The sequence below is a fragment of the Epargyreus clarus genome, unplaced genomic scaffold (genome assembly GCF_041222505.1).
Source record: "Epargyreus clarus isolate Ecla_fem2 unplaced genomic scaffold, WU_Ecla_fem_2.2 ptg000013l, whole genome shotgun sequence".
Lineage (NCBI taxonomy): Eukaryota > Metazoa > Arthropoda > Insecta > Lepidoptera > Hesperiidae > Epargyreus > Epargyreus clarus.
The window spans coordinates 1,822,151-1,894,239 of record NW_027332221.1 but is presented as its reverse complement, the minus strand read 5'-3'; the positions used below and the strand labels follow the sequence as shown (position 1 = coordinate 1,894,239).

At 43.2% G+C, this 72,089-nt stretch overlaps 5 protein-coding genes across 5 annotated transcripts; 3 read left to right on the top strand and 2 right to left on the bottom strand.

The window, feature by feature from the left end:
* Positions 1-5,885: 5,885 nt before the first annotated feature.
* LOC140746610 (uncharacterized) lies at positions 5,886-6,991 on the top strand. The gene is made up of 2 exons (XM_073078734.1): positions 5,886-6,326; positions 6,401-6,991. Exons 1-2 carry the CDS (start codon positions 5,886-5,888, stop codon positions 6,989-6,991), a joined length of 1,032 nt encoding a protein of 343 aa, XP_072934835.1.
* Positions 6,992-11,068: 4,077 nt separating this feature from the next.
* LOC140746609 (uncharacterized) lies at positions 11,069-11,434 on the top strand. Its single transcript, XM_073078732.1, has one exon. The coding sequence runs from the start codon at positions 11,069-11,071 to the stop codon at positions 11,432-11,434; it is 366 nt and encodes a 121-aa protein (XP_072934833.1).
* Positions 11,435-21,077: 9,643 nt separating this feature from the next.
* Positions 21,078-27,183, bottom strand: LOC140746608 (uncharacterized). Its single transcript, XM_073078731.1, has 6 exons — positions 26,896-27,183; positions 25,158-26,852; positions 24,723-24,958; positions 24,267-24,507; positions 21,488-22,674; positions 21,078-21,156 (listed from the first exon to the last, which is right to left on the bottom strand). The coding sequence occupies exons 1-6, from the start codon at positions 27,181-27,183 to the stop codon at positions 21,078-21,080; spliced, it is 3,726 nt and encodes a 1,241-aa protein (XP_072934832.1).
* Positions 27,184-32,765: 5,582 nt separating this feature from the next.
* Positions 32,766-34,802, top strand: LOC140746818 (uncharacterized). Its single transcript, XM_073078914.1, has one exon. It carries the CDS (start codon positions 32,937-32,939, stop codon positions 34,800-34,802), a length of 1,866 nt encoding a protein of 621 aa, XP_072935015.1. The 5' UTR covers positions 32,766-32,936.
* A 30,207-nt stretch (positions 34,803-65,009) lies between these two features.
* Positions 65,010-66,775, bottom strand: LOC140746606 (uncharacterized). Its single transcript, XM_073078730.1, has 2 exons — positions 66,757-66,775; positions 65,010-66,283 (listed from the first exon to the last, which is right to left on the bottom strand). The coding sequence occupies exons 1-2, from the start codon at positions 66,773-66,775 to the stop codon at positions 65,142-65,144; spliced, it is 1,161 nt and encodes a 386-aa protein (XP_072934831.1). The 3' UTR covers positions 65,010-65,141.
* Positions 66,776-72,089: the final 5,314 nt, after the last annotated feature.

Sequence of the window (72,089 nt, the reverse complement as noted above, 5' to 3'; positions counted from 1 at the left end):
GAATAAGATTGACGAGCTAGAATCATACTTGTCGGACACAAATATATCTATTATATGTTTAACTGAAACCTGGCTTAAACCTGAACAAAGCGCTAGCGTTTTCAGGCTCAAGGACTACCAAGTAGCATCAGAATACAGTAGAAACACATATTTACACGGAGGAGTATGTATACTAGCTAAAAATGATATAAATTACAAAATAAGATTTGACATTATAGAATTGATATATGAATATGTAATAGAATTATGTGCGATAGAATTATTAGATTATAATTGTGTAGTTGTATGTCTATATCATTCAAATCGCGAACAAAAAGTTTTCTTTCATCAATTACATCTATTAATGGACAAACTTAGTAAAGCACATAAAAAAGAAATATATATAATGGGTGATTTTAATATTGATTATATGGCAACAGATGCATTAGCTAGAAATTTTAAACATATATTACTATCGTATAATTTTAAACAACTTGTAAATAAACCTACGAGATGCGACAAAATAACGGGAAGAAAAAGCTGTTTGGATCTAATATTAACAAATACAGATACAACAACCCCTACAGTGGAGGATATAGGCCTTTCTGACCACCACGCTGTTTTCTTAACCTTAAACATTCTCTGTAATAAACATAATCAAACTAATATAAATGACATTTGGCGTAAAAGTATAAGAATAATTGACGAAAATAAAATAAAAATATTTGTAAGATTAATAAAACATACAAATTGGAACGGCTTATTAATAAACGAATTTGATATAAACAAAAACTATACAATATTTGATGACCACATACAACATATTTTTGAGAATACATTTACACAAAAAATAAAGAAAATAAATAATAATGTAAAAACAACATGGCTGACTAAATCAATAAAAATGTCGTGTATAAATAAAAGGTTGCTATATTTATTAAATAAAAACACAAAAAATATTATATTAGACCAGTACTATAAGATATATTGCAAAACACTAAAAAGAGTAATAAAAACGGCTAAAAGGTACCACAATATAAAACAAATGAATAACTCCAAAAACAAAACTCGCACTATGTGGCGTTTAATACAGGAAAAGTCAGGCAAACAGAAAAAGAGAGAAATAAGTAATATTGAAATAAATATGAATAATAAATTTATTAAAAATCCACAAGACGTTGCAGAAAAATTAAATGATTATTTTATAAATGTTGGAAACTCATCTTTGATAAATAACATGAAACAACAACAACAGCAATCTACACTTCTATCCGAAAACCGACACAAAACATTACATACTATATACATTAGCCCAGTGACAGAACAAGAAATACTAAAAATAATTAAATCTTTAAAAAATACATACAGTGTAGGGCATGATAATATATCAGTACGTTTAATAAAAGCAGCATGCGAATACCTAGCAAAACCCCTAACTTATCTAATAAACCAGTCTTTTAATGAAGGGATTTTTCCTGACCTGTTAAAAATAACAATAATCAAACCTATATTTAAAAAAGGGGATAAAAATGATTCTGCAAACTACAGACCAATTGCCTTATTACCAATAATCTCCAAAATATTTGAAAAAGCTATGTGTAATAGATTATATTCATTTTTGGAAAAATTCAAACTCTTAAGTCCAAATCAACATGCTTTTCAAAAGAATAAATCGACATCTTTGGCGGTTTTTGAATACACGAATAAGATACTAGAATTTTTAAATGACAAACATTATGCAGTAGGAATACTACTTGATATGACAAAAGCATATGACAAAGTAAATCACAAAATCTTATTAGAGAAATTGTGGAATATAGGGATAAGAGGGCTAGCGCATAAATGGTTTAAATCATATTTAACAAATCGGAAACAATACGTTAATATAGAATATAAAAATAAAGAAACTAAAACTATTGAAACATTTAAATCTTCAGAAAAAATATCTTGTAATTCTATTCCGCAAGGTAGTGTTCTAGGATGTGTTCTTTTCTTGATTTACCTTAACGATTTACCTACACAATTAAATTATAATACCATTTTGTTTGCTGATGACATTTCAATAATCTTTAAAACAAAGGACGAATCAAAACTTATGGAACAACTAAATCACATATTTAGTAACATATCAGGTTGGTTGGAAAATCATAAGTTAATAATTAATTTTAATAAAACAAAAATAATGCAATTCTATCCCATTCAAAAAAGAGCTATGACTTTTAAATATAACTATAATAATAATGACATTGAAATAGTTGACAAATTTAAATTATTAGGTATAACTTTGGACACTAACATGACATGGAATTCACATATTGAAAATATTAAGAATAAATTGAATAAATTTGTGTACGGGTTACGAGAAATAAAAAAATGCACTAATACAGGTGTTGCGTTATCAGCTTATTATGCGTACGCCTACGCGTGGCTAAAATATGGAGTAGTTATCTGGGGGAATGCTACAAATGCAAACGATTTACTAATTTGCCAAAAAAAATGTGTACGTGCGATAGCCAGCATTAATTTGACAAATAGTTGCCGTCCGATGTTTAAAAAATTAAAAATACTTACCTTTCCGTGCATATACATTCTAGAAATGGTCATGTTTGTACGAAAACAACGCCACTTATTTGAATCCAATGATTATATGGACAATACACGCCGCAAACATAAGTTAGCCTACCCACCAAACAAAAAACTAGGCATTTTCGCTAAAGGCGCATATTGCATGGCCATAAAACTTTATAATAAAATACCCCACCAAATAAAAGAAATAAATAAAGATCATCAGTATTATAAAGAAATAAAAAACATGTTAATTGAAAAATGCTATTACGATTATAACGAATTCCTACATGAATGAAAATATAGACATACAAATATACCTACCTAGCTCCTATATTAAAATTAAAATTGAAAAAAAATATATATATACTTTGTAAGACTCATGTGAGATACATATGTGTGCCATACATTTAGAACGCCTTAATCGGCATATTAAATTTTTGGTGCTTTTTTGACTATGTAACCAATTGTAACCATATTGTAACCCAAAAATTTATACTAAATAAAGATTATGAATTATGAATTATGAATTATCCGAATAAATGTTTCTTTCTTTCTTTCTTTCTTTAAAATTGTTTCGTAAACCACAATGGCAAAAATTGCACGTCTGACAAAAGATGCCGTGTATGTAACTTAGGCCATAATACGTTGTTACATGACTCATTTTCTAATATTAAAAGGTTTGAACAAAAACACCAAAACCATCAAGTTCCAGTGAAAATGATAATAACGTTCCGTCTAGTTCTAATAATATTCACGTGTCAAAAACCGATCTTTCAGAAATTCTTCTGGCTACTGCTCTTGTTAAGATACGAGCCGCAGATGGCTCCTTTACCCCTCCGAAGGGCTGCCACCTTGTCGTGGTGGAGGGGCTTGCGTGACCCTATGATCCCCAAGGCTATACCGGCAGGAATACCCATACCGGGCAGGCTTGGTGGGAAGGGTCCAGACTAAGAGCGGCTCACAACGTCGGGACTCTTTGTAGGTCTGTCAGGCGGGGGAGGTGCACGGGAGTACCCTGCACTGGGCGTTTCTCCCACAGTGGAGGAACCGGGACGGGCTCGGCGTGCACTAACCCTGCCGCCGGGCGGGCTAGGTACTGTTTGTGCCTAGTCACCGTCGTATATCGTAATCCCATCCAGGAGAGGTGTCGTGGTCATGTCTCGCGGCCTTGGGTGGGACCGAGGGTCTTGCCTTAATTGGCCGGACCGTGAGGAAGAAAACCTCTATAAAAAATTACCCCAATCCCAAGCGGCAGCGCACCGCGAGGGGATGCATGGCTGGCGGGTGGCCAGTCATTAGTGCGACTCGCGTCACGGTACCGGCCGACACTGTGGTGGGTTACACCTAGGCTTACCCGGGTACAGGGGGCACTGCCCGGGCGGACCTTTGTTTCCCCCATACTCGTGGGATCAGCTATGGATTCTTTTACTTATTTGAACAAAAAAGAGGAGGAGGAAATAACACCGGCATCACGCACCACATCGCCGGTAGTAAGGACAACCAGATTGTCACAACGTCAATCTGAGAGGTGCACATCAGGGGCGGAAGAATTTTCGGACTGCTCAGTAATGTCCGCTAAATCTGGGCAGTCCACGGCCACGCTGGCTTCGCGAAAGCGATTGCCGTCCGGAAGCGGTAGCAGCGAGGGAGATAAGCCGAAGAGGAAGTCCGCAAAGCTTCCGGCTCAGAAGTCAGCAGACGGCTGCTTCGTGGACCCAGCTATGCCTGCGGCACGGACGAGGTCCAATATGGCCCTGCCAAGTGCGGAGGAGTTAGGCCGCGAGATGGCGGCTCAGCCAACGCCAGATCTAGGTTCTCGCATAGTTGAGAACCTAGAAATCATAGAGAAGGCGACCGAAAAGTCCCGTAATCTTAAGGGCAGTCTGGGTCATGCGATGAGGCTGGCCGTCCGCCATATACAAGCGGCTACAGCGGAAGTAATCCAGCGGACTCCCTCGATCTCTCTGGAGCAGGAAAACGAGAAGCTGCGAACCCAACTCAACGAACTGAGCCGGAAGGTGGAAGTTCTGACAGCCGAGTTGACCGAGCTTCGCCGGAGTAGTAGTCACAATCGGCCAACGGAGAGTCAACCTGCTCCGGTACAGGATTGCTCTGAGGTTCTCTTAATGGAGAAAATTGGGAACCTCATTGAAGGCAAGTTGGCCGCCTTCAAGGACCAATTGTTCCCGGACAAGCCAGTCAGGCCCCCTCTTCGCCAAAATGCCGTTCCAGCCACGCCTTCGCAACCATCCGCGAGGAAGATGAAGGGAAAGAAGACGGTTTCTTCGACGCTGGCAGAGCCGTCGGAGGTTCCCTGGAGCGTAGTGATAGGCCGAAAGGCCAGGGCTAAAGCTCGGACTACCGCTCGTCCCAACGTGGAACGACGGCAAGTGACGGCAAGCAGGGAACCGCAGGGAAAACCCACGGGCACGCCTGAAAGCCAAGCCACACGGCCGGCGCCTAAGATGCCAGCTGCTGCTAAGGCGGGGAAAAGGAAGCCCAAAACCGGCAGGATACCGAGGGTGCCGAAGACCGCAGCGGTGACTATCACCATGCCGCCGGAGAGTACAGTGACCTATGCTCAGGCAATGACGATTGCTAAAGAGCGCGTCATATTGTCTGACATAGGCATTGCCGGTGTCCGTCAGAGAAGGGCTCTCAACGGCGGTCTCTTGTTGGAGATATCCGGGAAGGAGTGCTCCGAAAAGGCCAACACCCTCGCGGGCAAGCTCCAGGAAGCCATCTCGGACATGGGCGTTCGGGTGGGGCGACCGGTAAAGTTGGGCGAGGCAAGGGTCATGGATTTAGACGACTCGGTCACCCAGGAGGATGTAGCCAATGCCATCGCCAGTGCTGGGGGATGCAGTGCTTCCGATGTAAAGGTCGGAGTAATAAGAAAGGGGCGCTCATCTTTGGGGTCAGTTTGGTTACGCTGCCCACTCGTCACCATTAGGAGGCTGTCTACAGAAAGGCGGGTCCGTGTCGGCTGGGTGTCGGCACGTGTGGAAGTATTGAGTGCCAGGCCACTGCAGTGCTTCCGGTGCCTCGAAATCGGTCATGCGAGGCATCAATGCACTAGCCCAGTCGATCGGAGTGCCCTATGCTATGCTTGCGGCGAAGCTGGCCAGCCAATGCGTGGCACGGGCACCCAAATGCGTAGTGTGCGCGGAGTTCGGCCGCAAAGCTGACCACCGATTAGGTGGGAAGCATTGCCGACCCCCAAGAAGGAAAGGGGGTAAGGGGACGGGTGCCAGTTCCGTACGGGCAGATGAGCTTGCGCAGGCGAAAGCCAGTGCATCGGCCCATCGCCCGTCTGAGGAAATGATGGAGCAAGCATAATGAACGCTGCTCCATCATTCAAGCTGCTACAGGGGAACCTGAACCACTGCAGTCGAGCCCAGGATTTGCTCCTGCAGTGCCTTACGGAGTGTTCGGTCTCCTTGGCAGTGGTGGCAGAACCATATCGCGTCCCGGACCACCCGCGCTGGTTCGGAGATAACGCCCATTTGGTTGCCGTATATTGGGCTGGCGGCGAAACCGACCCTCCGTGCTCGAGGCGGCATACGGGGCAGGGTATAGTTGCTGTGGACTGGGGTCCCCTGGCGGTGATAGGGTGCTACATCTCCCCCAACTGCAGTCTGGTGGCGTACGAGGCGTTTCTGGGTCGGGTGGGAGACTGCATTCGCGGTTGTCTGCCCCGCCCAGTGCTCGTCTTAGGAGACTTCAACGCCCATTCCAGAACGTGGGGGAGCAAGAGCGACAACGCCAGGGGTAACGCGGTACTCGAGTGGGCCACGGAACTGGACCTACGCCTATTGAACCGGGCTCGGTTAGCACGTGCGTGCGCTGGCAGGGGGAGTCGATCGTGGACCTCTCATGGACGACTGCCTCTGCCGAGCGCTTAGTGACGGGCTGGCGGGTAGCGGAGGAAATTGTCACGCTATCCGACCACCGTCACATAACGCTGGACGTGACCTTACAGCTCCCGGTTCGTAACGGCCGACAGGGAGAAAGTCCCGCGCGACGTTGGGCTCTGAAGCGACTTGATCGAGACATGCTCGTCGCTGCAGCCCACGTCGTGGACTGGTCCGGTGCCGCCGCTGAGGGCGCGACCCCAGATCTCGAGCAAAGGGCTGCCCGGCTCCGAGCAGATATGGCCGCTATCTGCGACGCCGCCATGCCACGAGTCAGATCCGGCAGAAGGGGACCGGCATACTGGTGGTCCGATCACATTGCACAGTTGCGCGCTGCTTGCTTGCGGTTCCGTCGCAAATTCACGCGCGCCCGTAGACGTCGGACTGCCAGTGCCGTAGAAACGGAGGAAAGGTACAGGGAGTACCGGAACGCGACCGTGGCCCTTCAGCTTGCTATCGCGGAAGGCAAGTCTCGAAGCTGGTCGGGGCTCCTGGACGGGCTGGATAGGGACCCATGGGGGCGCCCCTAGAGAATGGTGCTTGGAAAGCTGCGCCCATGGGTTCCACCGTTAACGGAGACCCTGGATCCCGACTTTGTCACGGTCATTATGGGAAACCTGTTTCCTTTCACTCCGGATAGCCCTGATGTCGCGATGGGACCGTTGGTGCTGCCCGAGTGGACGGAGGAGTTGGCAGTCAGTGAAATAGAATTAGAGTGGGCCGTGAAACGGTTGGCAGCGCGAAACACCGCACCAGGCCCTGATGGGATCCCGGGTCGGGCCTGGGTGTTAGCGCTGACTGTCCTCGGGGAGAGATTGCGGTCTCTGTTCACTGACTGTCTACGTGCTGGTCGCTTCCCAGCGGAATGGAGGCAGGGGAAGTTGGTGCTCCTCCACAAACCGGGCAGACCCTCAGACTCATCCTCGGCTTACAGGCCGATACAGCGGACATTTGGCGTGCAGCGGTCCGGATCTATCCGACAGTCAGTACGGCTTCCGAAAGGAACGCTCGACTATCGATGCTATACTCCGTGTTCGCGCAGTCACAGAGCAGGCCGTATCCAGTGGCAGAGTGGTTCTGGGTATAAGCCTAGATATTGTGAACGCTTTCAACACTCTGCCCTGGAAAGCGATAAGGGAGGCCCTCGTATACCATCAGGTGCCTCCCTATTTGCGGGAAGTGTTGACGGCCTATCTGTCGAACCGGAGTATCAGCTATCTGGGCCGTTACGGGAGTGTCGGGGAGAGGCGTGTCGTGTGCGGGGTTCCACAGGGGTCGGTCTTGGGGCCACTCCTGTGGAATCTCGCATACGATGTCGTACTGCGGACGGAGCTCCCTAAAGGTGTGAGCGTTATCTGCTTCGCCGACGACACTCTCGTACTGGCCGAGGGTGAGTCTTTTGAGAGGACGGCGAGGCTGGCCGAATTAGGGGTGGCACGCGTTGTCGCGAAAATACGAGGAATAGGCCTTAGCGTTGCAGATAATAAGACCGAGGCGCTATGGTTCCACGGCCTGCGGCAGGGCGTGGAACCACCCTGCATGTCAGTGCGGGTGGGTGACGCGGTTATCGAAGTGGGCAGGTGCATGAGGTACTTGGGGCTCGTGTTGGACAGCCGCTGGCGGTTCGACGACATGCACAGGTGGACATGCACAGGATTCTGCGCAGCACACTCTCGAGGAGTGCCCAGCGTGGCAGATCGAGCGGCAGATCCTGTTGCAGCACATAGGGCCGGACCTTTCCTTGGAGACTGTGGTTGCAGCGATGGTCCGTTCAGGCGAAGCGTGGGATAGCGTGGTCGCGTTCTGCGACCGCGTTATGCTCGCAAAAGAGAACGCCGAACGGGCCAGGGAGCGCGCCGATCCCGCGCGGAGAAGGAGGCGCCGAAGGCGCAGATAGCGCCCCTCGGCGCGGTGTCCCTGTAGTCTCGGGACTAGAATAGGGCTCCGGTATCCCCTGCCTGTCGTAAGAGGCGACTAAAAGGGGGCTTCTGGGATTGCGGGCGGCAAGGGTGGGAGCTCGAACCGTCCAGCAAGTAACCCCGGGAAGGACGACGGTGTGTGTGGCCGCATACTGTTGTAAACACTAGGTGTGTGGGAGGAGCGTAAACTGCTCCCGCAGGGAAGAGCCCGATTGGGGCATCGCGCTCGGAGGACTCCGGTTGTGTTCCATCGGAGATCCCGGAGTTCTTCACCAAGCGCCGAGGACGGCCACCGGGGGGGTTTTAGTGCGGTAAAAATCCCACATAACCCGGCGTCGCTCCCACGTCGTCGGGTACCTTTTGAAAAAAAGATGGCTCCTTTAAGACCATGAGGGCCCTCATTGACCAGGGTTCGAAAACCTCACTTATTTCTGAAAGAGCCGCGCAACAGTTAGGTCATCCGAGAAGGCATTGTAATGGTGTCGTATTCGGAGTAGGATCGTCGCAAAACAGCTGTAGGGGTTTAATTACAATCAACTGCACTTCCATTCATAGCGATTACGATTTATTAGTCGAAGCTTATATTATGCGTAACTTAATTAATAATTTACCAAATAAAACATTCGAAAAACCTTCATGGCCTCATTTAAATAGCATACAACTTGCAGACCCCGACTTTAATTTGAGTCGTTCGGTTGATCTTTTATTAGGAGCCGATGTTTATTCGAAAATTATTTTAAATGGCATTATTCGAAAGTAATACACCTGTAGCACAGCAAACACAACTAGGTTGGATTTTGTGTGGCAATGTCACAACTCTCCAATGTAATGTGGTTATTAATAACATTGTGGAGTTGAAAAGGTTTTGGTCAACCGAGGATATTTCTGACAACAATGACATGTCCTCTGAAGACCTAGAATGCATGCAATATTATCAGTCAACAACAACCCGTCAAAATAATGGTAGATATGTAGTTCGCATTCCATTTAAATCGGATTTTCAATCAAACCTAGGGAACTCTAAATCAACACCCATTGCACAATTCAAGCAATTAGAACGTAAATTTGATAGGAAACGAAACATAGCAGAAAAATATAAATTATTTATTAATGAATATCACGATTTAGGGCATATGCAAAAATGTGAATACAATTCGGTACACGGTTGCTATTTACCACACCACTGTGTGTTGAGGGATGATTCAAAGACCACAGCTTTAAGAGTAATTTTCAATGCTTCATCAAAAACATCCACAGGGCTCAGCCTTAATGACGTCATGAAAAGAGGTCCCAATTTAGCCAAAAAACTACAAGAAGATCTCATCAAAATTTTGAAATTAGGTGGCTTCAACTTACGTAAATGGACTTCTAACAAATCAGAACTGCTTCAGGGTGTCAACGAGTCTCAGGATCACACATTTGACATCAGGCACACAGAATCAAGCAAAACTCTAGGACTTCGTTGGGATCCTGTAAACGATGAATTCAAGTTCCAATTTAACATCAATACATCATCTACGTTAACAAAACGGACTCAGCTTTCAGTTCAATAATACATCCATTATTCTCGTTGCCGCTAAATCAAGAATAGTCCCTCAGAACAAAAATATATCCTGACCACGCCTGGAGTTATGTGGAGCCCATCTTCTTTCAAAATTAATGATAAAAGTTCAGAACAGCCTTAAAGGACACAACATTATTACTTATGGATGGGTGGATTCTACAGCAGTTCTAGGATGGATTTAAGGTGAGCCAAGTCGGTGGAAGCTTTTCGTGTCCAATCGGGTCCGCCAGATTACAGATGTGATGAAGCCAGGATGCTGGAGGTATGTAAAATCATCTGACAATCCAGCAGACTGTGCCAGTCGAGGAATTTTAACATCACAGTTACAAGATCACTCGTTATGGTGGAATGGCCCAGATTGGTTGCGTAATTACGACCATACAAAAGTAAAACAAATTCCGATTTATTCAACCGACCATGAATTAAAGTCCAACAAAAATGTAAACGCTATTACCTATGACATAAAAGACAATTTCATTGAAAACTTCATAAATAAACATAGCTCTTTTATGCGTTTAGTAAGAATCATTGCATGGGTTCGGCGTTTTGTGTCACGTTGCCATACCTTACTACAGATGAATTAAAAGGCGCTAAACTGAAACTTATCATTCATTTGCAAAAGATGTATATCGGAGGAAATACTTCAGTTACAGAAAAATGAAAAGGTACATTCAAAGAGCACTCTCATATGCCTTAATCCATTTTTAAACAAAAATGGAGTTATGAGAGTTGAAGATCGTCTGAGGAATGCTTACATCAGTGAAGACATGAAAAATCCACAAATTATTCCAGCCAATACCCACCTTACAGATATTATAATTGATCACTCACACAAATCAACATTTCACGGTGGGTCACGGTTGACTTTATCACACATCAGAAAAACCTATTGGATACTGGGAGGTATCCGTGCCGTAAAAAAGAGATTACGCACGTGTACGATATGCAGACGTCATAGTCCATCAAAGCATGATCAACTTATGGGAGATTTGCCATTCGCAAGGTGCAATCCCTCACGACCCTTTTATCACACCGGTGTAGATTTTACCGGTTTTGTTGATGTTAAGAGCAACAAGGGTAGAGGGGTGACAACATCCAAAGGATACATAGCCGTATTCGTATGCATGGCTACCAAAGCAGTACATCTGGAGCTGGTGTCGGACTTGAGTTCCTCCGCATTTTTGGCCGCGTTGCGAAGGATGGCATCGAGACGCGGGGCACCACGTCACATTTACTACGATAATGGAACCAACTTCGTCGGAGCCTCAAGAACACTACAGAAGAGCTTCATCGACCAACAGCAGCTTCTGGACCCGGCGTTACTCCAAGAACTAAGTGACATGAATGTTGAATGGCATATTAACGCACCATCATGGCCCAGTGCAGGAGGGCTGTGGGAGGCAGCGGTCAAGAGTTTAAAATATCATTTACGTCGAGTTATTGGAGAGCAAAAACTTACATACGAAGAATTCTCAACCTTACTCGCCTAGCTTGTGGGTTGCCTCAATTCAAGACCGCTGTGCTCCCTAACCGAGAATCCAGAAGATCTGTCAATTCTTACCCCATCGCACTTTCTCTCCAGTGGACCTACACTACCCATCATAGAAACTGAGAACGACGAAAAGAAAAGATGGCAGCTAACACAAAAAATATTTACAGATGTATGGAAAAGGTGGAAAATGGAATATCTCACTCAATTGAACTCTAGAAGTAAGTGGCAGAACAAAAGAGAGAATTTGCAAATTGACGACATTGTGGTCATACATGATGCAAATCTACCCGTGGGAAAGTGGGCTCTCGGCAGAGTGATCGAGCTGCACCCAGGAAAGGATGGTTACGATGGTTACTATACAAAGCAGAAAGAGACACGTTCAAGGAGACGTCGCAAACCGTCAAATATATTTCATACATTCATATCTACATTATTATTTTTCGGTTTGGTTGCATCAGGACAATGTACCAATCAATTAAACAACACTCAATTTAATAATAACCAGGCTCTGTATTTTGAGAAAATATCAAACATGCAAATCATAAGAGACGACTGGAAACTGGTAGCTTATTACAACACTCGACCTTATTGGCAAGGCATAAAAGTGTTTAATAAATATGTCGATTATTTAGAAAAGAGTTGCAACAATACTGTAACAGACACTTAGTCTTTTCTATTTTATCTCTATTTTTTGTATGGTTGTCTTATATTTTAAAGTGTTTTATTATTAAGAATCTATTGGAAATTATATTAGTTATAAGGTAGCATATATGTTTGTTTTATATTGTAAGATTGTTAATGTGTATTTTAAAAGTAATAAAGAATGCTATTTCGAATTAAGTATAAAAGAGATAGAAATAAGTAAGAGCGAGAGGGCTATTGTTGTCTCCGTCCGATAGATAGTGCTTGTTCGGTGCATCGCACCTACAATGCGAAATCAGCAAAACGTTGTCACGCGGCGGCGCGCCGCGCGGTTCAGTTCGCATCGTTCGCCCTTACCGTACATACCCCAATAATTATAATATTGTAATTTGTAACTATTTTCACGTCATTAAATATATTTTAGCATCTCAAATTTAGCTTCTTTTATTTGTGCTATCTACGGACTGCACATTTTGGTCCTTCGAGCTACTTGATCTAGCGCGCGGTGGAGATCAAAAAAGCGGGGCCTCGCGTTTAGTTACATGCCGCAATACCACGTGGCAGTAACCTCGTGTCCATCGAAAACGTGGTTAACCTAGGTGACCCGTTAAGCAAGTGAACTTCAGTGAGCGTGTTGGAATATCGGTTTACGATTGGGGAAGCAGCCAGCAGCCAGGAGCAGCATCAGGTAGCAAGCAGGAGCGTCGTGCGAACTCACTTATAAGCCACGTGTCCAAGTAAGAGCTTTCCATTTATCTAACTTACTGCATCTATAACTAAAACATGGAACCTATTTATGAGAATCAAAACGTGATAAACGAAGCTATTGCAAAATTTATTTCTAACCTAAAGAAAACAGCGGGAGAGAGAAGAACAAGTGACTACTTTAGGAGACGCTTGGAGTTATTACAAAACTATTGGGCAGATTACGAGGAGAACCATAAAAACCTGTGTAAGTTTGGTGTCAAAGATCATCCTTATTTTATTCAATCGGATTATGAGAGTACGAGAGAACTATATCAAACAGCTAGAGATATAATCGACCAACAGCAGCAGGAGGTAGGATTAGGTCGACCAGCAGCAGCAGCAGCAGCAGCAGCAGTAGCAGCAGAGCAGCCAGAGAAGACGTTTCAGCCTGAGATGTCGGCATCGAGAGAGCAACCAGTGGAAGCGAAGGCCGGGTCATCACGAGTCTTCGTTGCTACAGGTACAACAAGCAAATTAGATGATCTATTACGTAAGCAGACGGTCAACTTCACAGCATTTATGAGAACGGTCAGGAACATTCGCTTGGAAAGCATTAGTGAAAAGTGGGAGTTTGAAGACGTATTGAAAGAGCTACAATCACGTTGGTCAGCTATTGATTCCCTTCATTGGGTGATTTATATGGAGTTGAACGGAGAGGAGGAGGAATATGAGAAGGAGTTTACTAAGCATGAAAATACCTTTATTAATTTAAAGAAAGCCATTAACCAGAAAATGTGGTCTGTATCGCATAGGGAGAAATCAGTTCCTCAAATGGACATTCCGGTATTTTCTGGTACGTATCAGCAGTGGACGTCGTTTAAGGATTTATTTAACGAGGCCATTCATAGCAATCCCTCGTTATCGCCAGCTCAAAAAATGCAGTTTCTCAAAGGCAAGTTACGCGGAGAAGCAGAGAGACTCATTCAACACCTGCAGATAAGTTCATCAAATTACGATGTTTGTTGGGAAATTCTTAACAATAGATATAATAATAAAAAGTTGATTTTTACGTCCCATTTAAATACCTTATTGAATATACCTAACATGTCTTATCAATCAGCAATGCCTATAAAAAGAATGCATGACGTAATTTTAGAAAGCCTTCATGCCATTACGAATTTAGGAGTGGATGTAACAAGCTGGGACCCCATCTTAATACATATTTTGTCTCAGAAGCTGGATAGCGACACATTTAATGACTACATAGACTCTTTGAATAACTCGCGGGAGCTACCAATTTTAAAGGATTTTTTGTCATATTTGGAAAATAAATTTACGAGTCTTGAATCCTCGCGCAGGAAGCAAGAGCACGTACCGAAACCAACTCAACATAATAATCCGAAATTTTCTAATAACGGAAGAAAGTCAGGGGCTAATGCATATAGTAGTAATAACTATCCAAAGTCGTATCACGTAGGCACTAATAAGTGTGCTTTGTGCAAAGGAGACCATGGTGTACCCAATTGTACAAAATTCACAAGTATGCCTAATGAAATAAAGTTGCAAACGGCAAACAAATTAAATTTATGTATAAACTGCTTATTTCGACATAATAGCAAACAATGCATTTCTACGAAACGATGTCACCGTTGCCGCGGAAAGCATAATACTTTACTTCACGATTGTTTTACAAAAACTAATCCGTCAGCAAATAGTTCGTTGCCAATTGCCAAAGCTAATGACCCGATATCAAATAATTTACACGTGTCTCAAAATGGATCGTCTGAAGTTTTACTAGCCACGGCCTTGCTCAAGGTTAAAGCTGTGGATGGTACCTATATACTTTTAAGAGCGTTAATAGATCAGGGATCGCAGATATCGCTCATATCTGAACATTCAGCCCAGCGCTTAGGAGTAAAAAGATCGTTTTGCCGTGGAGTGGTCTATGGTCTAGGGGAAAAGGAAAATAATTGTAAAGGCATGATAAGCATAACTTGTAATTCAATTTATAATGACTTCACGTTTAGTACAGATGCACTAATAATGAGTAACTTAATAAAAAATTTGCCAACAACAAGCTTTACAAAACCGTCGTGGTCGTTTATTCAAAATATAAACTTAGCGGACAAGGAATTTTGGTTAAGTCGTCCAGTTGACTTACTTCTGGGGTCTGATATATATGCTTTGATCAAAATGGGAGGCATTTGTAGGGGAGATGAGCCTAGTCAGCCATTAGCAGAACAGACTCAGCTTGGATGGATCTTGTTTGGGAAGATGCAGTCATTCCAATGTAATATTGTTATGACAAATGTTGATAGCATTCAGAAGTTTTGGGAAGTAGAAGATTTAGAAGAAGATCCTAAGTTATCATCTGATGATAAAGCATGTATGGAATTTTACTCGGCGACCACGCAGCGCGACGTAAATGGAAGGTATGTCGTTAGATTGCCTATGAAACCGGACACCCATGAAAAAATCGGAAAATCAAAAAACATGGCAAAGGCACAATTCATAAATTTGGAGAAAAAATTCCATAAGCAGAAGGAATTCTCAAAGGCATATAAAGGATTTATTAGCGAATATATAGCATTACAACATATGGTTCCAGCTAAAAACAACAGCACAAGTCCAGCATGTTTTTTACCACATCATGGGGTACAACGAGTGGACTCCCTTAGCACAAAGCTTCGAGTGGTATTCAATGCATCAGCGAAGACGTCGAGTGGATACAGCTTAAACGACATGATGCTTAAAGGGCCAAATTTGCAAAAAGATTTACAATGTCACAAAAACATTACACTCTTTCAATAATCTTGTGAAATCGCATTACTTGCAGCTTTAACCTTGTCTTCATCCCTATCCTATTCTTTCACGCCATCTCTAATCTTTCCTTTTTCCTAAAACTGTTATTACTTCTTTTTTCACTTTTACCTTCCTTCTCCTTTTATTATATGTTCTATGCTATCATCAATTTACTCCTTAACTACACTACTTTACTGTTGTTTGCACCCTACCTATTTTTACTCATCCTTACTTTTACTCCTCACCTTAAGGTTGCCTGGAAGAGATCGCTGATTAGCGATAAGGCCGCCTATTGTATTGTTTAATATTTGTATGTTTTCTTTATTATCTCATATTATGGGTACAATAAAGTATATATTATTATTATTATTATTATTAATGTTTAATAGTAAAATGGCGGATCTATCCATATGCATTTATTTCGGACATTGAAAAAATGTACCGCCAGATCTTGGTCCACGAGGAAGATCAGCCCTACCAGCAAATAGTATGGAGAGAGTTACCAGAACAGCCCATTCAAGAATATCAGCTGACTACAGTAACTTACGGTACGACAGCAGCGCCTTTTCTGGCCATGATGACCTTGCAGCAACTAGCAGCTGATGAAAGCAGCAAGTATCCAGAAGCAGCACGCATCGTGAAGGAGGCCTTCTATATGGACGACCTATTGCACGGCTCGTTTGATGTCGAGAGTGGACAGAAGGTAATAAAAGATATGAACAATTTGTTAAAATCTGGGGGGTTTCAATTAAGAAAATGGAGATCAAACGAGCCGGGATTACTAGAAGGTATAGAAGATAATAATGAAGCAAATCAATTATCATTTAATTTTAAATCGAATGCCGCTACAAAAACGTTAGGATTACGTTGGAACCCAAAAAGTGATAAGTTTACTTTCGAATATTCGATTGATACAAAAGCACCCACTAAAAGAGTCGTATTAGGTGAAATTTCCAAGCTTTTTGATCCACTTGGATGGATAGCACCCTTAACTACAAAATTAAAACTGATTTTTCAAAGAGTATGGTTAGCAAACTAACAGTGGGATGATGAAATTCCTGAAGAGATTAATAAAGAGTGGGTGAAGATAAAATCGGATATTATTCATTTAAGCAACTGTGAAATTCCAAGATGGATAGGATGTATGCAGAATGACGTCATAGAATTACATGGTTTTTGTGACGCGTCCCTAAAAGCCTATGCATGCGTTATATATGCACGAGTAGTAAAGAAAGATGAAGGGAAGGTGACTTTAGTAGCATCGAAAACCAGATTAGTTCCTTGTAACAAATCAATCTCCTTGCCAAGATTAGAAATATGTGGAGCGCATTTGTTATCAAAATTAATGAAAAAGATTTTGGAATGTTTAAAAAGTCGAGGTGTAGAATTATATTGTTGGACAGACTCTATGGTGGTCTTAGGTTGGTTGCAAGGCGACCCAGGTCGTTGGAAGACCTTTGTTGCTAACCGAGTCAGAAGCATAATAGAGATAATACAAGGCGATAAATGGCGTTACGTAAAGTCAAGCGATAACCCTGCCGATGCTGCCAGCAGGGGACTTTTAGCTTCTCAATTGGTAAACAACACTTTGTGGTGGCGAGGACCTGAGTGGTTGAAGGAATTTGAAGATAAAAATGAGAGCACTAGCTATTCTACAGAAGAGGAACTTAAGAAGAATCGGGTAAACGTAGTACAGAGAAGTGAAGATAGCATAATAAACTCTTTGTTAAACTCAAAAAGTTCATTAACAAAAATTACAAGAATTGTAGCATGGATATTACGCGCTATAAATACCCTAGGATTCAGTAGTACAAATAAACAAACAGCAAGTAAAAAGATGCCGCCATATATCACATTACAAGAATTAAAGCGGGCGAAATCACTTATCATAAAATATGTACAAAGGACAGAATATAGCGAAGACTTTGAATGTTTATTAAAGCATAATAAATTGCATAATAAAAGCAAACTATTAAAGTTGGGAGTATTTCTAGATAGCAATAAGGTATTACGTGTGGGAGGGCGATTGAACAACGCTCGTATCTGTACAGAGATGAAACACCCCATTGTAGTACCTTACAGCAGCAATTTTACAAATCTGTTAATACAGCAAGTTCATCAGCTTACTTACCATGGTGGCCCACGTTTGACTCAAGCAAATTTAAGACAGAGATATTGGATAGTATCGGGTAATAGATTAGTAAAGAAGGTGCTTAAAAATTGCGTAAAATGTAGAAAGCACGATCCAATAAAGCAAAGTCAATTAATGGGTAACTTACCAGATGAAAGAATTAACCCGTCCCTACCATTCTCTCATACCGGGGTTGATTACACTGGGTATGTGGAAGTGAAAGCCAATAAGGGACGAGGCATAAAAACAACAAAAGGATATATAGCATTATTTATCTGTATGGTCACCAAAGCGGTGCACCTGGAGCTGGTTTCGGACCTTAGCAGTTCAGCGTTTTTAGCAGCCCTTCGCAGGATGGTCGCAAGGCGAGGAGCGCCACAGCATTTATACAGCGATAATGGCACGAACTTCGTGGGAGCTAATAGGATGTTGAAAGAAGAATACCATGATTTAAAAAATACACTCGGAGAGGAGTTTTTTAATGAAATAGCAGAGTTAAATATCGAATGGCATTTTAATGCTCCATCTTGGCCCAGTGCTGGGGGATTATGGGAGCGAGCAGTACGAAGCGTAAAACATCATTTGAAGAGAGTGGTCGGAGAGCAGAAATTTACTTTTGAAGAGTACACCACACTTCTTGCTCAAATAGAAGCCTGTCTAAATTCACGACCTCTGTGTCCTTTAACGGAGAATCATGATGATTTAGATTTTTTGACACCAGCTCATTTTCTATCTGGGAGACCTGGAATGACAATTATAGAGACAGAGCATGATGCCCGGACTAGATGGCATATGACTTCTAAATTAGCATCTGATATTTGGAAGCGATTTAAAACAGAATATCTCACTCAACTATCGGTTCGGAGTAAATGGCATAAGGAGCGGGAAAATATGAAGATAGGAGACATGGTTACGATCCAAGAGGAGAACCTTCCGCCAGGAAGATGGTTACTGGGCAGAGTGATAGAACTACATCCTGGACGAGATGGCTTGGTTAGAGTGGTATCACTTAGAACAAAAAATGGTATTATAAAGCGACCTGTATTGAAGCTCTCAGTTTTACCTATCGCAAGCGCAAATACGGACAAACAAGTACAGAAAGAGGAAGTTATAGAAAAAAGCAGCAGTAGAAGAAGTCAAGCGAAACCTAATTTTATTTCAATGGTAATATATTCCTTTATATTATTCATGACACTGTTAAATGGATCACAAGCATCGTTAAAGATATTAAGAACATTTAAAGAAGATCAGGGGTTATATTTCGACAAAATTGGCAATATGAAAATAGCACGTGACGAGTGGAAGCTTGTCATATATTATAACATGTATCCCTATTGGGAAGGAATTGCCACCATTGAGAAACATATAAAGTATTTAAATAACTTATGTATATCTATATCTGAACAGTCACATTGTGACGTAGCCCTATCACAACTAAAACACAGCACATCAGAGTTAGAGTTCAATAACCGCATTCTGCTTGGTCAGCGTAATTTTACACGCGTACGACCGAGGCGCGGCCTTATCAATGGAGTGGGATACCTCGCGAACACATTGTTCGGGGTACTCGACGAGCATTTCGCAGAACAATACCAACGAGACATAAATGAGATAAGACGAAATGAGAACCATATGAGAGCGTTATGGAAAAACCAGACATCTATAATTGAAGGAGAGTATAATGTTCTAAAAAGAATGGAAGAAACGATCAGTAAACAGCACAAAATTGTAAATCAAAACTTAAATAATTTAGAACAAAACTTAAATTCGTTAAAAAAGGAAATTCAGAGCATAGAACTAATAGATGAATTTACAATGTCCATTATAATCGCCGGTAATCTGATTAGCAATTTGAGAAGCGTTCAAGATCAGCTGTTGGATCTGATAACAGACGTGCATTATGAGCGATACAATTTCCATCTCCTCTCACCACAACAATTACAACGTGAATTTAATATTATTTCCGGACAGTTAACTAAAGACTTGTCATTACCTATTGATAATATTTCTCAAGAAATGGCTAAAATGTATAAAATTTTAAAGGTTAAAGCACGAATGACAGCCGAGTACTTTATTTTTGAAATCTCAATTCCTCTCGTAGCTAGAGATACTTTTGAACTCCATAAAATAATAGCTGTACCACGTCAGAGCGGAACTAATATGTACAGTATTATTCCGATATCGGATTACATAGCAGTTAACCTTCAGAAGGATCTTTACATTCCAATGGGAGAAAATGATATGCAGCAGTGCATCTATCTTAGCTCATCTTATCAATGTAACTTACACACTACTTTCTACCATTTGAAGCCAGATAATAGACTATGTGTAAGAGATTCATCTTCTCATCACTGCCAAACAAAACTATCGATTTGTGTACACAAATGGTTGAAACTTCATGCATCTAATTCGTTTTTATTTTCCTGTTGCAATCGGTGTGTACTACGCATTATTTGTGATGATCATGTTACCGTCGAGCAGCTGACGGGCTCGGGTATCGTACACCTAAGTTCAGACTGTTTGATAAAAGAAACGGATTTTACAGCGTACTCTCAAAAGGAAGCGATCAGAAAGATCGCTATCGAACCGAACTTATATACACCACGGGTAGCTCCAATTAATAATCTCCTGAATATATCATTTAAGATAGATGGAAATGAAACATCCAGCGCCGATATTCATCGCAATTTAGAAAAACTTGGACAGCAAATAAATCAGTTAAAAAACGTAGAGCTTCCTCAAGACACCACAATGGACCATCATGATGTTCATCACTACGTGGTTAGCTACGTTTTACTGACAGCAGGTGTGGTGGTAGCAGTCGTGATCCTATGGAAGAGGTGCAGCCGGCGTCGCAGTGTAAAGCAGCTACCGGTAGCCGTGAGCTATCGGCCTTCACCCTCACCGAATATCAGTGTTATCAGTGTCGAGAGTGCGCGAAATCTAAACAACAGAGCTGACCGTCAGCTTAGTGATAAGTGTAGTGTGAAAGTGAAAAAGGACGCATCCACTTCACCCGTGCCGATAAGGGTGTATAGAGTGGCGGATGTAGTTTAAACATTTTTATATTTTTTATATTTCTTAAATTTTATATATACAACTTTTAAGTCAATTTACATATTTGAGCTTATTTCTACTAAAATTGTTTTAAATAATGTCTGTTATTAGCATTTCAATTGTTATCTTTTCATTTTTGTTGTCTCGGGAGCATGTTCGGTGCATCGCACCTACAATGCGAAATCAGCAAAACGTTGTCACGCGGCGGCGCGCCGCGCGGTTCAGTTCGCATCGTTCGCCCTTACCGTACATACCCCAATAATTATAATATTGTAATTTGTAACTATTTTCACGTCATTAAATATATTTTAGCATCTCAAATTTAGCTTCTTTTATTTGTGCTATCTACGGACTGCACAGTGCTGTCTCTATCGGACACGCCCTCGCAAGGTCGCGCGCACCTGTGGCGCGCGCGAAACGAATATAGAGGGGCTTTTTTGTAAGGAGGATTCACTCTCTGCGTTTGGACGCCAGACCGAGCAGCCCTGCCTGCTCGCGCTCTAGTGTCTTAAACCCAGGACTTTCTCTGGCCTCTCGGCCGGTTCTCGCCTACTCGATCTTATCGATAGCGGTCCGTGCTTTGGTTATTGCCAATTTATTGGGAATAAACAAAACTCACGTCCCGACGGCAGCAGCCTGCCCAAGGCCGCTGCCGTCCTCAGTAGCCGAGGCGCTAGGCATTCGAAGTGGGGACCGAAGTTCCACCGGCTATCCAGGACAAGCCCTAGATACCTTATCGACGGCCTCACGTCGATGCGAACTCCGGAGACGACGATATGGCAATCCCGGGGCGGCGCTTTCCGAGGGCCATGAAACATCACAGCCTCAGATTTTTCGAGCGCCACCCGCAAACCCAATCGCCGTATGCGGCCCACTACGAATGCCGTGCCGGCGGTGGCGCGGAGAGAAGCAACCCTGTGGTTCTGGCGACAAGCAGTCACCAGAGTGTCGTCCGCGTAACAAATAACGCCGACACCCAAAAGGAGAGCTCCTCTCAACACCCAGTCGTTGCCAATGTTCCACAAGAGGGGACCCAACACTGACCCTTGTGGAACTCCGCGCGACATTTCCCGCCGACACCACCGGTCTTGGCCGGGGTATTCCACCGCACGCCCAGACAAGTAGTCCCCGATGATCCGTTGTAGGTAAGGGGGCACTCCATGATAACGAAGCGCCTCCCTGATGCAACTCCAGGGGAGGGTGTTAAAAGCGTTGGCGATATCAAGTGACACCGCCAACACGACCTCACCCCGGGCGACCGCATCCTGCACTAAGGACTTTACCTTCTGCACCGCGTCTACGGTGGATCTTCCCCTGCGGAATCCGAACTGGTTCTCCGAAAGATCCGGACCGACCCCCTGGAGATGCCTGACGATTCGGGATGCCACAACTCTTTCAAAAAGCTTGGCATCCTCGTCAAACATCACGACGGGACGGTACGCGGATGGGGATTCCGCTGGACGTCCTGCTTTCCTGAGGAGTGGTATTCTGGACTGAGCCAGACAGGCGTCGAACAACCACCTCAGACGAGGGGCAAGAACTTCCATGGCCAAGACCACTACCCGACCGGGCACGCCGTCAGGACCAGGAGCAGTGTTCTTCGCGCAAAGCCGTAACACCGCTGCTCCCAGCTCTTCGGAGGTTACTGGCGGCACGAAATCCGGTCCGGGTGCCGCGGCAGTTGAAGGCATCATGGGAGGACACAAATGTTCCTCCGTCCGCGGAAACAAAGCCGTGACGACTCTGTCCAGAAGCTGAGGTCGGAGACTTTGCGTTAGTGGGGGTGCCCAGGGGCGAAGTTTAGACATCGCTATCCTATACGGCCTGCCCCACGGATCGCAATCCAACGCCCCCAACAACTCGTCCCAGGCCAGAGTCTTGGCTCTGCCGATCGCTGCCACCAACTGCCACTTCGCCTCCTTGAAAGAAGCATGCAGGAGTGCAATCCAACCCAACCCAACCAACCAACCAACCCAAGAAGGGTGACCGCAGTGACCCGGCTAATTACAGGCCTATTGCGATAACCTCCCTGCTCTCAAAGGTAATGGAGCGTGTGGTTAATACCCAGCTTCTGAGGTACCTCGAGGATCGCCAGCTGATCAGCGATCACCAATATGGTTTCCGCAAGGGCCGCTCAGCTGGTGATCTTCTGGTGTACCTCACACACCGGTGGGCGCAAGCCGTTGAGAGCAATGGTGAGGCGTTGGCGGTTAGCCTGGATATCGCAAAGGCCTTTGACCGGGTCTGGCATAGGGCCCTTCTCGCGAAGCTTCCATCTTACGGTCTTCCCGAGAGGTTGTGCACATGGACAGCCAGTTTTCTGTCTGAGCGGCAAATCAAAGTCGTAGTTGACGGGTGCTGCTCAGACACGAAGCTTGTTAACGCCGGCGTCCCTCAGGGCTCTGTCCTCTCTCCCACACTATTCATTCTGCATATCAATGACATGTTGCAAAAAACTGGCAGCATTCATTGCTTTGCGGATGATAGTACGGGAGATGCTGTGTACACAGGCCGTGCAAATACCTCTCGGACTCTCGTGGAGGAAAGTAGAAACCGACTTGTGTCTGAAATCGAGGACTCTCTGGAGCAAGTCTCGACATGGGGTCGACTTAACCTTGTTGAGTTCAATCCTACGAAGACACAAGTCTGCGCGTTTACCGCTAAAAAAACCCCATTCGTCATAGCGCCACGGTTCCAAGGAATTCCACTCACCATTAATAAAAGTATAGGGATCCTAGGAGTTGACATATCGTGTGATGTGCAGTACCGGGGTCATTTGGACGTTAAGGCGAAGTTGGCGTCAAGAAAGCTGGGCGTCTTGAACAGAGCGAAGCAGTACTTCACTGCGGGGCAACTGCTTCTGCTTTATAAGGCGCAAGTAAGACCCCACATGGAGTACTGCTCACATCTCTGGGCAGGGGCGCCCCAATACCAACTTAACCCACTTGACTCCGTGCAGAAACGCGCAATACGAATCGTCAACGATCCGAGGATCTCCGATCGGCTAGAACCTTTAAGTTTACGGAGGGACATAGGTTCCCTCTGCGTGTTCTACCGGCTTTATAATGGTGAGTGTTCCGAGGAACTATTTGACCTGGTGCCTACGTCACCATTCCTCCATCGCACCACTCGCCGAAGGATGAAGTTCCATCCACACCAACTGGACTCGTGGCGGTCCTCCACGGTTCGGTTTGCACGGACGTTCTTGCCACGGACGTGTAAGATGTGGAATGAGCTTCCTCCCGAGGTATTCCCGGAGCGCTATGACATGGGGCTCTTCAAAAAAGGTGCAAAAAGAGCTCTCCTTCAAAGCCGGCGATGCATTGGCGACTCCTCTGGTGTTGCAAATGTCCATAGGCGACGTTAACTACTTTCCATCAGGTAGCACGTCTGCTTTATCGTCAGGTTCAAATATAAAAAAAAAAAAAAAAAAAAAAAAAAAAATCTGCCCCGCGTCCCTTATCCGTCGACGCCTGTAATTCGTGTACTGGCGTCTGGCCACAATACAAGCCCTGCGCAGCTGCGCGAGCTCTGCAGACCACCAGTACACTTGGCACTTGGGAGGACGACGCCTGGAACGGGGCATAGACGCGTCACACACTTGTGTGAACGCCCCCCGAAACCATTCCGCCTCGTCCTCCACTACCACAGGATCAGCGGGCGACACCCAAGATTGCACAATTGCAGCCTCCTTCGCAAGGTCCCTATCGAGGTGCCTCAACCGGGGACCGGGGTGTGCTGGTCGGAGCATTCTGGGACGCGGAGAGATCAAACCAAATGTATCGGTGATCGCTCAGAGTCTCCGCATCGACCATGACTCCCCAGCCTCTTACACGGCGTGCGAGGGTGTTACTTGCGAACGTTACGTCCACAATGGACTCACCCTGAGGCCGCACGCACGTGCTTACATATCCCCGATTGAGAAGGGGTAGTCCTTGTCCGAGAACCCATTCCTCCAGTACTTCACCCCGTGCACTCGTGACGCGCGATCCCCAAGCCGTATTCCAGGCATTGAGATCGACCGCCCGGGCGAGGGTGGCTCTGTACGATCAGGGCACCCACCTGTTCGAGAAAAACCTCGAACTCGGCGAGCGATCTGTTGGGAGAGAAGTAGGCACCAATTACCACAACATCTCCCAATAGAGCAGCAACACATCCCGGGCCCTTTGCTACCTTTTCAAAGGGCGGGGAAGCTATCGCCTCCTGTCGTATGCCACTAAGCCGTCACGGTCCCCAACCCAATTCGTGTTGTCGGGCGGAACGAAATACGGCTCAGCAACCACAGCCACGTGAATCGACTACTCCTTAAGATGTTGGGTCAGGAGGCTCTGTGCTCCTGCGCAGTGGCCGATATTCGCCTGGAGAAATCGGAGGTTGTGGTCCATAATTAGGATTCCATAACCACAACTCTGTTCCCGGACCCTCCAGCTGAGCTGCCACTAGCCGACTGTGTTGAGGGTACAGTCGGTGGTTTACGCCCTTTAGACCGAGGGGCAGTACAAGAATTACCCCCCAATCTATGGTCGGCCGGCTTTTTGGCTGCCGCACACAATGTGCAGTGTGCCGCGGCGGCCTTGCAGTCTCGAGCTACGTGGCCCGATTTCCCGCAGCGATAACAATCACCGCTGCGATCCACCGTACCGCTGCACTGCTCCCGCACGTGCCCTATTACCAGACAGCGGTAGCAGCGCAGCGGTCTTGCCTCGAGCAGCGAGACCTTGGCCGACACCCATCCGACCAGCACTCGTCCGCCATCAGCCACCTTCCTGGCAGCGATTACCGGGCAGCTCAACCAGAGCGTGCCCAGACCGAAGTGGTCGCGGCGAATTTCGCCAGTCTTGACGGACGCTAGAGCACATCCACCAATCCTGGCAATTGCCGCCGCGACTTCTGCTGCGGAGACGGCGTCATCCAAACCGGACACACGTAACTCCGCGCACTTCACTGGTCTGGACACCACCGCGTCCTCACCCAGGGCAGCACGCAACTTGTCTGCCAACGTGTCCGCCTTTTCAGTGCTAGTAGCACCCGGAATTTCCAGGATTCTAGTTCCTGTAGCGGACACCTTGAACTTGACAGACTCAATGCCAAGACCCTGGAGATCGATCTTCTCCTTGGCCTCGGCAAGAGCTGCGGCGTAAGTAACACCCTTCTTCAGTGCTTCCGGCTGCAGCTTTATAGCTACAGCCGAAGAACGGGGAGGACGTGGTTTGCGCGTCCGCCTTCTACTTTCCTTAGCCTGCGGCTGCTGGGAGCCAGGTGCTGCACACCGAGCCCTTTGTGGCTGCGACGGCCCGGTGCCAGATGCCGCAACTTGAGCCATACTGGGTTGTGCGGGTTTGGACCTTCGCTTTGCCACTACACTCCATCCTTCGTCCATTGACGTAGGAGCCGGTGGCAAAGGCCGGGGCTCCTTTTGGGGCGGATTTGGTGCAGGCTTCTTGCCGTTAGTCTTCCCCTTTTTAACCTTCTGGGACTTCGGGGTTGGACCGGGGGCAGGCTCGTCCTGGGCCATTGGCGGCACCGAACTTTCGCGCGGTGCGGGGCGTTTGGCAATTTTCGCCTTATCAGCGGCCAGCGGCGGGCGGACGCGGGGTTCAGGCGGCAACCTCTGCTCCAGCGCCTCGAGTCGAGCGTTTACCATCGTGCCCACACGGAGCATGATGGTCCTCTCCAATTCAGCCTCGGAGGTCGATGCAACCCCAGTTGTCAGCGAATTTGTGGGGGTCCCTGAATTCGGATCCTCAACCACTCTCGTGCCACCTTGGCGTATTTCAGCCCGCAATTCGGCCATTTCGCGTCGAAGCTCCGCCAGCTCCTTTCGCAGCTGTTCATTGTCGGCTCTTTGTCGATCATTGGCCTGCCGCAAACGGGTCACCTCTTCTGATTCCGTGCGTCGCTGGAGCGCACCTACAGCCTCAGAGATGACGGCAGCAGCGTCCCTCAGAGCTTTCACCGAGGTCCCCTTGAGGTTCTTCGATGAGCTCGCGACCTTTGAAATAGCCTCTACCGAAGCCCGGACGCGGTCTTGAAGCTCCGTTGCCAGAGCCTCTTCTGTCGCATCGCCGGTCGCTAGCGACGTCCTCTTCTCTTGCGTCTGCTGGACCTTTTTCCGCGCCCTTTGCACCTACAAGACCAACTTTCTTGCCCGCAGTAGGCGGTCTACCCCTGCCACGGCGAGCTGCGGAAATTTTCGGCGCCTTTGCTGGCTCCGAATTAACAGCACTGTCCTCATCGGACGTCTGTGATGCGGCGACTCGGTTACGTTTCCGTAACCAGAACCGGCCTCCATTGTCTGAGCCTTCATGGCTCATAGCTGAGCTGGAGCGAGGCTCGACAGCTTCCTCTCGGTCTCCGCCTTTCTCAGGCACCACCTCAACACCGCCCATCACAGGCACATCGTCTAAAATAAAATTTAACTTCTCCATTTTTGTTCCCACGAGTATGGGGGAAATAAAAAGTCAACCAAAGGAGAGCCCCCTGTCCTTTGGCAACTCTAATACTGTGCGGGGTCGAGAAGTCCCGCACGGCCGTTAGCGGGCAGACTTATCCCAGTCTACCACCTCTCAGCTGTTGTGAGAGGCGGCCGCACGCCACGTACCCCAGCGTCCGGCCTTTGGGGTTTTTTAAAGAGGTTTTCTCCTCGCGGTCCGGGCGGTTGAGCCAAGACCCCCGCTCCATCAAAGCCGCGAGACGTGACCACGATACTTTAATGGGCTGCGGTTTTGGTGACGGTGACAAATGAATGCCTACGCAACGGCAGTGTAAGTGCACGTCACGCCCGTCACCCTTGACCCGGGCAAATACCCCGACAGCCAACGAGATGCCACTGCCGCCCGATACGGGACAGACGCAGCGCATCACAACCACCACTAGTGGTACCTCTGCCGCCCGGTACGGGACAGACGCAAAGAACCATAACTACCTAAAGAGATAGCGCTGCCGCCCGATCCGGGACAGACGCAGCGTACCGTCGAGATATTACCGCCGCCCGATACGGGCCACACGCAGTGTATCTCAATCGCCACTGGAGCACTTTAGCTTCACCCGCTGCTGGATTGCAACGGGCTACTGAGCCCCCTCACCACGACAAGGCGCACTCCAACTTGGGGGGGGGGGGGGGGCTTGAACTCAACCTAGCTTAACCACACTCTTATTAAATAAATGTATTAATCAAATATTAAGAGGCAATCACGAAACATGCAGAGTATTGCTACTCTTAAGGACTAAGATGAAACGCCTCAAAAACAATCATCACAACCAATTCTGCCTTATTATAGTGTTAATTGCCGATGTGTTGTTGATTTAAGCGAGTGGTAACTGGTTTTAATTTAGTGCTGCCCGTGGATTTTTTTAGTCAATTCTATGTAAATCAAGTGCCGAAAAATTGAATAAAATTACGTAGCTCTGGACTAAGATGAAACGCTTCAACTCAACATAGCTTAACCACACTCTTATTAATAAATGTATTAATCAAATATGAAGAGGCAATCACGAAACATGCGGAGTGTTGTTACACTTGAGGACTATGAAACGCCTCAAAAACAATCATCACAACCAATTCTTATTACACAGTGTTAATTGCCGATATGTTTCAGTTTTAAGCGAGTGGTTTCAATTTAGTAGATCACAAGTAGTGTAGGGGTTGATTACAGATGTCCATGAGTGGGAGTAGTCACTTACTGAGTTTCTACACTCACAGTCCCACAGGATTCTCTGTATGGGTACCATCAACACAAACATAGACGAATACATAAACACCCAGACTCAGACAAAAATCTAAATTCAGTTTGGCGGGGAATCAAACCCGGAACCCTTTGTGAGACCGGTACGGTGACCGCTCCGCCACGCGGGTCGTCAGTCACACTGCAGAGTCTTTTACGATACACTTACATTACAAAAGAAATTATAAACCCTTATTAAATCAACTACACTCGCGGGCAAACGAATCGACTCACAGTCCAAACGCGCACTCAAAGCCGCTGCATTTGAAAACGCAGATGTATTTTAGTTACAAAATTATTTTTTCTTAAAGCTTAAAAACCTAGCTTTCGAATGACATCATTACCATAAAACTCAGTACAATACTTTTTTTTTTAAATTGGTGCTGAATTGAAGTAGTGGGAATTGTGCTCGTTGTGATACCCACTATTTGCGGACTGTAATTCAGTATACAAGGCCATTGTGTTGTCATAAAGTTATCAGTCGCTTATCAGATGTTGACCTGTACACATCTCCACTACCTGTGCTCATTATTTCGACGACATCATGGATACAACACCGGAAGACAGCGCTCAAGTTGTTGCGTTGTTGCAACAGGGCCTTAGCCAGCGTGCAGTAGCTCAACAGTTTCGTATGTCGCAATCTGCTGTTTCAAGAGTTTACAGACGCTTTCAAGAGACTGGCGGCTTTTTTCGGAGACCAAGAACCAGCGATAATCGTTGCATTTCCGCCGTTTACGATGGATTAATTGTATCGACATCATTTTGAAATCGCCATTCGAACGGCGTTGATGTGGAACAAGAGCTCTGGAAAGTACGCGGAGTAGCTGTCAGTGAGTGAACAGTAAGAAGACACCTGAGAGAAGCCAACCTCCCTCCAAAATGGGCTGCCAAAGACCGCAAATTGGCCACAAGACACCAGCAAGATCGACTTCAATTTGCTCGGTAGCGTCTCGTCCTGTCCACTGACGAATGCAGAATGTGTTTGCATGACAATGACAGGATAGATCAGGTCTACAAGCGTCTAGGCGAATGGTTTGCGCAGTGCTGTTTCAATGAAACAGTTTTACTAAGGGGGCGTTTCTTGTATGATGTAGTCCGGGATTTCTTTTGACGAAAAAACGTAGCTCGTTTTCGTGCCTGCAGGAGACCGAGGAGGAGGACTGACTGCTGACCTATACATCATAGATGTTCTCTCAGATCATGTCGTTCCGTATGCCAGGTTCATTGGGTATAACTTTATGTTAATGCATGATAATGCCCGGTGTCAAACTGTACGTGTTACTAGGGAATTACTCAAAGAATTCGGTATACCGACGGTGGACTGGCCTGCGCTCAGCCCAGACATGAATCCGATTGAGCATTTGTGGGATGTATTGTAACGAAACGTTCGGACCAGAAATCCGTCTCCTTCAAACGTTCGCGAGCTCCAAAGCGCATTATTAGAGGAGTGGGAGGCTAAGCCCCAAGCCACTATAAAAAAAAATGGTCTGTTCGATGGCAAATCAAATGCAATCAGTTATTAGGGCAAGGGGAGGTAATACCCGATATTAATTACACCAACTCAACAATTTTAAAATGTTCGTAATGTCCTTTATTTCACTTCAATCACATTAATCCCTTTGGTAAAATTTCCTTTTAACCTGCACTTTGGCAAAGATTGTTTTTTAAAAAATAACTACCGTACAGATTTCCATGAAAAAGATGTTATTGGAAAGCTAGGCTTTTTAAGATTTAAGAAAAAAAAATTTGTAACAAATTACATCTGGGGTTTTTAAATGCAGCGGCTCTGAATGCGCGCTTGGAGAGTGAGTCGATTCGCTTGCAGCCGAGTGTAGTAAGACGATCAATTAGTAAGAAGATACTTTATGACAGTGACGTCAATGTTATGACAGCTTCTCTAGAACTAAAGGTCACGCCATTGTCACTAAAACAATACACGGAGAAAACATCCATTCTTCGAAGCGAAGGTTTACGTGGGATTTTCTTATCAGCTATTGTAATATTATCAAACGTCTAGACAGGATGGACACCGAAACATTGTATTAGTAAATTATTGAGTGACCCTGAAAGCTTTTAAGATACAATATTGTAAGGGTATGTTTTCATAACAATACTTTTTAGTTAATTTATGTTAATAAGAGTCTACTTTATTGCTGGTGAGAAGCAATGTAGCGGGAAACTATATAAAAAGAAAGAAGGATATTATGTTTTTAAAAAAATAAGATGTTATGGAATGAATTGTCAGAGAAAATAAATAAAAGAGTTGTAATTGAATCTTTTTAACCGACTTCAAAAAGGAGGAGGTTATCAATTCGGCCGGTATCTTTTTTTTTTTTATGTATGTACAGCAATTACTCCGCCGTTACTGGACCGATTTTAATAATCCTTTTTTTATTGTGTAGAGACGAGCTGCAAGTTGGTCCCATTTAAATATGGTTAGGATCCATCGATTGCTTCTGGAGAAAAATTGGGGAACTCCTCCACCTATGTAAATTCGCCGTTTATGAACCTATTTTAATGCCTTTCATTTCGTGTGTGGACAATTGCTACAAGTTGGTCCCATTTAAATATGATGAGGATCAGAGTGGGTTCTGGAGACAAAATATGTAACTCCTCAATCGATTGGTATAATTAAGTTTTGTTTGAAGATATTTGGTGTAGGTTCTAATGAAATTGCAAAACCAGTTTATCATTGACTATTTAAGGGTCTGATAATGTGGCTCGGAGTCAAAATATGTAACTTCTCAACCGATGGGAATAATTGAGTTGTGTTTGAAGATATTTGGTGTACGTTCTAATGAAATTACAAAGCCAGTTCATCATTGACTATTTAAGTGTCTGATAATGTGGCTCGGAGTCTAAATATGTAACTCCTCAACCGATGGGAATAATTGAGTTGTGTTTGAAGATATTTGGTGTAGGTTCTAATGAAATTACAAAGCCAGTTCATCATTGACTATTTAAGGGTCTGATAATGTGGCTCGGAGACAAAATATGTAACTTCTCAACCGATGAGAATAATTGAGTTGTGTTTGAAGATATTTGGTGTAGGTTCTAATGAAATTGCGAAGCCAGTTCATCATTGACTATTTGAGGGTCTGATAATGTGGCTCGGAGTCAAAATATGTAACTCCTCAACCGATGGGAATAATTGAGTTGTGTTTGAAGATATTTGGTGTAGGTTCTAATGAAATTGCAAAGCCAGTTCATCATTGACTTTTTTTTTTATAATATAAGAGTAGCAGACGAGCATGCAGTCCACCTGATGGTAAGTGGCTACTGCCGCCCATGGACATCTGTAATCAACCCCAGATAGGATTAGATATTCCCACCTGAGGTCGGCCACAGATGCGCCGCTACCCCTGGGAACTAAGCTGGAAAGCCTCAGAAAAGTCTGTCTCCCTTACCACACCCTTCAAACCGGAACACAGTAGCGTGTTATAGTGATGTGACAGTGCGTATGTGTGTAGTGCAGACAAGAAGAACACTCTCGGACTCGCTCTCGGACTAGCAATACATATTTTAAATTGTGTCAAGTAGTAATAAATACCACATATATCTACATATCGTCTTTATATCTACGTCGAAGGACCTCAAAAATCTATACTATCTATATAACAACCATAACTGGCGCAGTCGAAACGGATTGTTGTCGTTGGAAACCGAGCTTTTCGAAAATCAAGAGACCGGATTTTTCACGTCAGTTACAACCTAGTTCCTGTGGCTTTTGACGAAGACTTTGGCGAATAAGTTTCAATCATGAAGCTATGGACCTGGACCCTCATCCAATCGTAAGTCCAGATCTATTGATATTGTGGTATTAATATTGTAGAAGTATTATTGGGAACTTCAGAAAATATTTTATTATTTTGTGTGTGTTTAAGTATAATTATAAAAGAGAAGTAGAGTCGGAGTCAATTTCTTAATATTGAAATTTATAAAAAAATATTGTGTATTGCATTTTATAACAAAAATTGTATAAAAAGTATCTGTGTTTAAAGATTAGGGGAAGGGCGGGTAATTGGAGTCAGCGGGCAATCGGAATCACACGCATACCTACGAAACTACGCACCCGAAACCTAGGAACATGCCTATAACACCCCCCTCTACACCCGCCGGCCCCGTCGCGAACGCCTCCCGCCAGTTACCGCTGCCCATCGCTGAGAGATAGTAGTGTGTTGTTTTCGCGCGTTGTCAATGTAATATTACGTAAAAATATTATTAGAGGTGAGTGTCGTTTTTTTATGTTTACCAAATTTTGTATATTGTAGAAAGGTAGTCTGTATGTTTAAAATTGTGATAAGCGTCTTATATTACGATTCAAACTTAGGTTTTTTTTATATTGTTATTATTTTGTTGGCAGTATAGTAGCGGCTAATGAGAGTCAAGTGACCCCCATTGTCCGCAGGTGATTACCATTACCCGCAAAAGACTAATGTTAATATTTTTGTTTCTAGATGCCGAAAGTACGAGTAAGGACAACCGAAAAAGCCAACTGGTCATCCGAGGTTCTCCAAAGAGCCATACTTCTTATTGAACAAGAAGGTTATTCTATAAGAAAAGCTAGTAAATCTACTGGTATCCCATTTTCGAGCTTACAAAAAAGATACAAAAAGAAGACTATCCTAGAACCACGTCTCGGAAGATGTACAGTATTTACGCCTGAAGTAGAAGAAAAATTAGCTGATGTTATAAAAAAGATGGCTAATATATTTTATGGTTGTACCGCAACTCAAATAAGGAAAGTGGCATATGATTATGCGGAAAGTATGAATTTAAAGCATAACTTTAATAAAGTTACAAAAATGGCTGGTCGAGATTGGTTGACAGCGTTTATGGCAAGAAATAATATATCTGTGAGGAAACCAGAGGCAACCAGTATAAATCGAATAACAGCGTTCAATAAAGAGGAGGTGCAGTTATTTTTTAAGCTGTTGGAGGAAATTATGGAGAAACACAAATTTCTTCCCAAAAATATATATAATTGCGACGAAACCGGAATGACAACAGTACAGACTCCAGGGAAAATACTAGCAACAAAAGGACAGAAGAGAGTGGGGTCCATCACCAGTTGGGAGAGAGGCAAAAATATAACTTTGATATTTGCAATGAGCGCTGCAGGTGGCTTCATCCCACCTATGTTTATTTATCCTCGCAAGAGAATGACTCCTCTACTTGAGAAGGATGGTCCATCAGGAGCACTTTATAAATGCTCCGACAATGGTTGGATAAACGAAAGTCTCTTTCTTGAGTGGCTCACACATTTTAAAAATCATGCTAAACCTTCTATGGACGAACCTGTTCTCTTGATTTTAGACAATCATGCTAGTCATTCTTCCCTATCTATCTACGAATTTTGCAAAAGCAACTATATTCATATGTTATCCTTGCCACCACACACATCCCACAGAATGCAGCCTTTGGACGTGTCATTCTTTGGACCTCTTAAAACCGCATACAAAAAGGAATGTGATTTGCACATCAAAAGTCATCGCCTCGAACACATATCTCCTTATGATGTAGCTTCATTGGTGAGGAAATCATATATTACCGTTGCCTCTATTAACAAAGCAGAGTCGGGATTTAGGGCAACAGGTATTTTTCCAATAAATCCCCAAGTATTTTGTGAAGAAGATTTTATGGCTGCTGAGATTCTCCAATCTGACTCTATAGTCGTTTGCAATGAGTCTATTACGATTTCTACTTGTGACATAGAACAAGATTCAAATGTCATTCTGAGCACATCAAAACAATTAGATTTATCAGCTGTAAGTGAATCAGCGCAAGTAGTTATCTCTTCCCCAACATCACAAGACAAAAAGTCGTCTGATCCTACGTCAAATGTTCAACTTTCCGATTTTATAAAATTACCAGAGAAAACAACTGTGGCTAAAGAGAAACAGCGCCGAAAGAAGCAGCATGCTATTGTATTAACCTCAACTCCACTGAAGAAAGATTTGATAGAAAAGGAAAATAAAAAGATAAAAAAAATACAGAAAGAGCAAGAGAAAGAAAAAAAGAAATGGAAAGGTAAGGGTCAGGGGAAGAAGACTGAAGTGCAGAAGGGTGATGGTCCCCAAAGGGCAAAGAGACAGGTTCTTCAAGATTCAAACGATACATCAGTCTCAGACACTAACACTAACGACTTGTGCCAGGATGACGAAAATGATGATGCAGAAGACGCAGGAAATAGATGCTTGATATGCAGTGAATTTGGACGAAACAATGAGATGTGGTACCGCTGTACCACATGTGGATTGTGGGCACACACAGAATGCACTGGATGGGATTCTGCCGAAGGGTACATCTGCGATATGTGTTAGTTTTACTTGATCTTCATTTCCCAGGCTGACCATCATTGCCCCGAAGTAAGTGCAATGGGAGTCAAACCTATTTTTTTTTAATCTTAATTTTTTCCCAAAGTTTATGTACCAAATGATTAAAACTGATCTCAATTGTTAGACAAATAAGTGTTTTTTGTTATAAAACATAAGCAATAAATATTTGATATTGAAATAAGCTTTTATTTGAAAACTTGCTTAAGTGACTCCCATTACCCTTTTCTACCCTATTCTTGCAAAATGGCGCAACCTAGCCAAGCAAAGGAGTGTAATCTAAGTTCTATAAAAACTGCTCTTTTAATTATACCAAAATATGATGGAAATCCAAATAGGTTAAGTCGATTTATCGAATCTTGTGAAAGCATATTAACTCAATTTTATAATGCACAGGATGCTAATTGTTTTAACAACACTATATTATTACATAGTATTTTAAATCAATTGGAAGGAAAAGCTGAGGAAATTGTTAATATTAATGGTGTTTCATCATGGGCAGATATGAAACAAATATTATTAAAAAACTTTGGTGATCAACGCGATGAAAATTGTCTAACTAGGGACTTGGTAAACATGAAACAAGAACAGGAGTCACCTCAGGATTTTTATAATCGATGCATGCACATACTAAATACAATTATTAATTATGTAAGCCTGCATGAAACTGACGAGGGAAAAATAAAATGCAAAAGATCGTTCTTTCAGTCTCAAACTTTAAAAAACATTCTTAGCCGGATTAAAAGAACCTTTAGGAGCATCAATTAGGGCAATGCGACCGGAAGATATGCCTACAGCTCTTAATTTTATTAAAGAGGAGGAGAATATTAGGTATGCTCAGAGAAACAATATTAATAATTCTTTTAAAAATAATAATCCGAAATGTTTACCATTTGGTAACATTAATAAACCGTTGCAACCCGCCAAACATTTTAATACACAATCGTTTAAACCATTTCCGCAATATAATCGGGGCAATAATCAACTTGGGTTCGTAAAACGTAATTTTAATAATTCAAGTTTTAACAATAATTCGTTTACTCGACCTCAGTACCTATCACCGCAACAAGGTTCAAGGAACCAAAACATCGGTTATAATCCGCCTAAACCGGAACCTATGAGTGGAATATCCCACCAATCCGCTTTTAAACCAAATTTTAGGCAGTTAACTAATTATCATAATACAAGTCATCCCAGTGCAGCCGCATGCAATCAGTTCGACGTAGTTGAGCCATACCCAAACAACGCCCACGCCGGACCGAGTTGCGAGGCATTCCACACTGATAACGATGGTCCTTGTGCATCTTATAGTTCGGATAATTATAACGAAAGTTATAACTCGGAATATTATTACGATGAAAATTTGCAAATAAATACCGTCACTGATCAAGATGAGCAAAATTTTTGCCAGGATTTGAATGTCAAACCCGAAACTTAACAGAGATTAATGTTCATATGCAAAGGCAACTCCCTTACATTGAAATTAAACAACCACCCTTAAAATTATTGATTGATACCGGGGCTAATCAGTCATTTTTGTCTCCGGAAGTAATTCAAAAACATTATGGTGACGTATTGCTAAATTATGAACCGTTTACTGTTACTAATTTAAACTGTACTACGACTAATAATTACTCTATTTGCATTCCGACCTTTTCGGAATTAAAAGAGAATTCCCTTGCAAAATTTTATATTTACAAATTTCATAATGTATTCGACGGTTTAATTGGTTATGAGATGCTACAAAAATTGAAAGCGAACGTCGACCTCCACCATAAAAAATTGATCACACCCAACGCGGAAGTGCCTATAAAAATATTAAACCGTGGTATTAATAATCTTTTTGAAGCTTTGATTAGGTCAAAATCGTCAAAAACTGTAAAGGTACCTGTAAATATTGAACATGGAGATATATTCATCCCAGAGACTAATATAAACAATTGTCTTATAGCGAATACGATAAGCCGGGCGGTCGCCGGATACGCATACCTGGAGATAGCGAATCCCACTAATAATGACATCATCGTGAGCTTAGTTTCTCCACTTAAGGCTCAGACAGTTAATTATAACTTTGATATATTTAATTTTGAATGAAAAGAGAGACACCTTTTCTGGGGCATATTGTGACGTCGGAAGGTGTTAAACCCGATCCGAACAAAATTAAAGTTATACAGCAATTTCCTTTACCACAAACTACCAAAGAAATTAAATCCTTCCTTGGGTTATTAGGCTACTATAGGAAATTTATACCAAATTTTGCTCATGTAGTTAAACCTTTAACATCTTGCTTAAAAAAAGGTGCCAAAATTCAACTTACACCGGAATATATAAATTGTTTTAAACTTTGTCAAAATTTACTTATAAACGATCCTATATTGCAATACCCGGATTTTGAGAAAGATTTTAATTTACGTACAGACGCATCAAATGTTGCATTGGGCGCTGTTCTATCTCAGGGTCCTCTAGGATCAGACAGACCCATTGCATATGCGTCCCGCACGCTCAATGATAATGAAACAAAATACAGCACAATAGAGAAAGAATTACTTGCTATTGTGTGGGCAACAAAGTACTTCCGTCCATATTTATATGGCAGGAGGTTTAATATAATTACAGATCATAAGCCACTACAATATTTAATGAATATAAAAGATAGTAGCAGTCGTTTAACTAGATGGCGGCTTAGATTGGAAGAGTTTGATTACACAATTGCTTATCAAGCAGGCAAATTTAATAAAAACGCGGATGCATTATCTAGGTTGGAAATTCACAATAATAGTATTGAAAATAGATCTTTTAGTGATGAAGATGACTTACCTTTATCTATGTTCGTAAATCAGCCTAATAGTGAAATTAATGAGCAAACCAAAGCCCAGAGTACTGTTCATACTGCATTAGAAAACCCTGTTTTAGCAATCCCCTTTTCCGAAAAACATATTAATGTTTTTGATAATCAGTTATTTCTAAATTTTGTACATCATTCACGGACTAAGCCGAAAGTAGTTGAAATATTTCCCGGTAAAAAGAGAATTCTTGTTCAGATTAATTTAAATAATTTGGAAAATGATACTGTTAATACATTTAAAGAGCACATAAAACCGGAAATTTCTTATGGAATATACATTAATGATCCTAAACTTACAATAAAAATTAACAACATTTTGCAAAAAACTTTTGTGAGTTCTAGTTATAAATTAACTTTTTGTAAAACAAAAGTGGAGGATGTTACTGATCGAGATAAACAATTTAACATAATTAAAAACGTTCATGAGGGCAAAAGTAATCACCGTGGAATACAAGAGGTTACAGAAAGTATTAAAAGAAATTATTATTGGCCTAATATTAAAAATCAAGTACCTGAATATATTAATAATTGTGAAACCTGCCAAACTTGCAAATATGAAAGAAACCCAAATAAACAAAGATTTCAGTTAATGCCTATACCCAGTAAGCCTTTTGATGTGTTACATATTGATACCTTAACAGTAAATCGACAGAAGTTCTTGACAATAATTGATGTGTTTTCTAAATATGCTCAAGCATATCCATTAGAATCAGTAACTGGTCTAAGTGTAATAAATGGTCTATCTATTTATATCTCTCACCATGGAGTACCAATTAGTGTAACAGCCGACCAGGGAACTGAATTTAAAAATATGCCTATAAAAGAATTTGCTAACTTACACAAAATTAAATTACATTATATCAGTGTTAACAATCCCCAGTCGAATGGAGCTATAGAAAGGTTCCATTCAACCGTTCTAGAACACATACGAATACTATCTATTACACAGTCAGAATTATCTACAAATCAATTAATGCTTTATGCCGTTATAGGATATAATAACAGCATTCATTCAGTAACTAATAAAACACCTATGGAAATAATTAATGGGCACACGAACAGTCGTGATCCCTTTGATATAGATTTGGAAAAGAATTATTTACAACATTATGTTAATAGACACAAAGGTATTACTACAGAATTATACGCTGAAATAAATAAAAAACTCGTTAGTAACCAAAACAAAACTATGTTAAATGCTAATAGAGAAAGAGAAGAACCTATTCTATACGAAGAAGGACAAGCTATATATTTACAAAATCCCCTTGCGGTTCGACATAAGACCAAACCTCGTTATTTAGGACTTAGAGTTAAGAAAAACTTAGGTTTAAAAGTAATAGATGATAGGAATATAGTTCACCATAAACGAATTGTGAGGAAGCCTCTAAAATATCAAAATCCCTTGTTACAGGATCTTGGCAACGATCCGGGCTGAACAAATTGTCACTACACCATTAGTGGACAACCCAGGGATACTTCCTTTTAGGCTAGGTTATGTTAAGTTTATAAAAACAGAACATGTTTTTCTTCATTATTATGAGCTGAATAGGATTAAGGATAGTATTAAAAGTATAGAAGGTTACTTGGATAGTTATATAGAATATATTCGGTCATCAGACCCCGTTTATTTTAGTGATACGACGTTAGTCACAAATCAAGTGCTCGTAAATATGTTAGATACAATATATAATAAATTCAATGCTATGTACAAACAATCAAAGCAAAAACGTGGTCTTATCAATGGATTGGGTTCTATCATAAAGGGAATCACTGGCAATCTCGATCATGACGACGCTATGAATTACAATAACGCCATACACATTTTGCAGAATAATCAAGATAGTATAAGAAATGAAATGAATTCTGAAATCAGCTTAAATAAACAAATGTTGAAAACTTTTAATGTAACTCTGTCTACTATTGTATCTAATGAATATAGAATACATGTAAAACTGAACGAAATTATGAGTTCTGTCAATATGACTAACTATAGGTTAAGTGATTTTATTAAGATAAATGGTTTGTTTAATTTGTTAAAAATTAATTTGCAAAATATTTTAGATTGTGTAACGTCCTTAGAGAATGCTTTAAGTTTTTCAAAACTTTCAATTACTCACCACAGTGTAATTAGTTCAGAGGATATCCATTTTATGTTCAATATATTGCAAAAATTGTATAAGAAATCTGAATTACTTGTTGATTCCAGCTCTGATGTAAGAGACTATTATGATATTATTGTATGTGGTTCTTACTTTGTGGATAATATACTTGTATTCGTCTTGAAGTTTCCCATAATGCATTCAAATATGTATACTTATTATCAACTTCATCCAATTCCGACAGGGAAGGACAGGGAGGGTAGGAGCTTAAATAGCTGACACGTATTTTGTGTAACTCTTCATTTTTATTTATTTAAAATAGTTAAATATTACATAAAGTTAATGCTTATGTGATAATAAACCCACCTACCAGCTATTTATCCTTAATTGAAACTCAAAACTAGTTTCCTAGTGACACACATTGCACTAAACTAAATCAAAATGGAATCACTGCAAAGTTCACTGTCAGCCATGTCCACACTGTTTACCAGCAAGATGGAAGAATTCCAACAGCAGCTGCAGCAAAGTGGTTCTTCCCCACCATCCACATCATCCTTGCCGGCAGAGTTCTCCGCTTTTCGGGTGTTCATACTGTCTGCTTTGGACACTCTACACAAGCAGATGGAATTTCTTGCTCTTCAAGTGGACCGCTTGGAGATGAGGGGAAGGCGTAAAATTATCTTGCTGCATGGAGTGCCGGAACAAAAAGGTGAGGACGCAATAATTACTGCAGCAAACACTGTCACAGGCAAAATGAATCTCCAGATTGCACATGACTCAATAAGTCGGTCGCATCGTTTAGGCCAGCCCACCCAAAACAGACCACGGCCCTTAGTTGTCAAATTTAAAGAGGTTGCTATTCGGGATCAAGTATGGTTTGGCAAGGCCAAGCTAAAGGGCACTGGAGTCACACTGTCCGAATTCTTAACAAAGTATCGTCATGGCATCTTCATGCGGGCCAGACAGCAGTTTGGGATTCATAAATGTTGGACGCGGGACGGTGTCATCAACGTTCTGGCACCTGACGGTTCGAGACATCGTGTGGAGTCCTTGGCGGACCTGGAAACTATTCCCACAAACACCCCGTCTACGCAGCCGGCACTGGCTAGCAGGCCGCTGGACGACAGGGGTGCGCCGCGCACTCGGAAAGCAGCAAAGAAGTAGGACACTGTGGTTGTGGTTGTGATTGTCTCCTCATTGTGCTTCTATTTCTGATTTTTAACATTCCCCCGCTGAAGTGAATAACTCTGATCTAAATAATATGTCCCATGTTCTTGTTTTTCTTGTTACTTTACCATATTTATACATTTTTATTCTGCTGTTAAGTTGTTTTTGTAATATATTATTTTGTATTTGGTATTGTTACTATACTGTTCGCACTTTGTACGTGTACCCTGTTTGTTTACAATATTTTTAACATTAATAATGGTCATAATTGTAACTATATTCTTGCTTCCCAAACTGACATTGCAATCTGTCATGTCTATCATAGTGTTTGATGTGACGTCGCACGTCAGATTGACATTGAGGCAAAGACCAACGTATAATAATGCCATTGATCAACGTATGATTTGCCAGTGTCAATTTTTAGTAACATCAATAAAATGTCGAATTTTCTATTTTTATTGATCTGTTTTGTGTTGTTGGTAATATTTTAAATCTCCATTGTTATATAGTATTGTTTCTTATTTAGCTTATTGTGTGTTTTAATAATTTATTGTTAATCATTTCTTTTTTTATTCTATTTATTTATTTATTTTCTTATTTCTTTTCATACAGCTGGTGGGTAGGGGTTAAAGAGATTATTTTATAAATCTAACTTATAATTATTGTTATATACATACATACTTTAAACTGGTACTAGTTCAGTTGTTACTGCGTAAAATGGTATTAGAGGACTGTGGCGAACATTATTTTTCCTTTTCTTCTGCTTCTGACGGCTCAAATAGCGACGACAGTTTTGAAAGTATTCCTCCCCTAAATAAAACTCTAGATTCTCACTTCTCAGATGTTCTGAAAAATTTTAATGTAGTTCACATAAACGCTCAGAGCATTCCGGCACATTACCCCGATTTGCTGTCAGCATTCGATAGCCAGCACATACACGCCATCTTAATTTCAGAGTCATGGCTTAAGCCATGTCTTCCTTCAACTTCATATTCTCTTCCCGGATTTCATCTAATTCGAAACGATCGCACTGTTCGGGGCGGTGGCGGCGTTGCAATCTATTTACGTTCCCATATCCCTTTCTCAATAATAAGTATGTCACCGCAGGACTTGTCTGGGAACGCTGCTGAACATCTTTTTATTGAAGTTCAGCTTTCTCACATTAAATTGCTTCTTGGTGTATTTTACAGCCCTTCTCTCAGCATCGACTATTTCACCTGCCTGGACAAACTGTTTGAAGATTTCTGTCCTCTCTTTGACCATATAATCGTTATGGGAGATTTCAGTACTTGTCTAATCAAACAGGATGTCCGATCAGATAAATTAAGAAATACAGTCGGTGCCGCTAACTTACATTTACTACCCCTTAACGCAACACACTTTTTTCCTAACAGTAACCCATCTTTGCTCGACCTTATCATTGTCTCTTCCCCTGATTATGTCAGCAAATATGGTCAGTGTGCTGCCGAGGGGTTCTCCTATCATGACCTCCTCTACATGTCATATAAAATCCGACCTCCGAAGGCAAAGTCAAGAGTTCTACTTCAGCGAAATTTTCGTGGAATGGACTTAGTAAAACTCCGTGAAGATGCTGCCAACATTGATTGGAGTGCTATAAAGACAGCTACCGATATTGACGAACAGGTGGCAATTTTCAATTCTCTTTTGATCAATTTATATGATCTGCATGCCCCTGTCCGTCCTGTTCGAATCAGACATCCACCAGCTCCGTGGCTAACCGATGAACTGAGGGCAATTATAAATAAAAAGAACTCCGCGAAAGCGAAATACAAGTCGGATTCTAGCGATGATAATTTTGAAAAATACAAAACAGTTAGAAATCGGTGCAACATGATGTGTAGAGACTTACAACGACGCCATGTCCATAAATCAGTGCAGAATAAAGATCCCAGCCACGTCTGGAAGTTTCTCAAAAAATTAGGAGTTGGGAAAACACAGAACTCTCTTCCACATGATCTGGACTTAGACAATTTAAACCGTCATTTCTCTAACACTTCTTGCATGGAAAGCAGAATTAAAAAAGATACCTTAAATCATCTATCAGTTTTTCCCAATCTCGATTCTCCGTCTTTTTCTTTTAGTCAATTTGCTGATCGTGACATTGAGAGGGCGATACTCTCCATTTCCTCGGACGCTGTCGGAAGTGACAGCATTAGCCGTAGGATGATCACCCCTCTCCTTGATCTACTCGTCCCTATTATATCATTTATCCTGAACCAATCTATACTAAAGAACTCGTTTCCCTCTCCCTGGAAAGACGCTCAAATTATTCCTATTCCCAAAAAATTGAAACCTACTTCCTGTTCTGACTATAGACCTATTTCCATACTTCCTTTCTTCTCTAAAGTCCTCGAGCGCCTTATCCACCAACAACTACATTCCTATCTCTCCAACCATGCCCTTTTAAATCCCATGCAATCCGGTTTCCGTATTGGCCATAGTACGGCTACTGCTTTACTGAAAATCACTGATGACATGCGGGAGGGGATGGATAACCAACAGCTCACGGTGTTGACGCTGCTGGATTTCAGTAATGCGTTTAACACCGTGGACTTTGACATCTTATTGGGAGTTCTTCGTTCTCTTAACGTATCTCCGACAGCGATTGAATGGTTTCGCAGTTACTTGTTTGGACGCCGGCAACGTGTACAAGTTAAGGACTCCTTCTCTAACTGGACTAGTACTGGAGCTGGTGTCCCACAAGGTGGCGTGTTGTCTCCATTGCTCTTTGCTATCTTCATAAATTCTATTAATCTCAATCTCTCTTCTCTCTACCATCTGTATGCAGACGATCTGCAAATCTATCAAAAAACATCGTTAAATAACTTACATCATACGATACGTTCTACTAACGCGGATCTTACTTGTATTTCGAACTGGAGTCGGTCATTCGGGTTGAAATTAAATGCCGAGAAATCTCAAGCTATTATTGTCGGTAGTTCGAGGCTGGTAGCTAAAATTAATTGGTCTGAGCTTCCATCTCTCACCTTAGATAATGTGGCCATTCCTTTCAGCAGCCAGGTAAAAAACTTAGGCCTGCATATAGATCAGTGCCTCTCCTGGGTGCCGCAAATTGCCGAGGTAAGTAGGAAACTATTTGCCGCGGTTGGAACACTGCGGAGACTAAAAAATTTACTACCCGTTCCTACTAAAATTATGCTTGCTCACTCCTTGCTTCTACCGATTCTTGACTATGCCGATGTGTGCTACAATGACATTACCGAAGAGCAACTTAATAAGCTTGAGCGCCTTCAAAATTTATGCATACGGTTCATATTTGGTCTTCGCAAATATGACCACATTTCAGAATACCGCACTAAACTCAAGTGGCTCCCCATTCGTCTTCGTCGGAATGCTCATATTCTGTCACTTCTTTACTGCGTGCTATTTGATCCAAATTCTCCTGCTTACCTTAAAAATCGTTTTAATTACCTCCACTTAACCCATGACCGCTCTTTACGTTCCACAAATAACCTTGTCCTCAGCACTCCTATACACTCCTCCTCCTTCTACAAAAAATCCTTTACTGTTATTGCTGTCCGCCTTTGGAATTCCCTTCCTAAATCTATCCGTCTATCTAGTTCCTTGCATATTTTTAAGAACCAAGTCAAGGCTCATTACTTGCAGCTTTGACTTGGTTTCCTTCTTCCTTTTATCCCTTCTTCCACATAACATATTTCCTTCGTACGTAACTTCGTTTGTTCTTACCTCTGTTACGCCATTTACTCAGGACATGTCTGTTATGTATCTATGTATATACTTTGTTTCTGTATGTGTACACCCTACCTTCTCACGATTTCATATCTCTTTAACTCCATCCCAGAGGTTGTCTGGAAGAAATCGCTTCTAAGCGATAAGGCCGCCTTTTGTATACTATCTTATTTATTGTCTTATATGTATCCTTAAATGTGGTGTACAAATAAAGTGTATTTGTTGTTGTTGTTGTTGTTCCGACCTTCAATAATACAATATTAATTCCAAACAAACCGTATCTGGCTATGGATGATTTCAGCCATCATTACATGGATGGAGAATGTAAAAGGTTCCATGAATTATACTATTGCGAGGAAAGTCAACTTACAACTTTTTCAAAATTAGACGATTGTATCTACTTAATTATTTTGAAACAGCAAATCAGCAACAGCTGCCAATACATGGAGTACAGGGCCGAATCTGAATTTTTACAAAAATTGGATGACAAAAACTATATTCTGTCTTGTCCTAAACCAACAAGGCTGAAACTACGTTGCGACCATGATGTCTCTACGAGTATGTCTATCCAAGGGACACATTTGATCGAGGTGCCTGACGGTTGTAATTTCTCTACGGCATTTCATCAAGTAAGAAACTTTAGAAATCAACTAAAGGGAATTCCAATAAAGATGTTGCATTTCCCCGTACACAATGTAAGCATTAAGAATAAAGAAAAACCTCTAATATTGGAAAATATACCGTTGGATGAAATGTTCAAATTAGAAAATTTAGTAGAGAAGGAGGACAATTTAAATTTGGAAGATTTTCATGATAACAGCTATCATTTCTGGACGGCTCCTATCTATATCATATTCGTTTTAGCAGCTGTATCTTATGTTGTGTATCGATATCGGTTAAAATTAAAACGAAATCCAGGAGTGGAGGCTGCAGTGGTACATAGTGGGGGCGCTCAGCCTTTCTTCTCGAGAGAACAAAGGGCTTCTAACTGATGTGGGGGGTGTTATAGTGATGTGACAGTGCGTATGTGTGTAGTGCAGACAAGAAGAACACTCTCGGACTCGCTCTCGGACTAGCAATACATATTTTAAATTGTGTCAAGTAGTAATAAATACCACATATATCTACATATCGTCTTTATATCTACGTCGAAGGACCTCAAAAATCTATACTATCTATATAACAACCATAACTGGCGCAGTCGAAACGGATTGTTGTCGTTGGAAACCGAGCTTTTCGAAAATCAAGAGACCGGATTTTTCACGTCAGTTACAACCTAGTTCCTGTGGCTTTTGACGAAGACTTTGGCGAATAAGTTTCAATCATGAAGCTATGGACCTGGACCCTCATCCAATCGTAAGTCCAGATCTATTGATATTGTGGTATTAATATTGTAGAAGTATTATTGGGAACTTCAGAAAATATTTTATTATTTTGTGTGTGTTTAAGTATAATTATAAAAGAGAAGTAGAGTCGGAGTCAATTTCTTAATATTGAAATTTATAAAAAAATATTGTGTATTGCATTTTATAACAAAAATTGTATAAAAAGTATCTGTGTTTAAAGATCAAGTTCTACCACTACTGTAGAATCTAATTTAGCTAGAAAAGATTACTTAGAATCCAGTCTCGTTTAAGACGGAATATAATATCCTGCGTCAAAGTGAAGTCTAGTTATCTTTAACTTATCAGGTAAATCTAGTAAAGATACTTTGCGAAAGGGTTCTATAATCTCCGAAGTTGAATCGGTGGGGAAATATCAAATTCGTATTCTTTACAAGTACAGTTACAGTTCTTTTCACTTATAATTACACTACTAAGTGTGACGCTATTTAGAATTGGATTCTTACATATGTAATAATTACACTTATAAGTGTGACGTTAGAATTATAAGTAAAATTCTTAATTATTTTATTGTGTACTTTTAGGGCGATGCCGAGACGTTTTATTATATTCAAAACACGAATTTACATGTTTACATGTATCTATATATCATTCAGTAAGGTTAGTGCCCCTAATGTTTAAGTTTGAGCATGAGTTGACGACCCCCGTGACGAAGGGGTCAACATACCAGTCTGACCCTTAGTGAGTTCTAGGGTCGATTGCAAGGCCAGACAAATATCTAAGAGATTAATTAAGAGTGGATCTTTGTGTACTCGTCTTTGGGTGTCTATGGTACAGGATAAAGCTTAGCGTGGACTTATGAGTGTAGAAAGCGTTATTCCGTTCACTTGCTATTACTTCAATAGTCTCAATAGCAATCGACAATGTAATGTTTCGACCCGAATTCATAATTTATTTATTAAATGGATTACCCATATAAGAAACAGTGTTTACATGAATACATTTAAAATAAGCTCAAAGGATACTGGGGTGGCGGTTTTGATGCCTATAACTTGTGCACACTGGAACTAGGTAGGCGAAATAGAGAAAGCGCGGAGAAAGAAGAATTGGGTAGCTTTCCCTATGGAATAACGCACGTACCTGTGGTCTTGTAGTTGCAGCTCGGCAGGTCCTCTGGATTTAGTGCACTAATTCTAGGCGGGTATGCGGTTTGCGGTGCGCGATGTGAAAAGCGGAAAAATGCGGAAAAATAGGGCCACGTGGTCGCGAAAAGAGAGTACGCAATTGCGGCGCGGTGCGTAAGGTCACGTAGCTCAAGGCCCACTCAACCGTCCTTGGGACTAGTGGCCAATGTGCATACAGTACGTCATCGTAGACGTCACCGAAGTACGTGCGTCGGGATTGGATGATTGCGGATGGGACTGTATGCACAAGCGAATAAGCGTTGCGGCGTAACCATTTCCTCCGGGATTGAAGGATACCTTCAAGAGAAAGGATATAGCGGATACAAAAATAAATACTAGCGGGAAAATGTGCGGTATATATAATAATATAAATAATACTATAAATTAACATAATTAAGAAACTACGGAAATAATAAAAGATTATTGGGATGGTAAGGGACAGAGTTTGACTACAGGACGTTTGAAACTGCCTTTAGCGGTCCTTACAGTGGCGACACGGACGACGCCGTCACTGGCCGGATGAATACTTTCTATAATACCGAGAGGCCAGTGAAGGGGTGGTAGATTGTCGGTGTTAACAATTACTACCATGCCTTCCTTGACCGATACGTCATGCTTATTCCATTTTTGTCTAACTTGGAGCGTATGCAAATACTCCTTACGCCATCGTTCCCAAAAACTCTGCACCAACTTATCTAGGAGCGCGTGACGCGTTAATAAATGCAAACGATTCTCCTCTATAGCAGGTGCAGGCAAATGTTTGAGTGGAGTTAGAGTTAAAAAATGAGCAGGCGTTAAGGCTTGCGGTTCTGATGGATCTGAAGAAAGTGTCGAACAAAGCGGACGTGAGTTTAAAATGGCTTCAACCTGTGTCAAAACTGTGATGAGCTCTTCGTAGGACAGGATTTGTGTTCCTATCACACGAAAGAGATGCGTTTTTAAACTTTTAATGTTCGATTCCCAATTACCACCAAAATGTGGAGCACTTGGAGGGTTCAAGTACCATTGAACCCTGTTCTCACAAAGCTCGTGACTTATCTGTTCTCTAAACGGCGAAGAACAAATAAACTTATGCAATTCGCTAAGATACGACTTTGCACCAACGAAATTAGTCCCATTGTCCGTATACATACAAGCCACAGGACCACGACGCGACAAAAAGCGTTTAAATGCGTCTAAAAAGCAAGCGGTGCTCAAATCAGAGGCGAGTTCAATATGAACCGCTCGAGTTGTGAGACATACAAATAGACAAATATAGGTCTTAGTAGTGCGGTTGCCTTTACCTCGTGTCATAAATATTTTTAAAGGACCGGCAAAGTCAGAACCAACGTGTGTAAATGCCTTTATAGAGGGTTGCACTCGACAAGCTTTGTGGTCAGCCATATGCGGATGAGGTGATTTAGGGCGCGATTTAAAACAAATATTACACTTAAATATTATGTGTCGGATTATCGTGCGAGCAGATAGGATCCAATACCTTTGTCGTATAATTGACATTAGTAAATTTGGACCTGCGTGACAATATTTTTTATGATAATATTCCACGATCAAGCTTACGGCATGATCGTGGCGCGGTAAAATTATGGGATGTTGGTGGTCGTAACCAACATCTGAATGGCCTAACCTTCCACCTACGCGGATTAAACCATCTTTATCTAAAAATGCGGATAAACGTTGCAATGCACGCGAACAAACATTTTTATTTTTAATATTGGAGATGTCTAAAGCAAAGTATTTAGACTGAATTTCTCTTAGAACCTTTATTTCTGCAAATTCTAAGTCTGATGCGGTCATGTGCAAATGGCGCGGCAATATCTTTAAAAATCGACAGATGTAAACTACAATTCGCAGAAGTCGAGACCACGATGACTGCCTTTCACACAACGTGTAGAGCGGAGAATCCTTTTCAACGATGGTAGCAGCATGCGATAAAACCTTCTGTTCTGGAACATCCGAGACAGAAGAAGCGAAAAAAGGTTTTACTGGCCACTGGCTAGGTTCCAGTCTAGCCCAAGAAGGTCCATTAGACCACAGCGGGTGATCGATTATTTGTGCGGGAGTAAGCCCCCGGGATAGACAGTCTGCGGGGTTATCTACACCAGAAATGTGGTAAAAATCCTTAGCGGGAACATTTTCAATAATTTTTGTAATTCGATTAGCAACGAATACATTCCATCTATGCGGAGAGGAGTGTATCCAGCATAGTGCCACTTGAGAGTCAGAAAAAGCGTATACCTTATTTATCGGATAGCGAGGCTGGTACTGATCTAAAACTGCTTTCATTATTTTGGCTAACAGTAAAGCACCACAGAGCTCCAGTCTGGCCACTGACACAACTTTAACTGATTCTAACTTTAACTGATTTTGATTTCTTGATTGATACTTTCGATTTGGCACAGACTAGCTGGATGGAGCTCTTGCCAGCGACGATGGTGTGCAAGTATACAACACCTCCGTACGCCTGTTCACTGGCATCCGCGAAACCTAAAAGGGTGACCTCACTATCCATGACTACTCCAAGATGGCGCGGGATTTTTAAATTATTAAGAAGCGGTAGTTCAGAACAGAATTGCTTCCATTGCCGCATAACATTCAAGGGAGGCTCGTCATCCCAATCTAACTTTAACAACCAAAGATGTTTAATTAACAACTTGGCGTAAAGAATAACAGGGGCAACTAATCCCAGTAAGTCCCACAACCGAGCTACCGTGGACAGAACAGTACGCTTAGTGCACTGTTCGCCAGGCATGGTGACATGAAAACTAAACACGTCGGCAGCAGGGTTCCACAAAACGCCTAGGATTTTATGCGGGAATGTTTTGTCAAATTCTAATTCTGGCTCTAAGCGGTGAGAAGCGGGGATGGATGACAGAACTGACAGAGAATTACAAGACCATTTTACTAAATCAAAGTTAGCTAATTTAAATAATCTAATAAGTTGATCGGAAGTTTGTAAGGCTTCAGATTCAGATGGAACTGAGAAAACAAAGTCATCCATATATAAAGCATGAGACATTGCCTTAGCCTGTTGGAACTGTTTTCCATTATCAGAGAAAAGCTTTTTTTTTTTTTTTGTTTACGAGGGGGAAACCTTCAAAAGGTACCCTATGCCGTGGGAGCGGCACGGAGTTATGTGGGATTCTTACCGCACTAAAACCCCCCCGGTGGCCGTCCTCGGCGCTGCGTAGAGGACTCCGGGATCTCCAAAGGAACGCAACCGGAGTCCTCTTAGCGCGTTGCCCCATCGGGCTCTGCCCAGGTGAGCTTGATGCTCGCCACACCGTCTGGTGGGCACGACGGTATGCGACCACACATACCGCCGTCCTTCCCGGGGTCACTAGCCGGGCGGTTCGAGCTCCCACTCTTGCCGCCCGCAACCCCGGAAGCCCCTTTTAGTCGCCTCTTACGACAGGCAGGGGATACCGTAGCCCTATTCTGGTCCCGGAACTACAGGGACACCGCGCCGGTCGGCGTTATCTACGCCCGCGGCGACTCCTCCTCCGAGCGGGTTCAGCGCGCTCCCTAGCTCGCTCGGCGTCTTCCTTCGCGGACATGACTATGTCGCAGAAGGTGATCATGCCTTCCCAGGCTTCGCTGCGCTGAACCATCGCCCCAACAATGGCCGCTGGAGACAGGTCCGGTCCCACTTTTGACACGAGGATTCGCCGCTGAGACTCCCACGCTGGGCAGTACTGCAGCGTGTGCTGTGCGGAATCCTCGTGGTGCCCGCAATGATGGCACTGGGCCGTCTCCTCCCTCTGTATCCTGTTCAGATACTCACCGAAACAGCCATGTCCGGTGAGTATCTGGGTCAACCTGAAGGTGACACGACCTTTGGCAAAGAGCCAAGCCCGAAAGTTCGGTACGATAGCATCGACCACCCGTTGGCGTATGTTACGCGGTTCCAATAGCCGGTCTCGCCAGCACCTCAGAGCGCGCCACCTGGCTCTCCTCCGAAGCACTTTGACCGTTTCTTCAGTGAAGGGTTCAGTCCTTTGACGGAGGACGCGGATCTTATTAAAGACCCGAGCATCCATATCCGCCAGAATGTCTAGGGGCGGAAACCGCCCCAGGACTGTCGCCGCCTCGTACGATATGGTACGATACCCCCGGGCGACTCTGATCGCGATCGTACGTTGCGCGGAGTTAAGTTTCCGCGCAAGACGCCGGCAGCCAGACAACCTGTCCGACCATACCGGCGCCCCGTAGAGGGCGATCGAGCGTATCACACCCGCGTAGAGGCGGCGGACTTCTTCCCTTGGTCCCCCGAGATTTGGCAGCAGTCTGTGCATTGCACCCGCTACCTTATGAATCCGGGGGACAAGACGGTCAAAGTGCTCGTTGAAGCGCCAGCGGCCGTCCAGTGTTAGGCCGAGGTATTTCATATACCTGCCTATCCGGACGTCCGTATCACCGACACGCACTGAGGACTCAGCTGGTACGATACTCGGCCTGCGGCCGTGGAACCACATCGCCTCGGTTTTATGGGACGCTATCTGGAGGCCCAACCTGTGGATGTTCTCTACGACGCGTGCCACCCCGAGCTCTGCTAGCCGAGCCGTTCTACTGAAACACTCCCCTTCGGTGAGGACGAGGGTGTCGTCGGCATAGCAGACGATGCTCACTCCATCCGGGAGCACCGTTCTCAACACCGCGTCGTAAGCGATATTCCACAGCAATGGCCCCAGTACCGAACCTTGCGGTACCCCGCGCACAACGGTCCTCCCGCGAACGCTTCCATAGCGGCCTGGGAAGCTGACGCGTCTGTCCGACAGATACGCCTTCAGGACATTCCGCAAATAGGAAGGCACCTGATGGGCAGACAGCCCGTCCATAATCGCACTCGCACAGGTAGAGAGTTAAAAGCGTTGACTATGTCAAGGCTAACCGCCAAGACTACTCTACCCTGGGAGATGGCCTGCTCTGAGAGCGTGCGGACTCGGAGGATCGCGTCGACAGTCGAGCGCTGCTGCCGGAAGCCGAACTGGTTTTCGGACAGGTCCGGGCCGTGGCATGCAAGATGCTGGCTAATCCGAGCGGAGATAATTCGCTCGAATAGCTTGCCCGCCTCGTCCAACAGGCAGATGGGTCTGTACGCTGATGGAGAGTCTCGAGGCTTGCCCCGTTTGTGCAATAGTACTAGCCTCGCCCGCCTCCACTCTGAAGGAAAACTTCCGTACTGGAAGCAGGCGGTGAACAGTCTTCGCAGCCTCCCCTCCAGCACTATCAGCGCTAAGACCCAAGCCTGTAATGGGATTCCGTCCGGCCCCGGTGCAGTATTTCGCTTCGACATGCGCTTAACGGCACCGTCGAGCTCGCTCTCCGTCACCGCCAACTCCTCCGACCAGGTGGGGAGATCTGGCAGCGCCGCGGAGAAACCCGACTCGTCAGTGGTTCCTGGGAACAGGCTGTCCACCACTGTGTCGACGAAAATCGGGTCGAGGGTTTCCGTTAGTGGAGGCACCCATGGACGTAGCCTACCGAGCACCATCTTATAAGGACGCCCCCATGGGTCTCGGTCCAGCCCCTCCACGAGTGCACTCCAGTTCCGGGCCTTGCTGTCGGCGATAGCGCCCTGAAGCAATATTGTTGCGGCCCGGTACTCTACGTACTTCTCCTGCAATTCCGCGGCGCCAACCGACCGGCGTCGCCGAGCCCGAGTGTACTCGCGTCGAGCTCGCAGGCAGGCTACGCGCAACCGTGCGATGCGCTCCGACCACCAGTACACAGGGCGTCTCCAGCCAGGTCTGACACGCGGCATCGCGGTTTCGCAGATTGCCGTCATGTCATCCCTGAGCCGGATCGCCTCCTCTTCGGGATCGACCTGGGCATCCCCCTCAGCGGCATCGGACCAGTCCACGACGTGGGCAGCAGCGACGAGCAAGTCCCGGTTGAGACGCTTTCGTGCCCACCGACGCGGATGGTCGCTAGTCTGACGGCGTGTGTCAGCAGCCGGGAGCTGCAAAACTACGTCCAGCAATATGTGGCGATGGTCGGACAACGTGACCAGGTCGTCGGCCACTCTCCAGTCCGTGACCAAGCGCTCGGCAGAAAGAGTCGCCCACGAAAGATCAACAATCGACTCTCCCTGCCAACGCACGCACGTGCTGACCGAGCCACGATTAAGCAGACGTAGGTCCAGCCCGGCCGCCCACTCGAGAGTTGCTCGTCCCCTAACGCTGTCACGCCTGTTTCCCCAGGCCCTCGAATGTGCGTTAAAATCGCCAAGTACGATTACTGGGCGGGGAAGACAAGAGCGTACACAGCTTGCCAAACGGTCGAGGAACGTCTCGTATGTCGCCAGACTACAATTGGGAGAAACATAACACCCCAACACCGCGAGGGGACCCCACTCCACCGCGACTATGCCCCGCTCGGAGTGAAGTTTGGAGCATGGAGGATCTCCTTCGCCACCTGCCCAGTACACGGCAACAGACTGCACCTCGTCTCCGACCCATCGCGGATGCTCTGGAACTCTGTAGGGCTCCGCCACCACTGCCAAGGCAACCGAGCAGTCCACGAGGCATTGCAGGAGCAAGTCCTGCGCCCCGCGGCAGTGGTTCAGGTTCCCCTGGAGGATCTTAAGTGACGGAGACCTATCCATCAAGAGTCCATTGCTTCCGCTGTTGGACAATGGGACGAAGCGCTTGAACGCGCAGGCCCATCTGTTCGTGTTGAGCCGGCAGCCGTGACCGCTGTCTCGCTCGCTCCAATGCCCCGGTGCTTTCGCTTCGGAGGCGTACACCTCCTCCCACCGAGCCGATGGTCAGCTGGGCGACCAAGGTCAGCACACAGGGCGCAATTTGGTGTCTGTGCCCTGCATTGGTTCGCCCTGTGTCCGGGCTCTCCACATACATAGCACAGTGCACTCCTGTCTTTAGTGCTGGTGCACTGGTACCGTGCATGACCCATCTCGAGGCACCGGAAACATTGGAGTGACCTAGCAGGTAGCGCCTCCACTCTCGCTGACACCCAGCCAACGAGGAGTCTCTTTGCAGCAGCCAGCTTACGGATAGCCGTAAGAGGACAGCGCACCCAAGCTGTTCCTAAAGCGGAAGGTCTTCTCCGGATATCTCCGACTTTGACGTCGCTGGCAAGGCATCCGCAGGCCTCGGCGACCCTGCCACCCTGACGCCCAACTCCGCGACAGCCTCCTGCAGCTTCCGTGCCAGGGCGTCAGCTTTCCCAGCGCAGTCCTCGCCGGAAACCTCCAGGAGAAGACCGCCATTAATGGCTTTCTTCTGTCGCAACGCGGGAATGCCTAGGTCGGCAAGATGTATATGACCCTTCGCGGTCTTCATCACCTCTGCATAGGTGATCTCCGACCCCTCGGGCACCGTGACTGCCACGGCCGCCGATTTCGGGACTCGCGGAAGCCTAATCGCCTTCTTTTTGCCTGCCCGCACTGGCTCGGCTGGCCGAGCTACCGATGGCTGTGCTGCTTTTATTGCAGGACGCCGTCGGGTGACACTTTTCCCTCGTCCGAGGCTCGGGAATTGTCTCCGATCCGGTTGCAAACCGACAGGGCGCCGCTCCTTTGCTCGGGCTTTGCGCCCGACAACCGTGGCCCAGGTACCCTCCTGTGCGGCCGAGGTGGAAGCGCCTGGAGGCCGCATAGGCGTTGTGACCTCTGGGAGTTGCGGAAGCTCAACTTGTGAGGCCTTCTGCCCTAAAGGAGGCCGGACCGCTCTCCCCGGGAACAATTCGTCCCTAAAGGATGCCAGCTTCTGGTCCATTATGAGCCCAATCCTTTCCATCAGAGCTTCCTCCTTGTTCGTGGCTTTCCTCGGCTCCGAGGGGCGAGGCGGCTCAGACCTATTCGGGGCGTTCTTACGTCGCAACTCGTTCAGTTCCGCCGTAAGGGTGTCAACCTTATCGTGCAGAACAGTAAGCTGGGAACGTAGCGCCGCGTTCTCCTGCTCCAGGTGTGCAGTGGTTACCCGCTGCACTACCTCTGACGCAGCTGCCTGCACGTGACGCACGGCCAAACGGATGGTTCGCACCAAGTCCCCTTTTAGGTTGCGGGAGCTGTCTGCCGCCTTTTCAATTACCTCAAGGTTCTCAGTTATCCGGGAACCTAGGTCTGCTGTGGGCTGCTGGGTCATCACTTTGCCTAGTTCCTCGGCACTAGGCAGGGATGCCTTCGGTTTGGTCTTGGCCACCGGGACCAGAAAATCACCATCTCCTGCCGACGGGGGTTTCGCCAGTTTCTTTTTTGGCCGCTCGCTTCCGCTATTTGTCGCCGTACGCGCTCTTTTACGAGCACCGACCGACATGGCTGTGGACTGTTCTGACACTCCTGACGTAAAAGAACAGTCCGACAACTCATCTGCGTCTGACGAGACGACTGGTGTAGGTGGAGCTACTGACCTACCTTTAATTTGCCGCGTTTTCGTCCTCACCGCTTGTACAGCGGGTAATTTGTCCTTCTCGCAAGCTGATTCAGAGTCCAGTATGGGTAAGCGTGGGTCGTGTTGACGGAGGTCGACGGATTGCCGACCTACGAGGCAGTTGTTGGCCCCCCCAGAGTACGAGGGGCTGCCCTCCGCCGTAGCAGAGGGGTGGGATTCTCCCTTTCGGGTACCCACCTGGGGACTACTTTTACAACTAGCCTTGTCCATGTTATTTGCATCTTTTTTAAAGGGGTGAGCTCCCCTAGGCCGCTCTTAGTCTGGTCCTTCACCCTTCGACTTCCGGTATGAGTAACTCTGCCGTATAGCCTCTGGGATCATTAGGACACACAAGCCCCCCCACCACGACAAGGTGGCAGCCCATTCGGGGGGGATCAGAGAAAAGCTGTTGAACAGTTACAGTTAATGCCAAGTACGGGCTAGACTTAAGTCCGAAGCAAACGCGGTTAAATTGATAAGCGGTGATAGATTCCTCAGGATTAAACCGATATAGTATACGTTGGTAACACCTATCCGATTCACGAACCTCTATACATAAGAACATTTGCCGAATATCAGCCGATAACGCGAAAGAGAATAATCTAAAATTTAAAAGAATAGTAAATAGGTCACCTTGCAAGTTAGGGCCACTATATAATATATCATTTAGCGCGATATTTGTGGACGTTTTGGCACTAGCGTCCAAGACCACCCTCAACTTAGTCGAGGTCTTGTCCTCACGGATAACTCCGTGATGCGGTATGTAGTAACTAGGACAATTCACCTCGCCTGCGGGAACAATAGAAAGGTAACCTTTCTGTATATAATCGCGTACGACTTCATCATACGCGAGCTTGAACTGCGATGAGCGTTTAAATTTATTTTCTAAATATACAAAACGCCGTTTAGCTGCGATATAGGAATCCCCTAGTGAAGAAGGATCCTTAAGAAAAGGAAGGGCGACTGTGTATCGACCAGTGGACGGGTCCCGAGTAGTGGAAGTGGTATACAACTGCTCACATTCCTCGTCTTCCTGGCTTCTAGCGGGTTTACAACAGACCTTTTCGAGTTCCCAAAACCTTTTAAGAATGGTTTCAACCGGTTCCTGGGAAGTGTGTAAACAGGTAGTCAAATTACAAGAAGAACTAAGCGTAGGAACCGAACCCATGAAAATATACCCTAATACAGTCTGTATAGCCGGGGGAGTCGATTCCAAAGGAAACTCGACCTTATGCGGTAGCAATAAATGCGGGAATAAAGAAGCGCCTATTAACATATCTACAGCTCCCGGCTCCATGAATGAGTCATCCGCCAGCTGTAGATCATGTACGTGCGAAAACAGCGAAGTATCGATGCGAGCGGTCGGCAGATTTTCTGTTATTTTATCGATTAAAAATGCATCCATATCAAAGCTTATGTTACTATCGAAACGAGAATGAAATTTAACATGAACAGAACCCCTTACAGGCTTTAATAAACCACCTATTCCCTTCACAAGGGAATAAGAATTTTGCGTGTTATTTAGGCCCAATTTGCGGGCGAGCGAATCAGTTATAAAGTTTACCTGCGACGCGGAATCGAGCAAGACATGGATGTTACCTAAATGGTCATAGATGTGCACTCGCGCCGTAGCTAATAGCACCGTAGATGTCTTGCTCGCACTTATGCGTCCGCGCATCGCCGGTCGTTCCAATGATATGCAGTTTAAATTTGAGCCTGCACAAGGTGGACGCGTGTCATTTGCATTAACTTGTATGGTTCCTATTGTGGATGGTTTTATTTCAGTTTTCGTGAAATGTAATAACGTATGATGGTTTTGGTTGCAAGTTTTACATCTCGATAACGAATTACATTTCTTAAAGGAATGTCGCGTGCTTAAACAATTAATGCAACACGACTTATCCTTTACGTATTTAAAACGTTCGTTCGGTGTTAAGTCGTGAAACATAGGACAGCGGTATAAGTGTTCGTGTGTATCGTTAGTACATAAGCACGGCGGCAGGGATGACGTAGCGGTTGTAAATGATTGGGGTAGCGATTTGACTTTATGCGTTTTTGTTTACGGAACGGATTTGGTTGTTTAAAGTATTTAAAGTATTATTTGTAGTGCGTTGAAGGATTTTAGTTTGTTCTTTAACAAATTCAATTAATTTTTTAAATGTTGGAATTTTATCAGTCCGTTCCGACATTTCAAAGGAGCGTACGGTGTCCGAATCCAATTTTTTCAACGCAACGTACAACAAAATAAAATCTGTAGTATTGTCTAGTTTTAAATTATACAGTGATTGAACGGAGCTATTTAAATTGTCACAAAAATACTCTAAATTACTTGCGGTTGCGGTGTTAATTTTCTTTAAATCGAAAATATTATCTAAATAGGACGTAGCCAACATTCGTTTGTCTTCATATTTATCTATTAAATATTGATATACGACACTGTAGTTTTCACCGGTAGGTATAATACCTGAGACCACAGATTGCGCCTTGCCAGTTAATTTGCCTATGAGATAATATAGCTTCTCAGTCTCTGTGAGTGCGTTGTTGCTATGCACAGTGGAATTAAAACTGGCAATAAACATCGCCCACATCTTAGGATCGCCGTTGAACATGGGGATGTCAATTGGGGGTAGTTGGGGTCTTATACGAACTGGGTCACTAGACTGCGGCTTTTGATTAGGCTGCGTATGAAAGCGGTTTTTAACGCGAACTATGTGACAATATAAGTCTTCTAGTGCGTTCCAACTTTTATAACTTGGAACGTAATCTTGAATTAAAGCCATTTTAAGCTCATTCAATTCGTTTAACACTTGCATAAAGTCACTACGTATTGAATCAGCAGTTTCTGCGGCTACCATAAAGGTATCAATTTTATGCGATTCAGTTACATTTAAGGAAGCGTTATAAATGGTTTGCATACGCTCGAAATATGCAGCGTTTCGTGCTTCTAGAAGCTTCAATTTCATGTCGTCGGCAGACAATGCCTCGGCTAATTGCTGACGTTTCGACATGCTCAGGCAGATTTAAAGTATATAAGGGGATATAAATAGGGATATCCGGCTCGAAGGACCAGAAAATGGGGTGGCGGTTTTGATGCCTATAACTTGTGCACACTGGAACTAGGTAGGCGAAATAGAGAAAGCGCGGAGAAAGAAGAATTGGGTAGCTTTCCCTATGGAATAACGCACGTACCTGTGGTCTTGTAGTTGCAGCTCGGCAGGTCCTCTGGATTCTGTGCACTAATTCTAGGCGGGTATGCGGTTTGCGGTGCGCGATGTGAAAAGCGGAAAAATGCGGAAAAATAGGGCCACGTGGTCGCGAAAAGAGAGTACGCAATTGCGGCGCGGTGCGTAAGGTCACGTAGCTCAAGGCCCACTCAACCGTCCTTGGGACTAGTGGCCAATGTGCATACAGTACGTCATCGTAGACGTCACCGAAGTACGTGCGTCGGGATTGGATGATTGCGGATGGGACTGTATGCACAAGCGAATAAGCGTTGCGGCGTAACCAGATACATTCCAACTATTTTTACTATTACGAGTAATCATATCATGCATTATTAGGTACATGTTTTACATTTTTTTTAATATCACATTAAGTACAAATGTCTTAAGGTAAAAATAGTTAATAAGTCGAGTACTGAATATAATGAAATTAATATCCTGAAAAAAAGAATAGTAGCGTAGATAAAATGTATGATGATGTCTTTTTATCCGTCCTTTCATTACCTCGTTACTTGTGACACGAAATATTATACTCGTATGAATAACAAAAGGAGCGCCTTGAGTCTAGACGTCTGATAACATGATGATATTACAATAAGCCGGTAACAGAACACCATGAAGAGTGCTGTTTTGTTCCTACGTCTCGAAAAGGCTATGATATCAATGTTGTTAATATTGTTTGTGCTGCTGGACATAATGGGCGATGCGTGTAATAAGAATATGTATAAGTAATAACATTGTTTATCAGCGATTCGTATTCGTTTAGACTTCATGGGATTTTTATTACATAAGATGTTAGTTGAAGATAATTTTAATTAGCTCTTTTCCAGCAGTAAGGTACTTTTCAAAATATGAGGCTCATTATCTAAGGAAAATTTGCCATGTGTAACATAACTTCTAAATTGAAGTTTACCAAAAAAACCTTACCTTACCTATACCTATAGTTATTATAAGTTTAGTAACCACTGCCGCATATGGACATCTTAATAAAATCCAAATAAAATTGGAGGTTCTACATAGGCATATTTGCCAGACTACTACACAAAGTGCTTTTCCACCAGAGCAATTCGTTAAAGCTTTCATTTGCCGTATTTTAGCTTCACTAACTAAGCTTAGATGAGCTTTGATAGCTAAGTTATATATTTCATATGAAGGGATACGAGCTAAGGATTGGGGCTACGGACGCAAGCTTAATATCGCAATCAGTAAATCTATCTATCTATCTATCTAATACCTTTAAAAGAGCAATTCTTGTATATATATTAATATCAACGATTTCGGAAACGGCTCTTACGATTTTCTTAAAATTTTGTATTTAGGGGTTTCGGGGGCGATAAATTGATTTAGTTAGGTTTAATTTCAGAAAATTTCTTTTAAAACAAAACAAACATACGGCGGAATTGAGAAACGTCCTCCTTTCTTGTCAGTTAAAAACACCGAGAAAAGCTCGGTCATCCAGGTACTAAGTCTCACTCGCTTAACTTAGTTTCGCACATATATTATGCCAGTGATAGTTACTGCGTCCGAGATTCCAAGTTTTTACCTATTACTTTTCAAAGTTATGTGCGTATAAAAATTAAATATTACTCGCTATAACAGAAAACGAAAAATATCGTGAACAAATCTATACAACTTAGTGTAATTTAAAAACAATTCAAAGATCCACTAATTCGTACTTAGCCAGCGCAGTGGACTGTGTTTTAACCTTTTTTCACACCAAAAGAAGACCCGTGGTCAGCAGTGGGATAATAATGGCTTGCCGATGTAAATATTATATTAGTCTGCCTGCCTGGGGGTCGAAGGCGACCCCCTTTTCGTATTAGACTGGTACATAGTATTTACTTAGTCTGACGGTCTGTGACATGCCTCTGTCTCTTGAATCGTAATAGATAGACACTTGAAATTTATACAGAGTTTGTATAACTGTAACAACAAATGCAGTATGCAATAGTGTTAGTAAGCAGTACTAGCCTAGTGGTTGAAGTTCGGCTTCTCGAACGAGGAACTCGTTTAATTTTCTGTTTATAATTTTATGCTGTTTCTCCACAGTGTCTTTCATTTTTTTCATGAGGTTAAATTCGGCTTCAATTACTGATGTTTGGTTCTTCCATAAATGAGATAAATGATTTTCATTGCGACGTATGGTATCGATGTCCTTAGCGTACTGTTCTGCGAAACGAGAGTCTAATACGCCGAACAGGCCATTTGCTAGATATCCGACACCATTGATGAGTCCGCGGCGCCGGCGGCGTCTGGCGTGGACGTTAAAATGCTGGTTCAGTAACAATTCATTGTAGTACTCGAGTTCCTGGTAATCGTGGCGTCCCTGTTGTATGATCATATTACAGTGTGATTGTTTGTCAATAGAAGTACAAAGTTTTTCTAAGTACTGACATATCCTTTGATATGCATCTATTCCGGTCCAATATGGCTCCATATCATAATATAAAATTAGGGTCCATTTATCTCTAATAACATTTACTTTTGCTATGGGGTCAAAGTATAAAGTTTGGTTTTCTGGTAATGGTTTTATTTCATGCGCCGCATACGTAGGTAGTGCCAACATTATAAAACGATATAATGTGGCGGCAAGTGAAGCAAATTTTGGTCTCTGTCTTTTTCTTCTTTCAGATGGTGCTCTGGTATGTTGTTTTTCTGGTTCTGGCGTCGTTGGGATCTGGTCTTTCATATCTTCTTCTTTATTGATGGGTAGCACAGATAATTTTACAACAGGACGCTTTAATGTTCCATTTTTGGTTTTTAAAGTCACGGCTCTTATCAAACCGTCATCTGCCGGGTGTGTGTCGGTGACGCGTCCCATGGCCCACTTTCCAGCAGGTAAGTTGTCGTCTTGTATAACAACGAGATCACCGACGGATATATTTTTCTGTGGTTGTAGCCATTTGTTACGAGGACAGTTGGGTCAAATATTCCATAAGCTTTCCATCGTTTCCACATGTCTTGAAATAACTTACATGTCATTAGCCATCTGGTTCTGGCATCATGTTCTGTTTTTATTATTGTTAAACCTGAGCCGGAGTGAGGAAATTGAGATCTTCTGGGTCTTCAGATAGTGCACAGAGGGGTCGAGAGTTCAGGCACGCCTCCAATTTGGCCAGCATTGTGGAATACTCTTCGTAGGTTAGTTTTTGAGGACCTATGACTCTTTTCAGGTGGTATTTTAAACTGCGCACCGCTCTCTCCCATAAACCACCTGCGCTTGGCCAACTTGGGACGTTAAAATGCCATTTAATTCCCATTTCCGTTATCTCATTAAAGAATCCTTCATTAAATATTAATTGGAGTTGGTGGTACACTTCTTGTAACATTCTGTTTGCTGCCACGAAGTTGCCGCCGTTATCGCTATATATGTGTGCTGGCGCTCCTCTTCAGGCTGCCATCCTACTAAGAGCAGCGAGAAAGGCTGAGCTGGTCAAATCTGAAACTAGTTCCAAGTGGACGGCCTTCGTGACCATGCAAATAAAGATTGAAATGTATCCCTTTGTGGTTCGGATTCCGCGGCCCTTATTAGCTTTCACTTCTACAAAGCCTGTATAGTCTACACCGCAATGATAAAATGCATTCTCAGGGTTCACCCGACACGCTGGTAGATCACCCATGAGCTAATAATGTTTAATTGGATTTTGTTTTCTGCAAGAGACACATTGTCTGATAAACTTTTTTGTTGCCATGTAACCGTTGATTATCCAGTATAGTTGGCGTAAATGGGCTAAAGTTAAGCGAGCTCCACCGTGAAATGTTAAATCGTGAGCCTGGTTTATTAATAATGTGGTAAGTCGATGATTGTGGGGGAGAATGATAGGGTATTTCATTTTATTATTAATCTGAGCGTTTCTAAGCCGTCCACCTACACGAAGGAGTCTATCATTGCATATGAATGGATTTAAATTTAAAATTTTGCTCTTACAATGTACCTTTCCGTATTTACGTAACTGGTCTATATCATTCATAAATTCTATTTGTTGAATGGTTTTGATGATCAGCATTTTCGCGTCGCGCCGCTCGCGCAACGTGAGATGGGGTCGGCGAACTTGCTTCTTATTGTTAGGTATGCGTAATATCCACGCAAATATACGTATTATTTTTATAATGGAACTGGATTTATTTAGTAAATGATGTACGATATCTATAATAAGTGATTGGTCTTGTTTAATAATTGCAGCATTTGATTGGCGTAGAAATGATTTTTTGACTTCTAAGTTGGTTTGGTAACTAGTTTGGTCTTCTAGATGGTTTTCGTATGTTTGTAACCAAGAAGGTCCTTGCCAATAAAGTTTGTGGTTTAAAAGATCATTTACGGACATGCCGCGACTAGCGCAATCCGCTGGGTTTTCGCTGGTATTTACGTAATGCCATTGGTTAGCTGGTATTATTTTCGTTATATTTTTTACACGATTGGCTACGAATGGTTTCCAACGTGTTAGCTCTCCTCGGATCCATCCTAATACGGCTGTGGAATCGGACCAGCAGTGTATTTGTGTAGGGTGTTCAGATAGACTGCATAGAACCTTTTGCATCAACTGTGATAAGAGGTGAGCGCCCATAAGTTCTAATCTAGGGATTGACACGATCTTATTGAGGGGAGCTAGTCGGGCCTTGGCGGCTACCAACGTGATTCTCCAGGTGCCTTACAGTAAATTACACATGCGTAGGCTTTATTGGACGCGTCGCTGAATCCATGCAACTCGATGGTTTGGTTTTCTTTTATTTCGAGCCACCTATTAACTTCAATGGTGTTAATAAGTTCTAAATCTTGTCTTAATTTGACCCATTCGTTTTGTATGTCATCTGGTAGTATCTTCTCAATCTAAATTTAGCATCCAAACCTTTTGAAACAGCATTTTCATGGTAGTACTAATAGGGGTTAACCATCCTAAAGGATCTAATAATTTTGAAATATCGGATAGAAGAATTCTTTTGGTAAGAATAGTTGACGGGTTCCTTTCTATTCTTGATCTAAATATAAATTTATCTTTTAAAGGGTTCCATCCGAGGCCCAATGTTTTGGTTGAGTTGGACTGCTTAAACTCATGGACTTGTTGGTTACGCTGATCATCTTCTAAGCCTATTAGAAGTTCTGGTTTATTTGAGGTCCATTTGCGTAAGTTAAACCCGGCAGTTTTTAAAAGTTTAATCAGTTCCGATTTAATTTTGTTTGCTTTTTCGGTAGTAGGAGCTCCACCGCAGTAGTCGTCCATATAGAAGCATTCCTCCAGTTCTTTGGCTGCCTCAGGGTAGTTATGACCTTCGTCACTCGCCAGTTTTTTCAGGCACATCATTGCTAACCACCTAGCTGGTTTGGTTCCATAGGTTACAGTGGACAGTTGAAAACATTTTAGCTTTTCCTTTGGTGAACTTCTCCATATTATTTTTTGGTATGGTTGATCTTCTTTATGCATCATTATTTGGCGGAACATTTTTTTTACATCTGCGGTGAATACATATTGGTATTGCCTCCACCTCAAAATGAGCGCTTGAAGATCCTTCTGTATGTTCGGACCCTTATATAACACGTCGTTCAAGCTGTAACCGGATGCTGAATGAGATGAAGCGTTAAAAACGACTCTTAATTTTGTAGTTGTTGATTCCTCTCGAGTGACCGCATGGTGAGGTAAGTAACACTCTGGGGATTTATTACTGGTTGATGGTATCATATGGTTTAAAGATAAATATTCGTTCATAAATTTTTGGTAATCTTTCTTCATCTCGTGGTTTTTTAATAACTTTTTCTCCAATGAATGGAACTGGGTAATTGCTTGTGGTTTGGTGGTACCTAGTTTTTCTTTTGCATCTGGTTTAAATGGTAAGCGTACTTCATATCTTCCATTTTCAAGTCGTCTTGTGGTTTTCAAAAAGAAATCCAAACATGCTTCATCTTCATTGATCATCTCAACTTGCTGGTTTATGTCTTCATTTTCCCAAAATCTTAGTAAATCCTGCGTATCGTGGAGTATCACATTGCAGTTGTAATCTGGTTTCATCGTTCCACAGAGTAACCATCCTAACTGTGTCTGTTGAGCGAATTACGTTAGCGACAACCGGAGGACTTAAAAAAACCAAAGACTATTTTAACTAACTTTAATTAATGAAAAAATTTACAATATAACTTAAACCTAATTATCGTCTGACCGATGCTGGGTGTCAAAAAATAATGTCTTAAAATTAACTAATCTAGATTGAATGTAATAAATTAAAAAGATGATGAAATGCTGACACGAACGATGAATCAATCTGCATCTGGGTTACACGAGAATCGATGAACACGGCAACGTCAGCGATCCTCCTTGTCGCTAGGCATGTAACACCTCCACCCCCAGAGCAGCAACTATTTGAGGACCTTTAACGCAAATGTTGCTGGTACTGATTCTTGAGGTCTGGATTTCCTTGGCGTGGCATATTCATGATTCCTTTTTCCTTCTGGTTCCTCATCAGGTGTGGTTACTTTAACTCTTGTCCTTAAATGGTGTCGAATTAAGAGGATGAGGCCAAATATAATTGTACCGACAATAATTGTATAAAGAGGTATGGTTGTATGATATACCGTCGTGTCTATGTGGTCCAGCTTCGCAGGATTTTGGATTATTAATCTATCTTTCAGGTGTTGAAGACTTTTAAGATCTATGGTGTTGAGAGTTAGATGAGGAATCTTGTCGCTATCTGCTGGATCATAATCTCGAGAGACTTCTGTGATCTTCAGTGGCTGTCCCTTAATCTCGTCGTTGGTATTAACAATGGTAATGACGTTCGTGCGTAAAGAGCATTCGTGTGGAACGGTAACCAGGTAACTTCCTTGTAGGGAAACGTATTCCTGGCGGTCACATTGCAATTCCACTTTTGTTGGTTTCGGGAATATGATGGTGTAGTGACGATCATCTAATTGCTCCATGGCTTCTTCGGTAAAGCTGATCTTGGTTGGGCTGCACGACTCATCCAGTACCTGGCTGACGATGATGCTTTGGACGCAGTCTGGTTGTCCCCTGGGTTGATGATGGATGGTTTCTTCGCACAGATGGTAGCGACCAAACTTCGGGCATTCAGCCTCCATGTACATGAACGATTTTCCATCGGTTGCCAGGAAGGGATAAGGAGGGATGAAAGTTTGCTGTAACTTGTTAGGGACAATTGAAAGCCGATATAATTCATAGTTAAGGGGAGATATAACGGGGAATTTAAAAATAATTACTATGCGTTTACCGATGAAATAACTACCAGGCTTAATTATGCTATAATAATCTCTCAGATCTGCATCCAGGACCTCGTTATTGTTGTAAATGTTCCTAAGTCTAACTATCATTTCCTCTAAATTATTTACGCTTAACATACTATGGTGAGTGCTCGATGCACGAATAAAAGCTAAAGTATCTTCTAATCTAATTAATTCTAAATATAAGTCGTCAGTATTTTCACTAATGATAGCTAAGAGTTGTGCACACTTAGCAAACTTAACTTCAGAGTAATTGTGCTTATCTAGAATTAAGTTTAAAGTTTCATTTATCTTTTGTTGATTCTCCGCTACATTTGTTAAGATCTGAGTATATTGGGATGTCCATGCTTTATTAAGGCTAACGTGATTGTTAAATTCAGATAGCAATTTCTCTTCATTGCTTTCTAATATCTTAATGGCTCTATCATATCTTACGGCATCAGAATGATCCAAATTTCCAGTTATACCTTTAATAAAAGATCCCAGTCCATCTACTAGTCCTCTCTTAACGCGATTAGGTTCTAAACGGTTAAGCTGGGAGGTTATTTTAGTTAGTTTAGAAGTCAGGTATTCGACTTGAAGTTCAAATATAGAAAACGTGACATTGTCAAGTTTCTCCTTAAAGTAGTCTAGTTGGTGATTAAGAGAATGAAGTTGGTTCTCCAGGTCCGTTAGTTCAATGAATTGTATAAAGGAATGATATTGGGTGATGAGTTTGGTTTGTCCAAGTTTAAACGGTAGGATTCCAGGTCCATTGTCGAGTGGCTCAAGTCGTATGTCGACTGCCACTGTCAGATGAGCGAGTAATAGTAGACGAAACCTGAAACAAGGTTTAAGTCTTAGGCACACGCTTGAGTCGAGACTTAGCTATAGGTCCTTTCTTTTTGGACGTGTATATGTGAATAGGCAGATCAGCCAGCACAGTGTCTTGGGTATAACGGGGTGCTAATTTCTGTCTGCTAGCTAGGGGATTTTTAATGAATACTTGCTGGTCAGGTTGGTACTCTACTTCGGGGTCACGGTCTTTATTTCTGTTAGTCATTAAGTTAGTGCGATCGACTGTAGTAAATTCGTTAATCAGATCATACACTGTCTTCATTTGGTCGCGATGAGTAAGTATGTACTGTTGCATGAGGTGTTCAGTTAAGTCAATGTCTAAGGGATCTCTGGGATCGAAGTGCCCTCGTATTATGTTATGGGGCCTACACTTAGTAAAACTATGCACAGAGCTGTTATATGCAAGTATCGCATAAGGCATTTGGTTAACTGTTGTATCGTCCTTCTGTTTTAATCGTAGTAAACGTAGATGTTCTAATAACGTCGAATGGAATCTTTCTATAATACCATTATCGTTAGGTGAATTAGCAAGGGTTCTATGGTGATTAATCTTATGAAGCCTAACAAATTCAGAAAAGAGTTGGTTAGTGAATTCAGTCCCATTGTCAGTCACAATCGTCAGGGGTAGTCCGTGGTGAGTACAATAAGTCAATAGTCCTTGTAAAATACTGACTGCTGTACCGTCTCGTAAATGGTAAGCCTGACCGTATTTGGAGAAGGAGTCTACAAAAGTTAAGTATTTCTCAGTTTGTGCAGTAAATAAATCCATGTGCACTATCTCTAGGGGTTTGGTAGCTGGTGGTACAATAGTAAATTGGGGTCTAACAGGGTTACGGTCGTATTTAGTCTGGCCACACACAGTACATTCGTTGATATACTTAGCTATCTCCTCTTTCATCTTAGGCCAATAATAGCGGCGAGATAAGGCTAAGTAACACTCATTAATGCCTCTGTGGTTTGTCTTTCCTTCGTGGTAATGTCTAATTATTTCTTGTTGTCGTAAGTACTCCTTGACATCTTCTAGCTCAGTTTTTGCTAAAACTAAGTTCATAGACGAGCTCTTAAAACTTCTTTGTAGGATAGGGATGATCGAGTACATTCCTAATGGTGGAGTGATCTTAAGGGCTGTCTTAATCTTAGGGTTAATATACTCCTTAATGGCGTTAACTACATCTTGTTCTAGGTTGGACTCTGAAACTTGTACGTATGTCCGTGTGTGCGTGTCGAATGGTTTAGTCACTGTCGTCCGTCGTTTAATGTCACCTACAATAGTAAAGCAAAACTGTCTGTGAAATTTATTTAAAGGTTCGTCAGTAATAGGTATTTCCAGGATGGGGTTTTCGGTTGAGGTATGTATAGTAGCAGTAGAAGAACTCGGAGGTTCGGGTACGATCGAGAGGTCTGTTCGACATTCTTGAAGAAGGGATTCGATCTCCTCGTTATTAACTTGAACTCGGGACAGGGCGTCTGCGTTAGTGTTATACTTGCCTTTCTTGTAAATAATAGTGTAGTCATATTCGCTTAGTTTAAGTCGCCATCTAGTCAGTCTAGAGTTGGGTTCCTTTAAGTTCATAATCCATTGAAGGGGTTTATGGTCTGTTAAAATTTTAAATTTACGGCCAAATAAATAGGGTCTGAAATACTTTGTAGCCCACACTATAGCTAAAAGTTCCTTTTCAATAGTGCTATAGTTTAATTCGCTATCGTTTAATGTTCTTGAGGCATAGCAAACGGGTTTATCGGAACCTACTGAACCTTGAGATAAAACAGCTCCAATAGCTACGTTTGAGGCGTCTGTAGTCAGTATAAAGTCCTTGTTGAAGTCAGGATACTGTAGTATGGGGTCGTTAGTCAGTAGTGTCTTGCAGGTCTCGAAACAGTTAATGTATTCTGAGTCTAAGGTAATCTTATTGGATTTTTTTAGGCATCGTGTCATAGGTTTAGTTACGCGAGCAAAGTCAGGTATAAATTTTCTGTAGTAACCTAACAGTCCTAAGAATTGTTTTATTTCCTTGGAGGTCTTAGGCAAGGGATAGTTCTGTATTGCTTTAATTTTGTCGGGGTTAGGTTTTATACCGTCACTGCTTATAACATGGCCGAGATATGCGGTTTCTAACTTTAAAAACTCGGACTTATCCATTTGAATTTTAAAGTTAGAATCCCGTAGTCTACCAAATACTTTTTCAAGGTTGATCATGTGTTCTTGAAGTGAGGTACTGAACACAATGATATCGTCCAAGTAGACGAGGCATACCTCGTTTTGAAGTCCTCGGAGTACATTATCCATGACTCGTTGGAACGTGGATGGAGAGTTCTTCAAGCCCATGGGCATACGAAGGAATTCAAAATGCCCATGCTCTACATTAAAAGCAGTTTTAGGAATGTCAGTAGGGTTCATCTCGACTTGGTAGAATCCTGAAGCTAGATCTAAGGTGGTAAAATACTGACATCTTCCAAGTTTGTCCAGTACGTCTGTTATGTTTGGTATAGGGTATTTATCGTCGATGGTCTTGTCGTTAAGTTTCCTAAAGTCCACTACCAGTCTCCATTTTTGTCTACCAGAAGCGTCTGCCTTCTTAGGGACTACCCAGATAGGCGAACTCCAAGCTGAGTCAGATGGTCGTATGATACCCTGGTCTAGCATTTTGGATATCTGGTCTCTTACTTCTTGACGGTGGATAAAGGGATACCGGTAACTTTTTGTGTATACAGGAATTTCGTCGTGAGTCCGTATGTGATGTTTAATTTTGTTAGTAAAAGTCAATGGTTCACCTTCAATATAAAATACGTCGGCGTACCGTGCACACAGGGACTGCAAGTTAGCTCGTTCTTCGGCGTTTAGATGGTCAGTTCGTAGGCGGGCTAGCACATCGTTAGCGCGGTCTGAATCGCGCTCGGTGCGGGCGAACTCAATATTACAAACGTCGATACCTACTGGGTGGTCGAACGTTATTAGTATGTCATTGTCGGTCGGGTTTCTAACTTCTACTATGCCAGTCCTGTCGGTCACTGTCGTAACACACTCCTGAATAAGGCAATTATGTAAAAACTGTTCTGGTACAAGTACATCGCCATCAGGATAATGGATAGGGATGTTGATTAGGCGGGAACAATTCGCGGGAATAACCTCGGAAGGGTTGGGTTTCCTGCACTGGTAACGCAATAAAGGTATACTAGCATTTTCAGTAAATAATATATCATGCTTAAGATCTATATTGCAATTTTCTAATAAATCTAACCCAATTAAACCATCAAAGTAATTATGAAATCTATAGATAAATAACTTCATTCTATTTTTTGTATTAAATTCTGAAAAACTAGGTATAGTGATAGAATGTTCGTGGACACTTGTATTACGGGAATTAGTTACTTCGAAAGGATCATAATTTCTTTTTATATGAGAGTAAAACTTTTCAACCGCTTCCGGACTTATAAAAGATTGATTAGCGCCGGTATCTACAAGAAACTTAAGAGGTGGGTCATAGATCTGTATATATGGTAATTCTTTTTTTGAATGGAAGTTTAACTCTATCCTGGTGCGTCGTTGCGACGGCTGTTGGGGAAATCCTGCTCTTTTTTACTGGTAGAAGGCTGTGAGTCGTCTATCGCGTGGTTGGATTGTGGATTTTGGTATTGTGGGTAACTTTCGAAATGATACTCGCAAGGGATGTGGCTATTGTACTGGTAGTCATATTGGTTATCGTTATAGTCATAGTTAATGTATGAGTCCGTATTGTCGTATTGGGTGTCGTAGTGCTCCGGGTAGTAGTCACAGATATTGTCTTCGTAAGTCTCGTTAAAGTTAAGTTCCTTCGTCTTAAAATAGTTAGAAGGAGGAGGGTTACCAAATCTCTGCCAGTCATGTCCAGGAAATCTAGGTGGTAACGGTTTAGGGACAAAATGACTAACACCACTCATAGGCTTAGGGCCTGCGTGGTTTGGTGGCGGGTTCCTAGGTGGAAATCTGAAACCACTATTATTATAATTGGGAGGAGGCGCCCTAAACATCTGTTGCGTACGAGTAGGCTGATTAGGTATACGCTGTGGGGCTTGGTGAGATGGAAAACTTGGACGCCACGGTTGAGGAGTATAAACGGGTACAGGCCTTTGCCAGCTGGGTCCAGGGGAAGGTAAATTAAAGTCTTTAGGCATAGGATTATGAACTAGGTACGGTACCTTTTGTGTTGGCTGCGTCAGAGATGATGGACGCCGATCCGAAGCTGAATGATTCCTATGCTGCAGGTACATTACATTCAGTTCCTCCTGGACAAATTCCAGAGCCTTCTCTATAGTGTCGGGTCTCATACACCGGATACGGGACCCGAGAGGTTCTTTCAAACCCCTAACGTACGCCTGCATTGTTAATTTGCGATACAGGGTTCGCTTGGCTTCAACGGTTGTAGCCACGGATTCGTGCAAGGAAACGTACGTCATGATAGTGCTAAAAAGGTTCTGGCATTTGTCATAGAACTCCTGTGGGCTATCATTTTCTTGGGTAATTATAGCTAGGTCATTATATAATGCGGTTTCGTCTCTTTGGTCCGCGAAGTTATTAATTAACGCGTTCCTAACCCCTATCCAGCTATCGGGAATACCATTAGAATTTATGGTTCTGGCTGCGGCACCCGTGATTTTATTTAATATACCATTGATTAAACATAAATTACTTAGTTCGTTTGCCGCCCCTTCTTTCATATATTGTATGACTATTTGATCGCAAATCTTTATGAACCTGGTAAGTACATTAGGATTCCCGTCAAATTCGGGAACCGGGCGAAGGGCCTTATAGATGGTGTCTGGGTCCATGGTTGAGTTACCTAAGTTACTATTAACACTTAAGCTAGGTAAATTGGTTTCTTTAATTAAATGTAACGAATTATTATAACTATCTTCTAAATCTAATTCCGAACTATTGATATCTCTATTTAAAACTACGCTAGAACTATCTGAATCTATGCTGGATTCGTTTAATTTTCTATGTGTATCTAGTTCGCTATTCCTGAGGACCTGCCTTGACGAGACAGATCCTTCCCCCGTTTTTCTAGGATGGAAAATGGTGGGTAATGGATAGGCAACACTAATAGAAAAAGTTCAAAGCACTTACATATGTGATTTTCTTCTGCACTGATTGCTGAGTGCGCCCTCGGCTGCGTCGCTCGTAGATTCGGATAACTCGATGAAACACTTGATAGTGTAAGCAGCGAGATGACGTCCGTCTGGAGCCGATACTTG

Bases quoted from the DNA above. Each gene is read 5' to 3' on its own strand.
- LOC140746610 (XM_073078734.1), top strand. From the start codon at position 5,886: ATGAACGCTGCTCCATCATTCAAGCTGCTACAGGGGAACCTGAACCAC. The intron at 6,327-6,400 runs GTACTCGAGTGG...GTGCGCTGGCAG, and splicing joins ACAACGCCAGGGGTAACGCG to GGGGAGTCGATCGTGGACCT.
- LOC140746608 (XM_073078731.1), bottom strand. From the start codon at position 27,183: ATGGAGAAGTTAAATTTTATTTTAGACGATGTGCCTGTGATGGGCGGT. The intron at 24,959-25,157 runs GTTATGGAATCC...GGCATACGACAG, and splicing joins GGTCCGGGAACAGAGTTGTG to GAGGCGATAGCTTCCCCGCC. The intron at 22,675-24,266 runs GCTTGTATTGTG...GCTTCTTTCAAG, and splicing joins AGCTCGCGCAGCTGCGCAGG to GAGGCGAAGTGGCAGTTGGT.
- LOC140746609 (XM_073078732.1), top strand. From the start codon at position 11,069: ATGGCTACCAAAGCAGTACATCTGGAGCTGGTGTCGGACTTGAGTTCC.
- LOC140746818 (XM_073078914.1), top strand. From the start codon at position 32,937: ATGCCGAAAGTACGAGTAAGGACAACCGAAAAAGCCAACTGGTCATCC.